This window comes from Myotis daubentonii, chromosome 9, assembly GCF_963259705.1.
Source record: "Myotis daubentonii chromosome 9, mMyoDau2.1, whole genome shotgun sequence".
Lineage (NCBI taxonomy): Eukaryota > Metazoa > Chordata > Mammalia > Chiroptera > Vespertilionidae > Myotis > Myotis daubentonii.
In genome coordinates, this window is record NC_081848.1 from 66201249 (window position 1) to 66258261 (window position 57013).

General features: G+C 44.0%; 2 protein-coding genes across 5 annotated transcripts; both read right to left on the minus strand.

Annotated features, from left to right (window-relative positions):
* Positions 1–3378: 3378 nt before the first annotated feature.
* FAM111A (FAM111 trypsin like peptidase A) lies at positions 3379–13347 on the minus strand. 2 transcript variants are annotated; one of them, XM_059709254.1, is made up of 4 exons: positions 12149–12368; positions 8408–8522; positions 4124–6308; positions 3379–3882 (listed from the first exon to the last, which is right to left on the minus strand). In XM_059709254.1, the coding sequence occupies exons 1-3, from the start codon at positions 12154–12156 to the stop codon at positions 4548–4550; spliced, it is 1884 nt and encodes a 627-aa protein (XP_059565237.1). In that variant the 5' UTR covers positions 12157–12368; the 3' UTR covers positions 3379–3882; positions 4124–4547. The 2 variants fall into 2 exon arrangements, 1 of the variants encoding a protein (XP_059565237.1); XR_009454454.1 differs by lacking the exons at positions 3379–3882; positions 4124–6308; positions 12149–12368 and adding an exon at positions 13219–13347 and having other exon boundaries at positions 8338–8522.
* Positions 13348–23736: 10389 nt separating this feature from the next.
* Positions 23737–32327, minus strand: LOC132241124 (serine protease FAM111B-like). 3 transcript variants are annotated; one of them, XM_059709257.1, is made up of 5 exons: positions 31986–32327; positions 29772–30498; positions 27556–27659; positions 26685–26848; positions 23737–25154 (listed from the first exon to the last, which is right to left on the minus strand). In XM_059709257.1, exons 4-5 carry the CDS (start codon positions 26763–26765, stop codon positions 24021–24023), a joined length of 1215 nt encoding a protein of 404 aa, XP_059565240.1. In that variant the 5' UTR covers positions 26766–26848; positions 27556–27659; positions 29772–30498; positions 31986–32327; the 3' UTR covers positions 23737–24020. The 3 variants fall into 3 exon arrangements, with proteins under 3 accessions (XP_059565240.1, XP_059565239.1, XP_059565241.1); XM_059709256.1 differs by lacking the exon at positions 27556–27659 and adding an exon at positions 27692–27741 and having other exon boundaries at positions 26685–26800; XM_059709258.1 differs by lacking the exon at positions 27556–27659 and adding an exon at positions 27675–27741 and having other exon boundaries at positions 26685–26832.
* Between the last annotated feature and the right edge of the window lie 24686 nt (positions 32328–57013).

The following is a 57013-nucleotide window of genomic DNA, read 5'->3' on the forward strand; positions in this document are numbered from 1 at the left end:
GACCGTCTCTTTTCTCCCCGTCCCCGTGCTTTGGCTGACACCCTCCTCCTGCAGCCTTACAGATCTCTTCCCCTGCTCCTCCCACATTCATCTAACTCCTCATTCCTAATTAAATACCTTATTCTTCTAATATTCATAGTGGCTTTATTTTCCCGACAGAATATGAACTGATACCATAACTATAAACTATATATATGCTAGATCATCCAAGACAGTCCCAATTTCATGATAAATCCCATAATATCCTGAAGAATATCATGCATTTCAACAGGATGGATATATTCAAAATCCAAAAAAAGTGACAATATCAAGAGCTGGTGAAGATGTGAATCAATATGAACTCTCCTCCATTGCTGGTGGGAGGGCAAAATGGTACAGCCACGTTGGAAGACAGTTCAGCAGATGCTTACGAAGTTAAACAGATTTTACCATACAGCCCAGTGATCACCCTCTTTGGTATTTACCCATTTGAATTGAAACATATGTTCACACAAAAAATTGTACACAAATGCTTATAGCAGCTTTATTTATAATCACCTCAAACTGGAAGCATCTGAGAGATTTAACAAAAGGTGAATGGATAAACAAATTATGGTATTCTATATAATAAAAGCCCAACAACCATAAAGGCAGAACAACCAGAACAACCATTCGACCGGTCACTGAGGTGCATTGACCACCTCTTGGTCCCTTTTCCCGGCTGGCAGGCTCCCATCGCCCGATGATGAATGGGGAACGGGGTGGGTGGTGGCGGGGAGATGGGACTGGCAAGCGGGCAGAACAGGCTTGGTCCCTCCCCCTGGCCTGCAGGCTCTGATCGCCGATGATGAACAGGGAACTGGGGTGGGTGGCAGGGGATGCGGGTGGTGCCAGGTCAAGACCCCTGCCCTGCCAGTCACCCCACACACAGAGGGTGACCCGCAGTGGGGGTGTGGCCAGCGAGCAGGCAGGAACAGCCAACCTCAGGCTCCCATCACCTGATGGAGAATGGGAACCAGGGTGGGTGGCCTGGCTGGCTGCCAGCAGCGGGGGAAGATGGCCCTGATCACAGGCCAAGGGACCGTATCTGTACACGATTCCATGCGCCGGGCCTCTAGTACACATGTAATAGAATATTATTCAGTGATTTTTTTTTTAAAAAAAGCTATTAGATTATGAAAAGTCACAGAGGAACTTCAGTTGCACATTGCTAATGACAGAAGTCAATCTGAAAAAGCTATATACCAGTGGTGGCGAACTTTTGAGCTCAGCGTGTCAGCATTTTGAAAAACCCTAACTTAATTCTGGTGCCGTGTCACATATAGAAATTTTTTGATATTTGCAACCATAGTGAAACAAAGACATATTTTTGATATTTATTTTATATATTTAAATGCCATTTAACAAAGAAAAATCAACCAAAAAAATGAGTTCGCGTGTCACCTCTGACACGCATGTCATAGGTTCGCCATCACTGCTATATCCTATATGATTACACTTAGATGATATTCTGGAAAAAGCAAAAGCATGAAGATGATGAAAAGATCAGTGGTCATCAAGGGATCAGAGGAGAGGAAAGGGATAAGTAGGTGAAGCCCAGGGAAATTTTAGAGTGGCCTTCTCTTTAGAACCTACTAGCCCAGTCTATTCATTACAAAAGTATAAAATTCCAGTAGAAGAGCATCCTACAAAACACCTGATCCGCAGTCTTCCTGTTAAAGTCATTAAGATAAAGAAACTTCCAAAAACTGTCACAGCCAAGGGGAGCCTAAAGAGACATAACAGTCATATGTAACGTGGTAGATTGGATGGAGTTCTGCAACAGAAAGAGGACATTTGTTTAAAACTAAGGACACCTGAATAAAACGATAAGATCTTTAAGATAGCTCTCTGATAGCCTATAAATACACAAGGAGTGGATATTACTCTCTGAATTTCAGGACACTTCTATCCTGACAATTTTAGTAGTATGAGGATTTTGGAAATTCTAAGATTTTATTTGAGATAACTTCTAACCAAGTATGTAGCTCCTCAGTTAGATTATTATGCTAAGTGAAATAAGCCAGTCAGAGAAAGACAAATATCACGTGATCTCATTTAAATGTGGAATCTAATGAAAAAATAAAGTGATGAACAAAATAGGTCCAGAGACATGGAAGTATGGACAGACTGACAGATCTCAGAGGGGAGTGAGGAGGGATTAACCAAAGAACTTATATGCAAATATGTATAGCCCATGGGCACAGACAAGTGTGATGAAATCCTGGGATAGGGTGGTAGCTGGGTGGAGGGGGGCAAATGGAGAGAAAATAGGGGACATCTATAATACTTTCTGCTGGAGGCTAATTCCAGCATGTCAGAAATGCAAGAAGTTTCATGAAAAGGTTGATGGAACTTGGGGCTTCAGCAGGGCTGAAGGTACATATTGTTGCCTGCTGGAATAGCTGAAAGCATTTCCCCAAACCTAAAGATTTGCATATATTATTGCCTGCTGCCTGACAACTGAAGGCAGTTCTTTCAATCTGACAGTGCCTGCTGTATACCAAACCTTACCTTTCAATATGTGCCGGGGTCCGGCCCCAGCAGGTCCAGGGGTCCCCAAAGGTGTGGACGGAGTCGGCGAAGAAGGAATGACACGGAGACAGCGTTCAGTTGATCAGCAGCCTAGCCAGGATCTCCAGCCAGGATCTCCAGCGAGGTTCTGTAGCCATGTTCCCTCGCTAGGTTCTCCAGCCAGGTTCTGTCCAGGCTCTCCAGTCAGGTTCAGTGTCCAGGTTCCAGTCAGTTCTCCTGCCAATCTCTGTAGTCAGGTTCAGTCCAGGATCCCTTGCCATGTTCTCCCGCTAGGCTCTGTCTCTAGGCTCCGAGGCCAGTCCCTCTCCAGGATCCTCCGGCATGCTCTCTCCAGCGAAGTTCTTCTGTCTCTAGAGAACGTTCTGTGTAGGTTCTGTGCCTAGGCTCTGTCTCTCTTGGTCCTGTCTTCCAAGCCCTGTGTCCTAAGTTCTGAGTTCTGAGTTCTGTCTCTCTGAATTCTGTTCTAAGTTCTGTGTGTTTCTGTCTTGTTACAACTGTATTTATACCAGTTGATTCAATCCTATCAATCTCTATTACAAAGGTTAGGGCGTTTCTTATCTCCATTCCAGGGAGAAAAGATTATGTAGTTTAAGCATGATTGTTCGTAGTTAAAGGGATTAATTACCCGCCTGGCACTTAGTTGAGGGGTTTTATTCCCTCCCTAACTTCAGGGGAAAATCCCTACCTGGGGATTCAACCTTTCTAGGAGAGGTGACCTTGGTTAAAACACAGCGCCAAGAAGGTGAGCAAACATATTAAGAACCGTATGCCATATATGCCAGGTCCCTTGAAACAGCAAGGATGGACCGGCTCCCGGCAAATATGTGTATCTGCTTTGCTTTAGGGAAATTTGTGTTAATAAAGAGCTAGGGGTCCAGAGATTCAGAGATCTTGGCTACTGAAGCTAGGTCTCCTCTGGTTTCCCAAAATGCCATCCAAATTTATATTTCTAGTCTCTTTATTAATTTACATGCAGCCCCTTCTACAGAGTCCTGAACGCTTTTATTTATTTATTTTTAAATACATTTTTATTGAGTTCAGGAAGGAAGAGAGAGGGAGAGATAGAAACATCAATGATGACAGATAATCATTGATCGGCTGTCTCCTGCAAGGCCCCTAATTGGGATAGAGCCCACAACCTGGGCATTTGCCCTTGACCAAAATTGAACCTGGGACCCTTCAGTCCGCAGGCCAGCACTCTATCCACTGAGCCAAGCAGGCCATGGCTTCTGAACTCTTTTAGATGCAGGGAGAAACACCCTGGCAACTCTCAACAATAAAAATCAATTAGGAAAAAAAAAAGATTAACTGGAGCCCTAAGTTTTGCTACTGATTGACTCACACATTTTCCTTTCTTTTTTTTTTTTTAAATATATTTTATTGATTTTTTACAGAGAGGAAGGGAGAGAGATAGAGAGTTAGAAACATCAATGAGAGAGAAACAACAATCAGCTGCCTCCTGCACATCTCCCACTGGGGATGTGCCCGCAACCCAGGTACATGCCCTTGACCGGAATCGAACCTGGGACCTTTCAGTCCGCAAGCCGACGCTCTATCCACTGAGCCAAACCGGTTTCGGCCACACATTTTCTAATCACTTACTTTCTATGTGCCAGACTTTGGGGATAATGAGATGAACAGGTGTTAGATCCTGCCTTCAAGCAATTGAACTTAGGGAAGAGATATGGGAGGTGGAAAAAACCACAATGGTTATACTAGTTCTAGTGCCCTAAACATAATTATCACTTAATCTTATCATTCTTCACATTGCTTTACTTTAAAATACGGATATAATAGCCAAACTCATAGAATTGTTACAACTTGTTTCTTCGTGTGCTTAGAAAAATGCTTGGTGCATAGAAAGTGGTCAATTATACAAATTATTATTATTATTATTGATGAAATTAACCATTTTGGAGTTTAGAAAACTACCATCGCCTGTGGAATTACATTCCATAGGTAATTCTCTTAAAGCTCAGAAACAGACTGATTTCTCACTGTTCTCCCTCCTCAACACACCCCATTTCTACTTCCTGCTGAGTTATGCATAATTTTTCATACCATGTTCCATAATTTTGTTTAATATTATGGAGGATGGATTTCATAATGGAGCCAAACTCAATGATACTGGAATATTCACGCGTGTAGAGATTACGAAAGCCAGCAGTATGCATGGCCACCAATGAACCATTTGAATCAAACACTGGTGAGCCAGAAGACCCAAAGTAAAAACTGGTGTCATAGGTAACCACATCAGGGTTGGGACCAATTTCCTGGAAACTTCTTTGAGTGTACATATGGATATACTGTATGTTGTCATCATTACCCCCAGCCTGAAAATGTTCCTGAAATTTCTGTACTCGCTGACCCTGAGGAATTACAACACAACCATCAGTAGACTTTACCTCATTTCCTGGATAGCCAATAATATATATCAACCCACTAGATGGAGCAGGACCAATTCCGTTATATAGTCCAACAGGTACTTGTTGTCCATCGTCCTTCAGTTTCAGAACAGCATAATCAAGATGTACATCAGATATCTCAAACCAAGGTTCAACGGAAAAATACTCATTTTTTTCTTGTCTATCTTCGTAACCAAATGTCACCTTTACACATTGACCAATTATGTCTGCCCACTTACTTAGCTCTATTCCATTTCCCACAATGTAATTTATTACATGCCGACAAGTAAAAATGAACAACCCTGTAAAAACAAAGCAGGTGGCACAACCCATATTCCCATTGTTGTCCCATTCTATGTGCCCAACTGAAGCACTATGATGAGAAAGAATTTTGAGTGTTTTAACCGGGATAGAGTTTTTTGCCCGTTTCCCAAAGTTCGTTTTATGAGCCTCAAATATTGCTTTCCCCGTTCTTGTTTTCAATTCCCTTTTGAAGCTTTCTCTAATTTTTTCAGTTTCTCTTTTCAAACTAGGGCACTGGGCCACAATTTCTTCTTTTAACAGACAGGTGTTTCTTTCCTCCAACTCCGAATTCTGAGAGGCTGCCGAATCAAAATTCTGAGTGGCTGCTACCTTAGAGCCCCCCTTTTTCTCAACCTCAACCTGAAAGAGCTTGCCCTCTAAGTCATCAACTCGCTGTGTGCTTTCTACAATGGAGTCCAGGTTTTCAATGAGTCTCCAATCAGCAGTCTCCAGAAAGGGAAGAAATCTGCTGTCCTTGCACACAGCATCCTTGACGGTTTCTCCTTTGAAAGCATAGACGCAGAGTTTGCACCCTTCTTTGTGAAGTTCCCCGCATTTGACAATCTTTTTTCTCTTCTTCCCAATTGCATGGATAAAAAATTTGACACAGTCAACAGATGCCTTGTCATGCCGGCCAAATACCTGGTTCTCTTCTTTCTGCTTACGTTTACTCCGGGCAAATGTAATTTCCAGGTGGCAGTTTTCAGGAAAACAACTGAGGGGCATTCCAAGGTTTATGTAGCCTTCAATTCCTTCTATGCCCTTCACCAGCACTTCTTTGCCTTGCTGTCGTTCTCTCTCTTCTTTGACAGCCTGAAGAGTGTCAAGTGCCACGGATAAGCTAGCCCTCTCATTATGTGTGAGCCTGTGTTTCCTTTTTTTGTTTTTCCTGTGGTGTACTTCCAAGGTAATGTAAAGTACTTTATCTCTGGATATAGCCTGGTCTATGGGTCCTTGAGCCTGAGTATTAGTTATATCACTTGGGCCTTTTCTGGAGCCCGTCTTCATTTGAGGAATACTGGGATTATTCTCTTGTTCTTTATTGACCTAAAAGGAAATGTTAAAGACTGTAAAATGATGGAAGCAACTCTTAATTTTGTCTTTCTTTTTAGTATGCAACTCACAAAATTTCTCTAGGAAACTCAGAACCAAAGGACGGTAAATAGAATTAAACTGAAATTTGACTTGGGAGCCAAAATATAAGCTGAGCTTCCCATCCCATCAGTTAGGTAAGCTTTTAATTGTGCCAGATTGGTGCATTTTCCCCCTGAGAAATAGGAAAGAAACAACTGTTTCTAGGTCCATCAAAAACAGAAGAGATGCTTAAAAGTCTGCCAGCTCTCTTACAGAGTTCTATCAGGTCTCTGAATAATTTTTACTTTTTCTAATCACAGTGATGGGTTGCACCAAAACTTTGTTCTTATCGCACCAAACTCAGCAAGAATAAGGTACTATGGCTTATTACTGGGCATTTAATGTTAAACAAAACCATCATCAGTTAACTATTTGGTCAAAATAACATAGTTATTTCTAATAGTAAAACCCTGATTCACCTAGCATCTTTCATGTAAAGAACTTAAATTATTTCCTCTATTACATCAATTTATTCCAAAATCTTATGAAACGAAGAGCAACAAATATGGCATCTCTGTCCTTTTGATGGAGAAACTGAGGCACTGAAAGTTTTTCCTGTAAGTGCCTTTCTTAGGATGACATAATAACCAATTAATAAAGACAGTATCAGAACTCCAATATTTAGTACAATATTTTTATATTAGACTACATATTCTTTTCCTGTAAATTTTATATCCGTAATTCCTGTTTTTATATGTCCTTGTCTTAAAAACCAGGGATGAGGGAGGAGAGAGGAATTACATAAGGAGGATTAATCAAATAGCAGAAATTCAATAAAAATTTTAGAGCATATGATCCTATGTCTAAAAGATACATATTGGCCAAGAAATATTTATCATGGCTTGAGTGGCAACAGATGCCACTGGCTGGTAATGGGAATAACAATGCCAGGATTGTTGCAAAGATTAAGTGTAACATCCTGTGGGACAATCCCTAGCACAGGGACTGGCACATTAGTGAATTAACTTTTATTTTCCTTCTTTGTAATGGTACTAATATTCTGGATTAAAACGAAAGAAACATAAGGAAATATAAATTTATTCTGGGCATAAATATGAACTCTGAAAGGGCATCCCTCCAGCCGAATGCTGTCAGAAGCATCCTTGTTGCACAGCCCATTGGAGCAGTAGGACGGATTTCTAACTATTCAAAGAATTCTTGGGCAGACATAAACAGTTTCAAAGAGGAACCCTGGGTCTTACATGATTGTTAGCTTGCACTGTCATGGAGTGGGACGGAGAAAAATAGAACTAGGCTTGGCTTGGCTTTTCTACATACTTGGATGTTCTAGTTAGAATGAGAATGAAAGAAAGGATTTTAAGTTGCATTCTCAAATGCTCACCATCTCTCAGTCTTCCGTAATAAATTCAAGGAGCACTTTAGACTCAAGAAGGAATACGATGGCTTGCTATATAACAGAGTTCTATTAGTACAAAGGGCCCCCACTTAATGTCAGTAAATTTGAGTCCAAGTATTCATTCCACTACTGCCTTAAGAAGCAACACACTTCTTTTCCTCTCTTCATAAACAAATCGAGGATAAGAAAGTCCTCCCTGCTTGCTTAGTAAGCTTATAGTAAGACTAAATATTTAAAAAATATTTTATAAATTATAAAGCCCTATGCAGATGTATTATTGTTATCAAAAAGATCAGCCATAGTTGCATGGTATATATCCTCAAGCTATGAAATAACATTAATTTTGTTTTTATTCCATATTTTACTGTAATACATTATATTGGATTTTTGTTGTTGTTCAGGAAATGTTACAATAGCTTTTTGGTAAAGACTGCTTTGATAGGGCACCAAACTCAGCAAGAATAAGATTTTTGTTAAAATTCTTCACTGCCACCCCTCCCAACGGAAAGAATACAATGAATGAGAAAGATCTTAACTTATTTAACATTCCCTACATTCAATGAGGTAATGTCTTGGCAGGAAGACTATAAACCCAGTGTCAAGGATGGCTAAGTATAATATTGATATATTCTATAAATAGTATTTACAGACCTACCTGAAAATAGTGCTCAATTTTCATATTATTCCTTGCATTGAATGAGACTTTCTGTGACCTGCGTTTCTTAGAGCTCATGATGGCTTGAAGATGAATAGGCAGTTCAGCTGAAACACTACAAAGGTTCAGGTTAGAGCAGTATCATCATAGCAACCATTATTTGTACAGAGGACAGATTAACAGGGGCCTTTCCCTGTAGCTCCAGCTTCCCCCTTCTCAGAGATGTTGACTTACCAAGTCGACAGTTTATCCACCAACTATAATCACCCCAATCATAAAGGCTCTCCTTGATAGAGAACAATCCTGAACACTTTACAAAAATTATCTCTAATTGCCAGTGTCCACAGATACCATGCCAAGTAGGTACAGCTGCTTTTGCAAATGAGTAAAGTACAACTCAGACAAGATAGGTGACCTCCTCAAGGCCAGAGCTATATGGCAGAGATAAAATTCAAAAGCAGATACACTAGAGAAGGAATTGCAGTTGGAGAATTCAAAAGTGTGTTCTAGCTATGCTGATGTTAAAATCTGGCCTCCACTTAAATTGCATATGGCATAGGGGGATGGTGTAATTTCAGGAAAATGATGGGAAACGAACCATAAAGACAAAATAGATGTACAGTGAGAGTTTGCCTGGAGAGTTAGGAATGTTAGTTGCTGCTTTACTTTGTTTGTTTAAAGAGGTATTTCCCCCTCTCTGTTTCCTCTGATATTTCCCCAGAGGAGAATGAACAATGTAAATAAAAGAGTGAAATGTTTAATCATGATAAATATCACTAGAATGGAAGCCATGGAAGGGCAGCAGCTGCCTGTCTTCATCTAACACAATGCCTGTCACATGGCAATCCCTCAGTAAAGATACATTTATAAAGATACAATCAATCAATGAATGGAGTATGCGTATGATGCACTATGCCAGAGGTTCTCAACCTGTGGGTCGCGACCCCTTTGGCGATCAAACGACCCTTTCACAGGGGTTGCCCAAGACCATCCTGCATATCAGATATTTACATTACGATTCATAACAGTAGCAACATTACAGTTATGAAGTAGCAATGAAAACAATTTTATGGTTGGGTCACAACTTGAGGAACTGTATTTAAAGGGCCAGGAGGTTGAGAACCACTGCACTATGCCCTGCTATGTGCTTTTCATAAACTACCCAATATAAATCCTTTTTGTTGTTTTGTTTTGTTAATCCTCACCTGAGGATTCCATTGATTTTTAGAAAGAGTGGAAGGGAGAGGGAGAGCTATGTACAAATATCCATGTGAGAGAGACACATGGATTGGTTGCCTCCTGCATGCACCCAACCAGGGTCCGGGATGGAGCCTGCAACCAAGGTACCTGCCCTTGACTGGAATCAATGACTGGCGAATGCTCTACCCAATGAGCCAAACCAGCTAGGGCCCCAATATAATTCTTACAACCCTGTGAGATAGGTATGATTAGTCCATTTTACTGTAAAGAACCTGAACACCCATAGAGATTAAGCTATTTACTCAAGGTCACAAAGCCTCAGAGAATATACTTTTGATGACTTTTTATAACCATTTTCAAATAGAAAAAAAAGAATCATATGAGCCGCCACCTACTTATCATATAGAGCTAACAAGTGCTCTTTTTTTTGGCAAATTGCATCATTTAAAAAAATTATTAGATTGTTTTACAGTTAGAGACATCATGACATTTTAACCCTAATCATCACTTTCTATCTCTGAAAATTTAGGACTTTTTCATAGATAATCACAATACTAATTTATTCAGACCAAGATACAATTGAAGTACATAAGTTGTCTTTAATTATTATATCTCTTAACTTTATTTCATTCTAGAAAAAGCATTGATTTGTTGAAGAGAACAGAGAAGTTGTTTGCAGAAATTTCACCTTCTGGTTTACTTCTTCATGTTGTTGCTTAATTTATGCTCTGGTTCCCCTTAAGTGGGGCAGCGTCAATTTAGGTAAGTTCTACTTGAGCTTGTCAAGTAGAACCTATCTAAAGACCACATTCTAAAGAAGCTCTGGTACATATGCAATGGAATATTACTCGGCCATAAAAAGAATGAAATCTTAGCATTTGCGAGAACATGAATGGATCTAGAGGGCATTCTGCTAAGTGAAATAAGTCAGACAGAGAAAGACAAATACCATAGGATTTCACTTGTATGTGAAATTTAAAGAATGAGATAAATGAACAATAAAACAAAAACAGACTAATACAGAGAACAAACTGCTGGCTGCCAGATTGGGTGGGGAGAGGGCTGGGTGAAAAAGGTGAAGGGATTAAGAAGTGCAATTGGTAGGTACAAAATAGTCATGGGGATGGAAAGTACAGCATAGGAATATAGGTAATAGTATTGTAATAACTGTGGCGCCAGGTGAGTGCTAGACTTATCCAGGGGAACACTTTGTAAGGTATATGATTGTTTAATCACTATGCTATACACCTGAAACTAATACAAAATAATATTAAACGTAAACTATAATTGAAAAAGAATAAATTAAAAAGCATGAATTTAGTCTCTAATTTAGCTCTTTCTTAATTACACTAATAAATACCATTTTTAAATTTTGAGATGAAAATAGAGACTATGCTCATACTCTTAGCCATTCCACTATGCAGTGGGAGCCCTGCCTTCAACATTTTTGGTAATGCATTTCTCAGGAAACGCACTTCAGCCTCTCTCAGCCTTAGTTTTCCATTTGTTCATTTTTTGGATGCTTTGAGCATTTATTACTTTTATTTTCAATATAATTTATTTATTGTAAGTTTACATAATTTTAAAATAATGCTACATTTTACAACTGTTTCTCAGTTTCTGAAAATTTGGCAATTGGTTTTTACAAGCTGCTAGGCTCTTACTCATACACATCACTACCCCTAAGACTTAGAACCATAAGGTAAAAGGTTTGAAACTTTCTTAAATATTTAAACCATAACAAAGTTAAAAAATAAGATGTAAGTAACAAAAAATAGATTAATTGCCTTTCTGCAAGGCAATTTAATAATACATAACAAAATATAAGCCTTACTAATTCTTTGTCCAAGCCATTTCACTTTCATTCATTCTGTTAAGCATATTTATTGAGAACCTATTACTGTATGTGCCAGGAACTTCTTTTTATTTTTATTGAATTTATTGGGGTTACATTGGCTAATAAAATTATATAGGTTTCAGGTGTACAAATTGCTTCAGCTTCTCTCAGCCTTAGTTTTCTGTTTGTAAACTTGGGTGGGCTGGTCCATTTCCAGCCCACTCAATGGCTCCCCCTTGTAATTCATTCCCCCTCTCATCTCTCTTCTCTGTCTCCCCCTCCTCCCTTCCCCCTCCCCTCCTTTCTCTCTACACCTGGTTCTTCTGGTCTTTCTGGGTCCTCCTCTCTCCCCTCCCCTCCTGTCTCTCCCTCTCCTTTTCTCCCTTCTTGTCTCTCTGGCGCTGGGCTGGCCCACTAGAGCTGAGCTAGGCTGTAGAGAGCAGGGACCTGGTCTGACCCTAGGCCTCCATCAAGCCCACTGCCACTCTCCCCCAGAACACAGCCCGTGACAAGAAGCATCCGCGGAAATAAAACCTGTGCCCGCTGGACCCCGCAGGTGGGCAGCGCTGTCTGGCCCACCTGGGGTAGGGGGCGGGCAGCTTCTTCCACACCCCAGGCCTGCAGACTCCCGAGCACCCGCACGCAGGCCCAGCAGAGCACCCCATGCGTCCCAGCACCCCGCCTTCACCCATTCCACGGATCACCTCGGCATCACCAACACCGGAGGTCGGCCCTTGTGGGAGCTGCGGAGATAGCTAGCTGGCCCAGGAGAGCGCACCCTGTTAGCTCGGACCCGGACCCGGACCCGGACACAGTCCCGGACCCGCTGGACAGGCAGAGGGTGGGGAAGAGATCTGAAAAGACGCGGAACTGCCGCTCTGCTGGCCTCAGGGTTACTTTCGCTTTCATATCTGCCTAAACTTCCCCCTCCCCCACTTCGCCCCATGCCATCTTCTTTGCTTTCTTTGGACACGGAAGAAGCAGTAGTCAGGTGAAGAATTTGATGTTGGTTTCAGAAAGTCCCACCAGCCTGAAACAACCTTCGGGACAGATCGACCGGAGTCTATGTTGGCAAGGACCTGGACACCATTGGGTTGGGGGCAGTCACAAGTGAAGTGCACCCTATGGTTACAGGGGTGGCTGCCTGGAGACATTCACCAGGCTGCAAGGAGGGGCAGCAAGGCAGAGCGGGTTTTGAGGAGCTAGAGCTGGTCTCTGTTCCTCAAACAGGACACAGAGAGAGAACTCTGGGTTATGTGCAGAGGGCTCCCCTCAGGTGTTCAGCTGAGAAGGCACAGGGTAACAATGGTGGAGACAACCTAACAGCAGGAAAGAACCTCCCCCCCCCCCCCCCCCCCCCCCCCCGCCCGCCCAACAACAAAAATACAAATAGATGGTATTTTCCCCAAACCCTTTCCCTACACCCCGCTGGGCATCTCAGTTTCCTCATTTGTAAATTAAGGAGCTTGGCTCAGGTTACACTTTGTGCCTGTGAATCCCCTCCCCGCTGTGGACTTGTGACCAAGGAAAGTAGGGGGCCCCACCCTCCAGGATCACCACGCAGTACTTCTGGAGCTGCTCACAGCCTGTCAGTTAGAACAGCTGCCTAGACGGTCTCCAAGTGACTTCCCAGGTGTAAAAGTATTCAGCTTGGAAGGTGGGGAGCAGGAAGGAGGTCCCACAATGGAAAGCTGCCTATCCTCCCCTCCATACCGCCATGCCAATCACCCCCTGAGACCTCCAGGCCCCACCCAAATGCAGAAGAAACACTCACAGAAGCAGAGGATCTGCCCCAACGGTGCCAGTGGCCGCTGCAGTGGGAGAGGAGCTTTGCAGATGGCGCTCAGCTGGCTCTCCCGAGAACTGCCACCCCGCAGGAAGTTAGAAAGCCCGCGCTTCTCACCGGATACAGCTTGTGGCCAATAGAAGGCCAGGTGGCTGCCGCCAAAAGGCTTGCCAGAAAGGGCGGGCGGACTGGGGAGTTTCCGGAAGTCCAGGGAGGACTGGGGAGTTTCTAAAAGTCCAGGACCGGCCCCGCGCAGCAGCCCTCGCTGTCACTAGGGTCCTGCTGCGTCTCACTGCGTCTTTCGCAACTTGGTCCACAGCCAGCTTCGACCTTCAGTGACAGACTCTCGCAATCCTGTCCCTCCATAGTTCCCCCGCCCTTCTGGGTCCATTGTAGTCACCGCAGAAGCTGAGTCAGGACTGAGCGGGTGTGGGAGGAGCCAGAGGACCCGTGATTTCCTGGCGGGAACAGATTGCTCTGAGCCGGGAACAGTGCTCCAGGCGACCAGAATTGCTTTGTGCGCCCTGTCACAGCTCTCCCGCCCCCCGCCCTGTGTGCTTTGTGCCGGGTGGGCGATGCCTTCAGACACAGCGAGGTGGGCGGCTGCGGTGGGACTAGCATCCCGGGCCAGACCTGGGGCCGCTACGGAAAATCGCGTAGACTAGGTCCAGGTCCCGCGGGCGTCCATTCGCGCCCTGCGCTACACCAACTCCCATAGGACAGAGTGGCCCCAAAGCAGAGAGCTGAGGTCTAGTGAGACTTGGGGACCCCCACTCTGCCTCCCACTTTCCCGCAGGCAAATGAGCCAACTTGTCGGAGGGGCTGCTGCACAGCTGACGGTGCCCAGCAGGAGGAAGGGAGAGGCCAGCACCGCACTCCTGGTGTCCAGGACGCGCCTTAATAGAGGGTCCTGATGGAGGACTCCACAGTCAGGCATCTCCCAACAGACGATCAAAGAGTGCTTTGCAAGGGGCTCAAGGAAACATCTTACTGTTTAAGAACCGGAGGAAGTGCAGATGCCTTCAGTATTGGGTGCCATGTTAGAGCAGTTGGTCAAAGAGGGGGAGGATGTAATTGGTAGGTGATGATAGTGACAACTCTTATATAACTTAGAGAAAAAAATAGATGTTTATGTGAAAGTTGGTCGTGTTGGTGGGATAATGGGGAAAACGTTTCCTAACTTGACCTTGATAGATCCTCCCTTTCCCCAACTGGTGGGCGGAGTATGATGTAACCTGCAGCTTGGAAATACCTGAGCGACTAACCAGGTACCTTATATGGAGTATACATTGGACCACCAATCCACATCGGCCAAATACCCTAAGACCTTGTTCCTATATGGACCATACATTAAGCCACCAATCACCGTGTGCCGTGTACACTAAGCCCCCATTTCTTCCCATCCCGCCCCTCAAAGGGAGTGTTCACCTCTGCACGTGCTGCTGTTCTCTCCTTGCGAGACAGCCCGGCAGGTCCTTCTCGGTTTTCGGCCTCTGTCTGATCTTTCAGACCCAATGTAAAGAATACACTGAGAACTGCCATCACTGCTTTGATTCTGGGTGCTGGGTGGGATTTGCAGAGAGCACACTTTCAGAGCCAAATTGTAAAAATAGTATGAAAAAGTTAGGGGGAAACCTGATGGTAGCAACATGTATGTAAAGGTGGAGAGCAAATTATTGTCTGAGGGGACTTGCTGATTGATTGTCTTTGTAGAATCTGAAGATGTGAAAAAGTTAGGAAGGGCAAGAGGCAGTAGACTCGAGAATGGTGCTGTGGCTATTGTCTGGCATCTCTGGGGAGAGAATGCGCCCTGGGAATGAACAGAACTTAAGGAGCATCATTTCACTAAGCTTCTTGTAGATGTGTTTCCCCTTTAACTTGTTAGACACAGAACAAGAAGCACTTCACCAGGGTGATGTTTAGGGTGGCAAATACCAGATTCTTTGTATGTGTATAAGGAAGATGCATATTTTAACTGAGGCCTGAGATTGTTTCAAATTTTTTAAGGCAATGAGAAAGAATGTCAGTATTTATTTCAGCTCTACTATGTATTTTGCACATCCACATGATTCTCTAAATGTTTTCTTAATCAAGAAAGCCCAGTTATTATACTTTAAGAAAGCAGCCCCAGATACTCTAAATTATTGGCATATTTTCTTCTAATGTTCCATGGGTTCCATCTGATGATTTTGGAGTGACAACTCTGCTTTATTATTTTTCTCTTGATCAAGGTTCTCATTGTTTTCTTTGGTTAACAGTTTATAAAAGGCCTCATTTTTCTGTTTAATATCACGAAGAACTGATTCCATAGAATAGCCATATTCAATAAAGGCATACTCCTTACCTTCACGTTCATAAAACTGACCGAAGGAGTGAATAGCAACAACTTGGTGAGAAACATTAAACACTGGGGAGCCAGAGGACCCACTTGAAAAACAAGTATCATAACTAAGTGCATCTCCGCGCCAAGCCACAGGTGGGAAACTTCTTGGGGTAAACATAGAGAAAGCATGGGGTTCTGAATACTGAACAAGGTCTGAGTACCTCCCTACACGATCCACTAGAGTAATCACAGTACACTCATCTATTTCTTTTACCTGGCCTTCTGGGTGACCAATTAAATAAACGGAACCACTAGATGGCAAAGAGGAAATTTGTCCAAATAGACCTGGAGGAAGTCCATTTCCATTTGCTTTTAGTTTTAAAATGGCATAATCCAGACCTTTATCAGACACTTCAAACCATGGCTCAATGAAAAGCCATTCTTCAGAAGGAGGGTGGAATGCTTTATAAGTAAAAGTTACCTTTGCACATTTGCCTATTATATCTGGCCACAAACTTGGATCTGTGCCTTCTCCCACCATCATGTGTACAACATGTAGAGAGGTGAAAATGTAACCATCATTGAAGACAAAACAAGTAGCATTGCCTGTGTTTCCATTATTGTCCCAAAAGATGAAACCGACTGACTTACTACGTTGGGTACGCAGCTCATAGTTTGCAACTGTAGTAGAATTTTTAGTCGCTTTTGCGAAGTGCTTTTCATATATGTTGAATTGTTGAGATAGTGACAGTTTGTTTCTCCTCTGTTCTTTCTGAAAAAACTTTTTCATATGAAGTGCATATTTACTAAAATTTGGATATTGCTGAATTATAACTGTAGTCAACATTTTGCAATTCTTTAGCCAGGGATCAGTTGTCTTCTCCTGGATATCCCACTTAATAACAGATTGCATACCCAGACGTGGCCTTTGCCAAACAAGTGAGATTTGTTTGCTATATTTTCTTTTGTGATTTTTCCGATAATGATCTTTAATTTCGGAAATTGTCCGGCGTCTTTTATTTTCAATGTCATGTCCTAGACTTGGAGGTGGGAAAACTTTTTTTCGGCTGTATTCTACATCTTCAGTCTCTCCATCTGTCTCTGGTTTGAGAACCTGGACATGAGATGGCATCTGATTCTGGGGACTGATTTCACCAGTGGCACTTTCATTCTTCTGCTCAATTTCCTTATGGGTACGTTTCTTGTCAGATGGCTTTTTAGGAATTTCCATTTCTAAGGTTTTCCCAGATACGTCCTCCACTCTGGATTGTTTTTCATAAACCTTCTTATGATTTTCTATGAGTTTCCACTTTAATTGGTCCAGGTCAGGCCGAAATCGACCATCCTTACACAGGGCTTCTTGGATAGTCTCACCCTTCAAGGCATAGACACAAAGTGTACTTGCCTTTTCATGAAATTCCCTGCTCTTAACAATAGTCTTAGTTTCCTTCCCAATAGCCAGAACATGAAAAAGAATGCATTCGATGTCGTTGGGATTTTCATATGGGCGTAATAGCTGATCATTTTCCCCAGTGGAAGAAGTATCATTTTCTTTCTTGTTCGCCTTTCTCTTACTAAAAAAAATTTTTAAATGAGAACCTGTAGGAAGGCACTTGAGAGGCATTCCTAAATTTACACATCCTCTTATTGTTTTCTCTTCATAAGCATTAATGTTCTTATTAAAATGCTTCTCCATCCTTACACAGAAATTTTCATTAGCTGTCAGAGCTGAGTAGATAGTCTGATTGAGTTCGCCGGATGCTGCATTTTCACTATGGTCTAATTTTCCGGATCTTTCAGCCCAACTAAAAGTGAAATTACGTCTTTCACTGACTCTACCATTTGGGTTCTGAGTTTTAAGAGATGTTTCATGCCCACTGACTTCGCATTTAAGTGCAATGGTGCTGCTGCATCCTCTCTTGTCAGATGGAGGGTGATCATCAGATGAGCCAGCACACGTCTGCTCCATGCCAGTACCCTTAAGAAAGAAAAGATGAAACTTTCTATCAGAGTCACCCTAAATAATAGTGTTTCATGTCCTTATAATTGGAAAAGTAATTGATAATATGGTGGATAGTCAAGAGTGGAGAAAAATGTCCATCATTAGTCCATTGCCAGAGATAAACATGTATTTTGTTTTCTCCCCTAAGATTTAATAAAAATCTTATGTTACTTAAATGATATTATTCTGTCTAAGAGTTGATTTTTCACTAAGCCATCCGCCAGTGCTTTCAATTCTGTGGAAAACCTTTGAAAACACAATATAATATTTTCGTGTACAAAAATTTTTAATCCATTCCTCTTTGCTATATATATATTTAGAATGTTTTCAATGTTTCACTACTCTGATATGATAAACAGTTCTACACTTAAAACATTTCTGTCTGCCCATCTGATTATTTCCCTAGGCCAGATTCTTGGCAGTGGAAATACTGGTACTAAGCTTATAAATGTATTTCACAACAACTCCCCTGCCAAACTGCTTTCCAGAAAAATCTCATCAACTCACCCCCATTGTCCAACAAGATTAGTGTGTGGTTTAATAATAATAATTTCAGTATTATAATTTTAAATATTTGGCAATTTGTAGATGAAATGTCATCTAATTTGACTGTTTTTAACCCCTAGAGTGCCGGGGAGCGCAATCGCGCTCCTCCCTGTCTTTCGCCAAAAGTGCCAAGAGCGCTATCGCGCTCCTCCTGCAGTTTTTCCCCCTACCAGTATTGTATAATACAATCAGCAAACAATATATGTCGAAGATGAAAGCAAATGTAGTAAAGGTTTCCTTAAATTTTTGAATATGTAACTTCATTTACTTGCGATTCATAATTTTTTTCCTAAACTGCTGTAAAATCAGCAAAAATGCCCTGGCAATTTTAGCATAGTTCCTAGGATATTGGTTGGCACTCAAATTAAAATCTGCACTTGTTTAGTGCAGTGGTTCTCAACCTTCCTAATGCCACGACCCTTTAATACAGTTCCTCATGTTGTGGTGACCCCTAATTTCATTGTTACAAATTGAAGCATAGTGATTAATCACAAAAACAATATGTAATTATATATGTGTTTTCCGATGGTCTTAGGTGACCCCTGTGAAAGGGTTGTTCGACCCCCAAATGGGTCGCGACCCACAGGTTGAGAACCGCTGGTTTAGTGACTGGTAAAGCTGGACATACTTAACACATCATTTGGACATTTGAACATCATCTTTCAAAACTTCCCATTCAACATCTGTTGAGTTTCTATTGTGTATACGGTATCAACAGCACTAAAGAAATATAATGCTCAATAAATCACAATATTGGCTAGATATACAGACAGGTATACATATTCAAATACAAATGAATATACATATTCATATACAAATAAATAAGTATTCTTCTCTCTGTACACTAAAATCACTTATGTCTGGCTCAGTTTAATATTAGCATTTTGCCCATTTTTAAATAAAAAAGTGTGCTGGTCAAAAACTGGGCTCTGTTTGATTGCTTGGGTTCAATATCCTTGCTCTGAAGTCCATGGCTTTTGTGACTTTTGGAAAGTTGGGTTTCATTGTGGGTTTTTGTTGTTGTTGTTTTTCATTTGTGAAGAAAGGATGGTGATAACATGAACCACAGAGAGTTGCGTTTAATGTTAAATGAGATAGTCCATAGCAAGTGACAAGCATAATTCCAGGTACATAATAATTTGTCAGTAAATATGAGCTCTGTTACTATTTAGACCTGCCTATATTTCTAAAATTAAGTATCTATATTGTTGATTAGCCAACCTGTCTAACAAGGCAGTTTTTTGCATTGTTAATTCATACACTATCCCTATAGAAACACATATGTGGGTGCTGTCCCCAAACATATTTGGAACAACACAAGCAGAGACCGTAACTGCCATTTGTTATTGAACAGTCCCCTCCAAGGACCTAATGTAGCACCATGGCTGTAGAATGCTGTTCCAGCCAAGAGGTGTAAAGTGCAGACATACCTGTGAAACTTCAGGTCTGGTACTCTGGTCATATTCAGTAGCACTGAGTGACGTGTTCTCTTCACGTTTCACGGGGTTCATGATGAGTGCCAAGAGAATCTAACACACTTCCACTACTGGCAAGATGAAGAGAGAGGAATGGGCTTATCTCACACTTGAAAGGACTAAAACAACACAAGATATAGAAAATGACAGCTTTCAAATACTGGGAAGCAGGCAGCTCAGAACCATGACCTCTGTTCCCTGGGAGTGGGAGTGAACTGAGATAGCCCCACTGATGTCTAGCTCATCGTCTGGGACAGTTTCCAGGCCACAACTCAGGGTGGGGAGCCTGGCTGTTTCCCAAATTGAGAAGACAAGCTGAGGGTCATGGGAGGTGTAGGTGGTTCAAGTTTGTGAGTCAGAGGGCTGGAGAGGAGAGCAGCAGCTATACAGACACAGAGATGGAGAGTCGGAGACCTGCAGTGTGTTCCCCTAGAAATTTCAGCTAAGTCTCTGTCAGTGCATGGCAGTGATGAAACTGTTGGGAGCCAGGGGAGGAACTCCACAAAGGGAAAAGATAGAACAATTCTGAGGCACAGACAGGGCTGAGAATAGTTTCTGTGCCCAAAGGTCAAACTAGAAAACTTTATAATTCATGAGCTACTGAGGCAGAGTCCTCAGAAAGCTGCTGCCTCCACAGCTGGACAGAACCAGCCCTTCTGCCAAAGGCTGCTATGGTGCCACCTGACAAACTTGAAAGGCAAGATTTGCAAGGATACAACTGTTTCCAAGGACTGTAACTGTGTGTGAGAACAAAGCTGAAAAGCATTGACAGGACTACAAGCATCTCTAGCACCCCCCAAAATATAAAAGTAACCAAGCTTGCTTACCAATCAAAAATGATCAGGCATAAAAAGAAGCAGAAAAATATTGAGCAGCTGGGGTGGGGTGAGGTGGGGTGTGTGTTAAAGTGCAAATTGCAGAACTGCACTCCAGAAGTACTGCCTGGTGACCTTGGGGTTGGATCCCCTACCTTCCTTTGGAGGAAGCTGGAGAACGATGAATGAACAGAAAGAGACCCAGAAGTGACACCTGTGGCAGACTGGTAGACAAGAACATTAAACAGGTATTACCTCGGATTTCTGGCCAAATGGAGTGACAGGGACCGAATTTACTCTCCTTTCTGAAAACGAAACAGGACAAAATGGACAAAATATATGAAACCCTGATTGGCAAGGAACTGGACACCATGCAGTTCGGGGCAGTCACAAGTGAAGTGCACCCTATGGCTACAGGGGTGACTGCCTGGAGACATTCCAGGCCAGGCTGCAAGGAGGGGCAGCAAGGCAGAGCGGGCTGGAATTTCTGTTTTGAGGAGATAGAGCTGACAGACCAAGGTGGTCTCTGTTCACAGGACATACAGAGAGTTAAGTGCAGGGGGCTCCCCTCATGTATTCAACTGAGAAGGCACAGGGCAGCAATGGTGGAAACTTCCTGAGGATAGGAAAGAACCCCTCTCCCCCAGTAACAACAACAACAAGAAATACAATTAGATGGTATTTTCCACGAAACCTCTCTCTACACACCACCTGGGCATCTCAGTTTCCTCATTTGTACATTGAGGAGCTTGGCTCAGATTAAACTTTGTGCCTGTGAACTCCCAGCTGTGGACCTGTGACAAAGGAAGGTAGGGGATCCAACCCCAAGATCACCAGGCAGTACTTCTGGAGTGCAGTTCTGCAATTTGCACTTTAACACACACCCCACCTCACCCCACCCCAGCCGCTCACAGCTGGTCTGTTGGAACAGCTGCCTGCACTGTCTCAAGTGACTTTCCAGGTGTAAAACTCTTGACCTTGAAGGCAGGGAGCTGGCAGGGGGTTGCTACAATGGGAAGCTGCCTATCCATTCCTAGCCAACGACTCACCAGAAAATGCCTCCATGTCAACCACCCCTTAAAAACTTCAGGTCCCACTCAAATGCAAAATAACCACTCACAGAAGCAGAGAATCTGCTCCAAAGGCGCTGGTGACCGCTGCACTGGGAGTCACAGCAACTGCAGGGGTGGAGCTCAGCGGGCTGTCAAAAGAATCTCTGCCACGCAGCCTGTAAATGCAAAAGCCCGCGCAATAGACGGGGGTACCGCTTCTGGCCAATAGATGGCGAGGTAGCGGCCGCCACGGAGCGAAAGGACACACCCGCGCTGACGCCCTAGCCATCAGGAAGATCCCGCTGCGTCCCGCCCACCCACTCGCGGTCCACCGCCAACTTTCTGGACAAACTTTGAACAATTGTGCCTCTCCATCCCTTTCTCACCCCCCTCCCACCTCCACCCCCAGAGTCCGCTGTTGAAGGCTTGAGGAGCTGAGCCAGCGCGGGGAGGGTGTGGGAGCATCCCTGAGATTTCCCTGGGCTCTGATTGCCTGGCAATGCGAGAAGCCGAACAGCCCGCCCAGGACCTGAGCTGCGGTGCAAACAGCCCACCAGCGCGGCCCCAGGGCGCTGTAGGCACTGCACTGCGAGGTGGGCGGCTGCGGTGGGACTAGCATCCCGGGCCACGACGGGTGGCCGCTGCGGAAAATCGCCCAGACCCCACAGAGGCAGCGGTCTGGATCCCGAGGGCGTCTGTCCATGCCCTGCGCTCCACCAGCTTCCGGAGACCCAAAGGCCCCGAAGCCGGCAGCAAACAGCCCGCTCCTGCGGTGGAGTCTGTGCGACTTGGCCACCGCCACACCGCCCTAAAGGCAGGGAAGAATCACCCACCGCCACCAACAACACCAGCAACACCACCAACAACAACAAAATTGGAGGGTGTCTCTCAGCAAACTCTCTCCCTACACCCCGCTGGGCATCTCAGTTTTCTCATTTGTAAATTAAGGAGCTTGGCTCAGGTTACACTTTGTTCCTGTGAATCGCCTCCCCTCTGTGGACTTGTGACCATGGAAAGCAGGGGGCCCCACCCTCCAGGATCACCACGCAGTACTTCTGGAGGTGCTCACAGCCTGTCAGTTAGAACAGCTGCCTAGACGGTCTCCAAGTGACTTCCCAGGTGTAAAAGTATTCAGCTTGGAAGGTGGGGAGCAGGAAGGGGGTCCCACAATGGAAAGCTGTCTATCCCCCCCCTCCATACCGCCATGCCAATCACCCCCTGAGACCTCCAGGCCCCACCCAAATGCAGAAGAAACACTCACAGAAGCAGAGGATCTGCCCCAACGGTGCCAGTGGCCGCTGCAGTGGGAGAGGAGCTTTGCAGATGGCGCTCAGCTGGCTCTCCCGAGAACTGCCACCCCGCAGGAAGTTAGAAAGCCCGCGCTTCTCACTGGACACAGCTTGTGGCCAATAGAAGGCCGGGTTGCTGCCGCCAAAAAGCATGCCAGAAAGGGCGGGCGGACTGGGGAATTTCCAGGGGAAGTCCCGGGAGGACTGGGGAGTTTCTAGAAGTCCAGGACCGGCCTGCGCAGCAGCCCTAGCTATCACGAGGGTCCTGCTGTGTCCCACTGTGTCTTTTGCAACTTGGTCCACAGCCAGCTTCCACTTTCAGTGACAGACTTTCGCAATCTTGTCCCTGGAAGGAGCCAGGGCATCCTGATTTCCCAGGGCGCTGATTGCACTGAGCGGGAACAGTGCTCCAGGCGACCAGAATTGCTTTGTGCATAGTGTCACTGCCGCTGGCGGCCACCCCCCCCCCCCCCCCTCCGCGCTATGGTGGTGGATGCCTTCAAACACTGCAAGGTGGGCGGCTGTGGTGGACGAGCATCCAGGGCCAGACTAGGTCCAGCTCCCGCGGGTGTCCATTGGCGCCCTGCGCTTCACCTACTTCAATAGGACAGAGTGGCCCCAAAGCAGACAGCTGAGGTCTAGTGAGACTTGGGGACCCCCACTCTGCCTCCCACTTTTCCACAGACAAATGAGCCAACTTGTCGTAGGGGCTGCTGCATAGCAGACGGTGCCCAGCAGGAGGAAGGGAGAGGCCAGCACCGCACTCCTGCTGACCAGCAAGCGCCTTAATAGAGGGTCCTGATGGAGGACTCCACAGTCAGGCATCTCCCAGCAGATGATTAGCTTTGCAAGGGGCTGGAGGAAACTATTTAAGAACCTGAATAAGAGCAGATGCCTTTGTTACAGAATTTAGCAGGCGACCGAAAAATACTGAGGAGTACCAGGAAAAATCCATTTATTTTCAGATGTTTTACATGTACCCATACAGTGACTCAGGGGAGTATTTTTGAGATACGAGCTGTCTCTCGGCCGGGTTACAAGCCAGCTTCAGATACCCCACCGCTAGTCGGCACAGCGAACATCACAGTGATTTGACATACGAGTAATTTGAGTTATGCGCTCCATCACGGAACGAATTAAACTCGTAAGTCAAGGCCCCACTGTACTAAATGGAGTACGAAGCTCATAGGTTGCAACTGAAGTAGAATTTTTAGTCACTTTTGCAAAAACACTTTTCATATATGTTGAATTGTTGACATGGTGACAGTTTGGTTCTCCTCTGTTCTTCCTAAAAATAACTACTCAATTTTATACATATAAAAACAAATACAACAAAAACAGAAATTAAAAAAAGTGAAGTAATCAAATTCATCCAAGATGCATCTTTACTAGAATTTATCTTTAGCCAGAATTTAGGTTTCTCCCTCTGGATAACCTGATCAATAGCAGATTGCATACCTAGATGTGGCTTTTGTTCCCTGTTTTTTCTTTTGTAATTTTTCTGATAATGACTTGTAACTTTGGAACTATTATGTCTTAGACTTTGAGGTGGGGAAACTTTTTCTTGGCTGTGTTCTACATCTTCAGTTTCTCCATCTATCTCTGGTTCCCAGATCTGATTCTGGGGACTGATTTCATGAGTGGCACTTTTATTCTTCTGCTTAATTTTCGTAGGGGTTGATTTGACAGGTGGATTTTTATGAATTTTCATTTTTAAGGTTTTTCCAGATACATACTCCACCTTGGTCTGTTTTCCATAAATGTTTTTACAACCTTCCTTGAGTTCCCACTCACGTTGGTCCAGGTCAACCCGAAATCGGCCATCTTTACACAGGGCTTCCTTGACAGTCTCACCCTTCAAGGCATAGACACAAAGTGTAGTTGCCTTTTCATGAAGTTTCTTGATCTTAACAATCTTCTTTGTTTCCTCCCCAATAGCCTCAATGTGAAAAAGAATGCACTCGGTGTCGGGATTTTCACATTGGCGTAATATCTGATCAGTTTCTTTCATATTCTTTCCTTTACCAACCGATATTGTAAAGTGAGAATCTTTAGGGAGGCACTTGAGAGGCATTCCTAAATTTACATACCCTTTTATTGTTTCCTCTTCATAAACAAAAATGCCCTTATTCTTCCCCATCCTTTTACAGAAATCGTCATTAGCTGTCAGAGCTGAGTAGATATTGTCATTGAGTTCACCAGATGCTGTAAACACACTACGGTCTGATTTTTTGGAGCTTTCATTCAAAGTAAAGGTGAAACAACGTTTTTCACTGATTCTCCAATTTGGGTTCTGAGTTTTAAGAAATGCTTCACACCCATTGACTTCACATTTAAGTTTACTGGTGCTACTACACTCTTTATTGTCAGGTGGAGAATGATCAACAGGTGTGCCAACACATGTCTGCTCCATGTTAGTATCCTTAAGAAAGGAAAGATGAAACTTTCAATAAGATAGCCTTTAATAATAATGTTTCATGTTCTTATAATTGGAAAACTAATCAATATTCTGAATAAAATTTTGATAATATGATGAATAATGACTAATGGAGAAAAATGTCAATCATTAGTCCACAGCAGAGATGTGTCTTGTTTTTATCCTTCTAAGATTTGATATGCAGATATAAATCTTATGTTACTGAAATTATACTATGCTGCCTAATAGCTTATTTTTCACTAAGCAATCCACCAGTGCTTTCACATGTTTTTAGACAACCTTTAAAAACACAATGTGATGGGCCATATGATATTTCTGTGTACAATAATTTTTAATCCATTCTTCTTTGCTGGATATTTAAATTTCTTCCAATGTTTTACTACTCTAATATGGCAAACATTTTTACATTTAAAACATTTCTGCCTGCCCATCTGATTATTTCCCTGGTGATACATCTACTGCAGAGAGTTGTATTAAGTGTTAAATGAGCTCATCCATAGGAAGTGACAAATTTCCTGGCAGTGGAAATACTGAGACTAAGCTTATAAATATATTTCACAACAAATCCACTGCCAAGCTGCTTTCCAGAAGAGTCACATTAATTCACCCCATTGTCCAACAAGATCAACTGTGTGGTTTAGTAATAATAATTTCAGTATTATTATTTAAATGTTTGCCAATTAATAGATAAGGTGCCATCTAATTTTATTGTTTTAAAAATCTGCATTTGTTTAGTGAGTAGTAAAGCTGGACATACTTAAAACATCTTTTGTACATTTGAAACATCACCTTTCAAAAATTCCCATTAAACATATGTTTAGTTTCTATTGTGTACACGGGTTCAACAGTACTAAGGAAATATAATAAAATGCTTGATAAATAACAGAATTGGCTAGATATAGAAACAGATATACGTATTCAAATACAAATAAATAAACAAACATTCTTCTCTCTGTACTCTAAAATCACTTGTGTCTGACTTGGTTTAATAGTAGCATTTTCCTACTTTTGAATAAAAAAGCTAGGTTATGATTGCCTGGATTCAAAATCCTTGCTCTGAAGTCCATTACTTTTGTGACTTTCAGAAAGTTGGGTTTCCATTAATTCATTTGTAAAGAAGGGATGGTGTTAACATCTACCCCAGAGAGTTGTATTCAATGTCAAATGAGATAATCTATAGGAAGTGACAAGCATAATTCCAGATACATAGTAATTTCTTAGTAAATGTGGGCTCTATTGCTGTTTATGCCTGCCTATATTCCCAATATAAGTGGCTATACTGTTGATTACTCAGTCACCTTGTCTAACAAGGCATTTTTTTGCATTGTTAATTCATACACTATCATTTCATGCTATAGAAACACATATGTGGATGATTTCCCCAAACATATTTGGAACAACATAAGCAGGGACCATAACTGCCATTCTTTATGAACAGTCCCCTCCAAGGACCCTACTGTGGCACCATGGCTGTAGAATGCTGTTCTAGCCAAGAGGTGTAAAGTGCAGACATACCTGTGAAACTTCAGGTCTGGTACTCTGGTCATATTCAGTAGCACTGAGTGACGTGTTCTCTTCACGTTTCACGGGGTTCATGATGAGTGCCAAGAGAATCTAACACACTTCCACTACTGGCAAGATGAAGAGAGAGGAACGGGCTTATCTCACACTTGAAAGGACTAAAACAACACAAGATATAGAAAATGACAGCTTTCAAATACTGGGCAGCAGGCCGCTCAGAACCATGATCCCTGAGAGTGGGAGTGAACTGAGGTACCCCATGGATGTTTAGCTCATTGTCTGGGACAGTTTCCAGGCCACAACTCAGGGTGGGGAGCCTGGCTGTTTCCCAAATTGAGAAGACAAGCTGAGGGTCATGGGAGGTGTAGGTGGTTCAAGTTTGTGAGTCAGAGTGCTGGAGAGGAGAGCAGCAGCTATACAGACAGAGAGATGGGGAGTCGGAGACCTGCAGTGTGTTCCCCTAGAAATTTCAGCTAAGCCTCTGTCAGAGTATGGCAGTGATGAAACTGTTGGGAGCCAGGGGAGGAACTCCACAAAGGGAAAAGAGAACAATTCTGAGGCGCAGACAGGGCTGAGAATAGTTTCTGTGCCCAAAGGTCAAACTAGAAAACTTTATAATTCATGAGCTACTGAGGCAGAGTCCTCAGAAAGCTGCTGCCTCCACAGCTGGACAGAACCAGCCCTTCTGCCAAAGGCTGCTATGGTGCCACCTGACAAACTTGAAAAGCACGATTTGCAAGGATACAACTGTTTCCAAGGACAGTAACTGTGTGTGAGAACAAAGCTGAAAAGCATTGACAGGACTACAAGCATCTCTAGCACTCCCCACCCCCCCAAAAAAATGAAAGTAACCAAGCTTGCTTACCAATCAAAAATGATCAGGCGTAAAAAGAAGCAGAAAAATATTGCCAATAACGTGGAGAATGATCAATGAACAGAAAGAGACCCAGAAGTGACACCTGTGGCAGACTGGTAGACAAGAACATTAAAGCAGGTATTACCTCGGATTTCTGGCCAAATGGAGTGATAGGGACCGAATTTACTCTCCTTTCTGAAAACAAAACAGGACAAAATGGACAAAACATATGAAACCCTGATTGGCAAGGAACTGGACACCATGCAGTTCGGGGCAGTCACAAGTGAAGTGCACCCTATGGTTACAGGGGTGACTGCCTGGAGACATTCCAGGCCAGTCTGCAAGGAGGGGCAGCAAGGCGGAGCAGGTTGGAATTCCTGTTTTGAGGAGATAGAGCTGACAGACCAAGGTGGTCTCTGTTCACAGGACACAGAGAGTTAAGTGCAGGGGGCTCCCCTCATGTGTTCAGCTGAGAAGGCACAGGGCAGCAATGGTGGAAACTTCCTGAGGATAGGAAAGAACCCCTCTCCCTCAACAACAACAACAAATACAATTAGATGGTATTTTCCACGAAACCTCTCTCTACACACCACCTGGGCATCTCAGTTTCCTCATTTGTAAATTAAGGAGCTTGGCGCAGATTAAACTTTGTGCCTGTGAACTCCCTGCTGTGGACCTGTGACAAAGGAAGGTAGGGGATCCCAACCCCAAGATCACCAGGCAGTACTTCTGGAGTGCAGTTCTGCAATTTGCACTTTAACATACACCCCACCCCACCCCAGCAGGTCTGTGGAAACAGCTGCCTGGACTGTCTCAAGTGACTTTCCAGGTGTAAAACTCTTGACCTTGAAGGCAGGGAGCTAGAAGGGGGTTTCTACAATGGGCCACTGCCCATCTGGAAAATGCCTTCGTGTCAATCACCCCTTAAGAACTCCGGTCCCCCTCAAATGCAAAATAACCACTCACAGAAGCAGAGAATCTGCCCCCAAAGTGCACTGGGAGTCCCAGAAGCTGCAGGAGTGGCCCTCAGCGGGCTGTCAAAAGAATCTCTGCCAGGCAGCCTGCAAGTGGAAAAGCCCGCGCAATAGATGGCAGGTAGCGGGCACCCAGTGGCTTGGCGGAGAGGACCCTAGGGCTGGCAAGTGGCAAGGCGGGTTCCAGGGACACGCCCGCGCAGCCTCCCTAGGGATCGGGAGGACCCCGCGGCGTCCCGCCCACCCACTCGCTCCCACTCTAGGTCCACCGCCAGCTTCCGTTTTCTGGACAATCTTTGAGCAATTGTGCCCCTCCATCCCTTCCCCACCCCTCCGAGTCCGCTGTTGTGGCTTGAGGAGCTGAGCCAGCGGGGGGAGGGTGTGGGAGGAGCCGGGGCCCTGAGCTTTCCCGGGGCTCTGATTGCCTGGCAATGGCAAGGAGCTGAACGGCGCGCCCAGCGACCAGAACTGCGGGGCAAACAGCCCACCAGCGCGGCCCCAGGGCGCTGCAGGCACTGCACTGCGAGGTGGGCGGCTGCGGTGGAACTAGCATCCCGGGTCATGCCTGGTGGCCGCTGCGGAAAATCGCCCAGACCCCACAGCGGCAGCGGTCTGGATCCCAGGGGCGTCTGTCCATGCCCTGCGCTCCACCAGCTTCCAGGGACCCAAAGGCCCCGAAGCCGGCAGCAAGCAGCCCGCTCCTGCGGTGGAGTCTGTGCGACTTGGCCACCGCCACTCCGCCCTAAAGGCAGGGAAGAATCACCCACCACCACCACCACCAGCAACAACAACAAAATTGGAGGGTGTCTCTCAGCAAACTCTCTCCCTACACTCCGCTGGGCATCTCAGTTTCCTCATTTGTAAATTAAGGAGCTTGGCTCAGGTTACACTTCGTGCCCATGAACTACCCCCTGTGAACTTGTGACAAAGGAAGGTAGGGGATCCCACCCCCAAGATCTCCATGCAGTACTTGTGCAGTCAGTTCTGCAATTTGCACTTTCAACAACCTCCCTCCCTCTCCCCCGCCCCCCCACCCCAGCTGCGCAGGGATCCCGGTTGGAACAGCCGCCTGGACTGTGTCCTAATGACTTTCCAGGTGTAAAACTCTTGGCCTTTGAAGGTGGAGAGCCGGCAGCGGGTGCCCACCATGGGGAGCTACTTATCCCTCTTTCCTTCTACCCCCCAAACCTCCATGCCAATCACTCCTAATAATAACTCCAGGTCCCACTCAGATGCAGAAGAACCACTCACAGCGAAGAATCCACTCCAATTCTGCTGGTGATCGCGGCACTAGGAGTTGGTGATGATGCTCGGCGGGCGGTGCGGGAATGTCTGCTGCTTGGCAGGAAGTGAGAAAGCCCATGCTCCAGACCGGGCGGGGCTTCTGGCCAACAGACTGCCAGGTTGCCTGGAGAAAGGGCGGGCGGCAAGGCGGGGTCCCGGGACATGCCCGGGCAGCCCCTAGGGATCCGAAGATCACACTGCGTCCCACTCATCCACTTGTTGGGCACAAACTACGAGCAATCGTGCCCTCCGTCCCTTCCCTGCCGCTCTGGGTCCACTGTCCTCGCGGGGCGGGTGTGAGAGGAGCCGGGGGACCAACGATTTCAGGGACCCTGATTGCACAGCCGCGCGGCTTCCAGGAGCAGGAACAGTGCTCCAGGGACCAGAGTTGCGGGGCGAACAGCCCGTGGAAGCCGCTCCGGGTGCTTTCTGCGCAGTGGTCGGTGCCCTTCAGATGCTGCGAGGTGGACGGCGGCCTTGAGACGAGCATCCCCAGCCAGATCCGGGGCCGCTGAGGAAAATCGCCCACACTCTACAGAGGCAACGGTCCAGATCACACGGGGCGTCTGCTCATTTGTGCCTTGCGCTTCACCAGCTCCCAGGGACCAATAGCCCCCAAGCAGGCACCAAACAGCCCGCTTCTGTGGTGGGGTCTGGTGGGACTTAGGCCCTCCCACTCCACTTCCCCACTTCCCTGCAGGCAAAAGAGTCAACTTGTTGGAGGAGCTGATGCACAGCAGACAGTGCCCAGCAGGAGGAAGGGAGAGGCCAGCACCGCACTCCTGGTGTCCAGGACGCGCCTTCCTAGAGGGTCCTCATGGAGGACTCCACAGTCAGGCATCTCCCAGCAGATGATCAGAGAGTGCTTTGCAAGGGGCTTGAGGAAACACCTTACTCTTTAAGAACTGGAATAAGAGCAGATGCCTTCAGTATTGGGTGCTATGTTAGAAGAGTTGGTCAAAGAGGGGGAGGATATAATTGGTAGGTGATGATGGTGACAACTCTTTTGTAACTTACAGAGAAATATTAGTAGATGTTTATGTGAAAGCTGATGGTGTTGGTGGAATAATTGGAAAAGTTTCCCCTAATTTGACCTGAAGTAACATAGACACTGAGAACTGCCATCACTTTTTTGATTCTGGGTGCTGGGTGGGTTTTGCAGAGAGCACACTTTAGGAGCATAATGTAAATGTAGTATGAAGAAGGTTAGGAAAAATAAGAAAAATGGAGTTTTACAAATCCCAATTATTCTTTAAATTATCCTAAAGTAGTACAGGTGACTAGTACCAACAGGGATACAGAGGTGGAGAACAAATTATTGTACGAGGGGATCTGCTGATTCTCTCTCTTTGAATCTTTATATGTTAAAATGTTAGGAGGAGCTAGAGGTGGTAGAGAATGGTGCTATGGAAATTGTCTGACATCTCTGGAGACAGAAGTGCCTAGGAATGGTTTGTTTATGGATGTGGTGTTCCAGAAATGAGAGAAAAAGAGGGATCCTCAATGAGTCCTATGCTTTTGACCTGAGCAACTAAAAGATAAAGTCTCTGTTAGCTGATATGGGGAAATCTGAGGGAGTGGCTGCTGTTTATGCTATGAATGTGCCAACACGCACACATGAGTGAGTGTTGTTGGGAAGCACCGGAGACTTAGTTGGAAAGTTTTTAAGGAGGACATTCTAGAAAGGGAAGTGCCGAGGGTGGCACACCCTGTTTATCGTAATTCTGACTTAGGGGAGAGCCAAAGGCAGAGCCTCTAATTATTCCTTGACATTTCCAACAAGTCTGTGCACATGCAGACCCCGGGGTGTTTACTGGAATCCTTATGCTTAATCTTTGGGTGTCCTTGCTTAAAGGACACTGCAGACACATGTGTCCTTCCAAGATTACTTATCCTACTGATTGTATCTAAAACATAAACTTTATCTCAAACTGATGTTACAATAAAACCCTAATGAGGTAGGCAATCCAGGCTGTCTGGTTCCTTTAGCCAGGCAGTCCCTTAGCCCTTCTTTCACAGCAAACAGTTGTGTCAGAGACGGTGAATACCATCTAGAAACCGTTCCTCCAGATGATCCAAGCTATCCTGAGGTAAATAATTACCTAGGTAGGGGCCAGCTACCTCTTCTGTCCCATAGGACAGGCCAGAACTCCGACCTGTTTCCCCAGGGGAAAAACTTACAGTTTCAGATGTCTGATTTTGACTTCCCTCCTGGGAAGTCTCAGAACGGTGTTTCCTGCCTCTTTTGTGTCTGCTGGAGCATGGAATTGCTGCAGTCCCTCTGGGCCCCGTGAATTCAGGAACCGGTGAATGTGCTGGTGGTGTGTCTTCCTTGGGTCCCAGAGCCCGAAACCAGTGACCCAAAGTCCACTCTCGTCAAGCAGTGGCCTAAGAGCCAGCTCAACTGACGTTTCTCTGCCAACGCACCAAATATTGTGGCAGAATGCACAGGAGAATAATCAGCCAGCACGCTGAGGGAGGAAAGTTTAACCTTTATTTTGCAGATTTGTTAGTCCAGGGGAATTCTGATCCAAAGCCTGAACTGAACTCGTGGGGAGGCTCTGACCTATATATCTCCTCCCGTGGTGGGCCCCTGAGGTTCCACCCAAGTCAGCTGTGATGGGGCCTTGGGGTTAGGCAAAACAGCTCCGCCCAAGTCAGTCAGAGTGGGGAAGTAAGACTATAGTTTTAACCAGATACTGAACTAGTTTCCTGGCCCCATTGTCCTTTTCATGCTGGCTTTAGTGTTTGATGCACTCCCACCCCTCCCAACAATGTGAGTGTTCTTTATCAGTTTATAGGGCTGGTAAAGACCACTCAGCAGTAAAATTACTTTTACACACAGTAAAATTGCTCCACTACCTGCCACTTGGCCAAAAGTATTCTTGTCACATTTATAATAAAATGCAAACTACTTGCCACATACAGCCAACAAGGTGCCTAATTTCAAGGGAAAAGGCAATGGTGGCCTTTTCAGGGTGAGCACTGTGTCCCTAGGGGTGTTGAACAATTTCAACAGCACCACATCAACAGCAGCTGAAGGTGAGGTTTCCTTGGTGGCTCGACAGACTCTTCAAATCTTGCCTATTCTGCCACTACTGCCAAGTTGCTGTGGGTTTTTGTCAAAGTTCTCAGAGCACAGCCACAACACCTGCTCTACTCTGTACCTACAGGTCCAGACCCAGCCTGCTCCAGGCAGTTGGTTTCTTTGTGAGGGTCGGCTTTACACTTAACGCAGAAATGGAAGATGGCCGCTTCAAATGGCATCTTGATAATTATTCCAAGCAACAGTGACTGGTAATGAAGAGCTATTAGATGGCTCAAGGAACCAGGTAACTAGGATTAGCAGAAAGGGTGTGCTGGTTGGGATGCCATTACAAATGGACAAAAGTGATCTAGTAGGAGCTAAAAATATACACGTTGCCCAAGAAACAGAGGATCTTGGAGGCAAGGCAGTCTTTTTCTATGTGTTCTGCTGAGATATCGCTCTGTGAACTTTTTTTCCTTTTAAAAATTTTCACTTTACCTCAAATATAGTTCTCAGTTAATGGCCAACATCATTATCATCAGGAGCCCAAGCTTCTCTCTCTCGCTCTCTGGGTTTTTCTCTCCCCCCCCCCCCATGTTCAGTCCCTGTCTCTTCTTGACCCTCCCTGGGCTTTCACTGTTAAGTGTTGACTAGGCGTCCCTCCGCTTCCTTCCTCATCTTCCAGTTGGAGTGGATTAGCATCTCTTGTTCTACATGTCAAAAGTAGAATTATTGGTAACACATACGTTATGCAACAGCCTTGGAAGATGGTCTGTTCTTCTCCCATGAGTTCAGAGAGGTCACCTCACTTGGGCTTAGAAGCTGCCCCCTCTTTGAGAGAGGACTGGAGTGGGGACTCTAAACTTCCAGCAACCAACTTAGGGGCAGCCAAACCAAGAGGCCCAGAGATCAAACCCTCTCCCAGAGTCCCCTCTCCTGTTGACTCCTTTTTCCAAAGTGCCCAATTTTATCAAGGACTTCCTAGAGGGAAACAGGATAGTGTGCCTATGGCCACAGGACTATTTGGGGTAGCAGGCAGGGGTGTCTGGGAGGAGTTTGACCTTAGAGTCTCTCAGCTTATTAGGTCCCTGCAGGGAGACCTTGGGCAAGTTCTCTCCCTTCTTGGGGTCTCCCTTCCCTATTTGTAAATTAAGGAAGTCTGTCTCTTTGTTCTTCCCTATTCAATTTTGTTCAAACTTATTACTTGGGTAGTTTGTTTGTTTTTTAAAAGATAGGTTCTGGGAATTAACCCTTATTCGTTTAAGTTCAATAGGTCTGGGGTGAGGCCCAGTAATATGCATCTTTTATTTTTATTTACTTAATTAATTATTTTTCATTAATCCTCACCCAAGGATATCTTTCCATTGATCTTTTAGAGAGAGTGGAAGAGAGAGGGAAAGACAGAAACATCAATGTGAAAGAAACACATTGATTGATTGCCTCCTGCAGGGCATGGGCCAGGGAGGAACCTGCAACCAAGGTATGTACCCTTGACCAGAATTGAACCTGGGGCCCTTTGGTCCACAGGCTGTCACTCTATCCACTGGGCCATACTGGCTAGGGCTAATCTGCATCTTTTAATAAGCAGAGGCATCCACAGACCTGCCTGAGAAACAGGCCAGTGCTTTGCAGAGCTGGCGAGGCACCAGCATCCTCTAGCCAGATGTTAGAATGCAGTCTTAGGCTCCTTTTGCAGACACTCTGATTCAGAGGGGCTAGAGTCGGCAAACTGCGCTCGAGAGCCACATGCGGCTCTTTGGCCCCTTGAGTGTGGCCCTTCCTAAGCCTTAGGTGTACCCTAATTAAGTTAATAACAATGTACCTACCTATATAGTTTCAGTTTAAAAATTTGATTCTCAAAAGAAATTTCAATCGTTGTACTGTTGATATTTGGCTCTGTTGACTAATGAGTTTGCCGACCACTGGGCTAGACTATGTCCCAGTAATTTGCATTTCTCAAGAGGTGATGGCAATGATGCTGGTGACCATCCTTAATGCCAGTTGTTAATTTCATTGGTCAAAAACTACTCTAAGTACATTACAAATATTAACTCATTTTATCTTCATAACAATCATAGGAGGCAGCTACAGTTATCCCCATTTCAAAGGAAACTATGATCATAGAGAGGTCAAGCAATTGGCCTCAAGACACACAGCTATTAGCAGAGCCAGGATTAAACCCAAGCAGCCAGACATGGTGACATTGCTTTCTCCTCTACTATTCCAATCAGCCTCCACCACCCCAGCCTACTTCTTGGCTCTGCTCCCTTGTAGCCCCGCTCCCCGCTGCCCCCATCCATTCCTCTGTGACACCCTTCCTGCCCCCCTTCTCCCCCGCACGCCCCCCATCGCCTTGGCTCTCTAATGTGCACCTTCAAGGACCACTCTGGCACTTGCAAATAGAGCCCCTAAGAACCACGCCCAGCCCTAGGCCAGCAGCTTTCCCTGGGGCCAGAAGCTTCTTCAGGAAAGATGGAGTTCTGCCTCTAGTCTGCTGATGGCGACAGAGGATAAGCCTGATGGAACCGGACAATACAAGGAGGCGGGGACATGAGGATTGACACTCATAATGGCCAATGGCAGCACGGTGTCGGTTTGCCCACTGATTCTTTGGTGCCCAAAGGCTTCCCACCACTTTAGGGTAATGCGTTTGTGGCGTGGAATGGAAAGGTGGGAATGGGAGATGCTGCGTGGAATGGAAAGGTGGGAATGGGAGATGCTGCGTCATGTGCTCCCTGAAGGTGCACATGTTATTCCAAAGTTGCTCTAGCTTATGTTAACTCAACCTCCCCGCCCCCACCCCCCTTCTCATCTCCCCTCCCTCCTCCCCAATTTACCCTCCTCTCAGTTAAGGCCCAACTCAACTGTCTCTGGCACAACTTGTGTGTTTGTCAATCTGTGTCCTTGGAGTTTTTGTAAAGGCCAGCCTGGTATTTGTAATTTCCAGTGCTGCGTGGGAGCGGGCGTGAAGAGACTAGAGGAAGATTACTTGTGAGACTGTCCACCAAATGCCAATTCATAGGATTGTCTCATTTCACTCATTTCCTGTTTCACAGATTAGGAAACAAGGTAAATAAACTGCCCAAGAGCAGTCCTTGGGTGATTTTGACTCACGTCAGCCGCCACAGTCCTAAGACTTTTATTGTGTCTATCCATTCAGCTATTCATTATGAGGGACCAATCTGTAAGGCATGGGTCTAGTTGCTATAAAAAACACAAAAGAATAGGTTTCTGCTGTAAAGTAGAGGAGATAAAAAAGATATGCACACAGAATATTCATACCTATTTTCCCCTAGATAATATGATGGGGTCTGAAGATACAGACATGGATAAAAATCTACCCTTCCCTTTCTAAAAATCATGCTTTAGGCAACAGTAATCTCTGGACTTTTCATTTACCACCCTTATAATTTTTGATAAATTGAGCATTCACCCTGTTTATCCTTATTTAAAAATATTTTTTTTGTTCAGAATTAATATATTAAATGTCAGACACACTTCATTTCTTATTTTTCAGAATAAAATGTAAATGGAGTTTCAAGTATTTTCTTCATTCACCCCAGTGATCATCTTGGGCACTTCCTGGAGGGCTTCCTCAGCCTGGGACCCTCCACCACAAGAATGAGGCTGACTCTCCCTTCTTTATTCAGATCTCTGTTAAATAACAGGTTTACAGCAAGGCCTTCCCTGACAACTTTTTTTCTTTTTTTAATCCTCACCTGAGGATATTTTTCCATTAATTTTTAGAGTGAGTGGAAGAGAGAGGGAAAGACAGAGCGGAATATTGATGTGAGATTAACACATTGATTGGTTGCCTCCTGCACTCCCCCTGACCAGTGCCTGGGCAGGGAGGAGCCTACAACAGAGGTAAATGCCCTTGACCAGAATCGAACCTGGGACCTTTCAGTCTGTAGGCTGACTCTCTATCCACTGAGCCAAACCAGCCAGGGCCCTGACAACTTTCTCTAACATATTACCTTCTTCCTCTGTTATCTTTTGGCCCCTTATCCTAATTTATTTTTTATACCCTATTTCAATGTATAGCAAATGTGATAATTGGTTTCATTTTTGCCTTCTAGTATCAGAATGTGAGCTTCAAGAGGGGCAGGAGGAGTCCTCAAGACTGGTGTATGTGAGAGGAAAGCAAGAAAGTCAAAAGGTTTGGGGATGGAGGGGAAAGCTTTGCCTAGCACCTCCCAACATCCCCTGAGGCTGGGCTGGGAACAGAAGCAAGACAAGTCATGTTTCTCCTGGTTCCTACATTCTTGCAACCATCAGAGCCTTCCCTCTACCTGCCTTATCTGCATTCTCTTCCTCTTCTCTCTGACTTTTAGTGAGGAATAGCACATTTCCGGTCCCCACCACCACAGGTAGAAAAGAGAAAGTTTTGATATGCAAAGACCTTCGGTGAGACACAGTTATAGTTCAGAGAAGGATGCTGTCTCTCCCAGCATCTTCTCACCTTAGGCGTTTGTAGAGTTGTAGAAAGTGCTCTGGGCCAGAAGCCAGAAGACCTAATCTCCATACCTGTGTTTGCCTTCAAAGAAAGGAATGAATGGAATAGTTAAACACCCTGTCCCCACACCATCCAATTCCCTTCCCATACACAGGAGCCATGGAAATTACGCATTGACCCTGAACTAAACTTCTTGTCCAAACTGTGTCCTGAACTAATGATAAATGATGAATCTTGCCTACTTACAAGTTTGTGTGCACTGTAAGGAGAACACCCTGGTAAACCTAAACAGAGAAGTTATTTTTGATACGATTTGTACTGTAATACAGAGATTGTGCATTATATGATTTATATACCATGGGCCCCAGCTGCACTGAGGATGGGAACCAGTTACACACTCCTAAAGAGCTAGCTTGACCAGCAGGGAGTAAAGTTGAGTGTGCAGACATTCACTCGCTTCTCTGAATGGAGGTGGTGCACACCCATGCCAATCTCACACCCAGCAGCCAAGTGTACTCCTTGCCGTGGCCTGAAGCTCACCTAGGTCATTGCAGCAGCCCTCCTGATGAGAAAACATATGCTCCACCAGCTCTTTTGCAGTCCTACATCTGACAATCCGTGACATGAAGCATTTTTTCATGTCTATTGGCTAAGAAAGGATCTTTAAATGTAAGTGACTCACTGTAAGGGAAATTCTATGATATTGAAAGAAAACAGCCAGGGTTTTGGCTCCGAGGGACCATGGCAGAGGAGCAGAGGCATTTGGCTCATCCACCACACTCACTCTTCTGTCTGTGAAGAGGGCGAAGAATGAATCTTTTGAAAAGATCTCATCTTATTGGGATGCAGGGGGAAGCAGAGGGAGAATAGACGGTACTTTATTTCATGTAATAGTAGAAAGATTTGAATTCAACTCTGAGCGTTGGAAAATTTTTATTGATTTACTAACAAGTTAATAAGAGAATATGATAGGTAAGTAAATTTATAAGATTTTTTAGTGGAGGGAATATCCCTTTTTGAAACATTAAGCTTTGAATGGACAAAGTATGCTTTTCAAAAGAAACTAACAGCATACACAAGGAAAACAAATTAATTTCACTGGATTCTCTAGACACCTGAAGTTTCTAGAGATAATCTATGACTCTACAATCATGATGTGTAGTCATCTTGTATACTCAAGAGTGAGTGGACATCACTCATTCATTTTGTCGGAGTTGGAGCTGACTTGATAACGGCCTATACTAACGACATGCAAGCATGAACTCCTTTTTAGTATATTTTCAAAGCAACTAAGCAGTTCAGTGTTTGTGCATGAGATTGGCTGATCTCGCCCCAAATGAAAAGTTTTACCTCAGATATATTTCTCATAAATAGTTTCCAGGAGGTCACTGAGCATGCTCAAACAAGGATGAACTAAAGGCCTACAACACCTGAGTTTAGGGGCAGAGGGAGGTAAAGATTTAGACTAAGTTTAGATGACATTGGGGCCAAAGGGGATAGCAGTGTGTGTGTGTGTGTGTGTGTGTGTGTGTGTGTGTGTGTGTGTGTGTGTGTGTGTTGGGTGGAGGGGACAGCTAATGAGAGGCCACAATCTCCAAGTCCTGAAGTAGGCCCTTGGAAGACAAACTGTTCTGAAAGGTTGTTGCCCTTACTGGTATTTAAACACTTTTATTTCACTCCTGGGCATCAATGTTAAATTTTTAAAAAGCTTACCTCTGGGTACATTGGGTACTCTTCCCATGGTGACAAGGCAAGGTGTGGCTGCCAAGAACTTCGGTTGAACTGTCCCTAATTTTCCCTATGAAAACAAGAGTTCCTTCAGGGTAAGGAAGGAAGAAATGGTTCTTTTACCTACTGTCTCTTCCCTGTGTCCTATAAAGGCACAGCAAGCTCACCTTCAAAGACAGTCTATTGGGATCCATTTTGGTGCTGCCCATATTCCTGAATTGAGACCTTCAGTGAAGCTAAAAAAAAGAGTCTGGTGTCAAGGGAAGATTCACATGTAAAGCCTGAGACTCAGGTAATACTTTAGGGGAGGTGGAGCCCACGGTAAAGTAGGAACCTGGCCCAGGTTCCTCTGACTGCAGTGGCAAGTGTATGAGGCAAATATGAGGGAACCAAACACATGACCCAAACACATGTCTGCCTTCTTCACACCAATAATGACATGAAGCAATGGGAAAAAAAACAACAAAAACAAAAGAAATGTATAATGGCAATGTGGGAAATAAACAAACAATATGTCTTTGGACCAGAAATTCTGAGCAGACGGATAAACCTAGAAGAAACACCTGAAGGTGAAGACTGTTGTGGAGATGGGAACCCTATAAATCCTTCAAGTTTGGGATGAGAGAGGTAAAAAGTGGGTGGGAGGTGGCCTAGGGTATACTTTTACTGTGGCCCATCTGGTCATCCCTGTCTTTCTTCCATCCTCACATACTCATTTGACCTAAGCTACATGACAGCTATGGCATTTATTCACAGGCTAAAGTCGTGACTGTGGGCACTGGGGCTGGACATGCAGAGTCTGCCCAATAGATAGTGAATGATTACAGGGAGGAACCAGGAGCTTCTGGACTTAAAAACTAGTTACCTGAACTCACCTGTAGCAGTATATCCCTCCTCTCTCCCATAGTCCCTGTAGGTCAGCCATGATGGACAAGTAGATGAATAGTTCTTAAACACAAAATAAGTAGATAAAATGAGTAGATAAACAAAAATCATAAAAAACATCAAGTTATAATGATATTGTATAAATCCAAATGGTCTTTTAAAAAAATCTACTTTATCTGTTACTTTGTGAAGAAAGTGTCCTAAATTCTCCCACTAAGATTGTGGATTTATTAATCTCTCTTGGTACATCTATGCATTTTGTAGCTACATTGTGTTAGGAAGATTTATGATCTACTTTGTGGGATTAAAATTTATTTTGTTACATAGTGATGTTATTACCTTGCTTTCAGTGTAACATTATACACCATTTTTCAACGAGTGTGCCACAGCACCATGGTGTGCTGCAAGAATTTTTATAACATGCAAAACCTGACATTTAGTCAGGAGCACTGACCTCTTTCCCTTAAATTATCAAATGAAAATAGGACAACAACCAACAGGCTATAGATGAATCAAAATTATGCCTGTTTTTGTCAGATCGGCAATAAAATTTATTTTTTGGTGTGCTGCAGAATTTTAGTAATTAGTATATGCACTCCATGAGATGAAAAAGGTTGAAAATCGCTGGTCTAGTATATCTTTAATCCTCTTGTGTTGTTTGTTGCAGATGAGCCTTATCATGGATTCAATGTTTGTGTGCCTCCCAAATTCATGTTGAAGCTCTAATCTCCAATGTGAGGTGGGGCCTTTGGAAGGTGATAAGGTTAGATGAGGTCATGAAGATGGGCTTCCACAATAGGATTGGTGTCCCTCTGTGCAGAGAAGGAGAGACCAGAGCTCTCTGTGTCCACATGTGAGGACCTGGAGAGATGGCAGCCACTACAAGCCAAGAGAAGAAGCCGCAGAATGACACCTACCTTGCTGGCACCTTGATCTTGTACTTCGTAGCCTCCAAAGCAGTGAGATATAAATTCCTATTGTTTAAATCACCTGGTCTATGGCATTTTACTATGGCAGCCTGAGCAGACTAATGCATGCTTCCTGGACTTTGTTTTTAAGTCAATATATGAGAGACCAGTATTTTAATGGGAAAATATGTTCTTTTACTTTTATTGTGATTACTAGAGGCCCGGTGCACAAAAATTTGTGCACTCAGAGGGGAGAAGGGGTCCCTCAGCCTGGCCTATGCCCTCTTGCAGTCTGGGACCCCTCAGTAGATAATGACCTGCTGGCTTAGGCCTGCTCCTGGGTGGCAGAGGGCAGGCCCAATCCCTAGGTGCAGCCCCTGGTTGGGCTCAGAGCAGGGCCGATTGGGGAGTTGGGGTGCCGCCCCCTATCATGCACAGAGCAGGGCGGATCGGGAAGTTGTGATGCCACCCCTAGTCACGCTCAGGGTAGAGCCGATTGGGGGGTTGGGGCGCCAGCCCCTATCACACTCAAGGCAGGGTCGATAGGGAGGTTGCGGCGCCACTCCATCATGCACAGAGCAGGGCCGATCAGGGGGTTGGGGCGCTGCCCCCTGTCACTCACAGAGCAGGGCCGATCAGGGGGTTGGGGAGCTCCCCCCTCTCACACACAGAGCAGGGCCGATCAGGGGGTTGAGGAGCTCCCCCCTGTCACTCACAGAGTAGGGCCAATAAGGGAGTTGGGGCACCACCCCCTGTCACACACAGAGCAGGGCCGATCAGGGGGTTGGGGCGCCGCACCCTGTCACACTCAGGGCAGGGCTGATAGGGAGGTTATGGCTCTACCCCGTCACACACAGAGCAGGGCCCGTGGGGGGTGGGGTTGGGGCGCTGCACCCTGTCACACACAGAGCCGCAGGGCGATCAGGGGGTTTGGGCGCTGCCCCCTGTCACGCTGCTCCAGGGGCTAGGAGGCCTCACAGCTCCGCTGATCCCGGTGCTGGGTGGCATATTACCCTTTTACTATGTAGGATAGAGGCCTGGTGCACGGGTGGGTGCCGGCTGGTTTGCCCTGAAGGGTGTCCTGGATCAGGGTGGGGGTCCCCACTGGGGTGCCTGGCCAGTCTGGGTGAGGGGCTGAGGGCTGTTTTCAGGCTGGCGGGAGACTGAAGCTCCCAACTTGTTCTTTTTTTCTTTTTTTTAAATTCTGGGCCAGCTTTAGCTCTGAGGCTTGGCTCCAGCTCTGAGGCCTCAGCTGCTGAAAGCAGGTATCTGGTTTGTTTGGGTTCTATAATTGTAACACTGTTGCGGTCCTGCTCACTCCAGCTCTGAGATCCCGGCTGGCTGAAAGCAGGGATATGCATTTGTTCTATAATTGAAACAATGTTGTGGTCCTGCTGGCTGAAGCCTGGCTGGCTGAAAGCAGGTTTCTGGGGTTTTGTGTAGCTTCTATATTTGTAACAATGTTTCTTAAACTGCAAGCTCAGAGGCCAGCAAGGCAGGTGGGGAACGTGGGCTTCCTCCGTCCCTGAAGCAAGCAAGCCTCCTGTTCACTTCAAGCTGCCGGCCGCCATCTTGGTTGGCAGTTAATTTGCATATCGCCCTGATTAGCCAATGGGAAGGGTAGCGGAGGCACTGCTAATTACCATGTTTCTCTATTATTAGATAGGATTGAGATTTGGGTACTTATGTTAGTCATATTTAAAAGATCTTCATATTTCCTATGCTTTCCTGTTGTTTCTTTAATCCAGGCGCATGATAAAGTTTGGGAATCACTGTGTTAATGGAGCTATGCAGGGACAGGGATGGGAAGCTGCCAGGTAGACTGTGCTAAGGTGGCCTGAGCCCCACGCCCTGGATGCATGTCCTCTTCTAGATATGGGATCTGAGGCACCATTTTCAAGTAGGCAAATTTTACTTGCTTTCTCTTTTTTTCACCTCTGTATTTGCACCTGCATTTTGAGTGCCAAAATATAGTTGTTTTCTTATAACCATAAGCTCCAGACTTTATTTTTTAGCTAAGATTTCTCTACCCTTAAAAATGAAAATATCTTTCCTTTATTTCTCAGACCACATTTTCATTGAGTCAATATAAAATTAGCTATATCTTAAGAGTTTAATCATCTAATTGGACTGATTTATATTAAGGTGTGAATGACAAAGCTACCACAGTCTTCTAAGATGAATTGGAATTCATCTTAGAAGACTGTGGTAGCTTTGGAATTGGAATTTTTTTTAAAAAGCTCACTAACATATCATTCTTTAATTGCTAGAATTGAATTTTCTACAATCATATAAACATTAAATTCTGTGGAGATTTAATTTTTTAAAAATTTATTGTTGACAGTATTATAGGTGTTCCCCATTTTCCCCATTCTACATAGCTCCTGCCCCACCCAGGCCTTCCCCACACTATTGTCTGTGTCCATGGGCTATGCATATATGTATATATGTTCTTTGGTCAATCTCTTCCCATCCCCTCCACTCCTACCCCTCTGGAGTCTGTCATTCTGTTCCATGGACCTATTTTGTTCCTCAGATTATTTTGTTCATTAGATTCCATATGTAAGTGAGATCATATGATATTTGTCTTTCTCTAACTGCTCATTTTGCTTAGCATAATAATCTCCAGGTCCAGCCATGCTGTTACAAAGGGTAAGTCCTCCTCCTCCTCCTCCTCCTCCTCCTCCTCCTCCTCCTCCTCCTCCTCCTCCTCCTCCTTCTTCTTTTCAGCCACATAGTATTCCATTGTGCAAATGTACCACACAGTTTTTATTCACTCATCTACTGATGGGCACTTGGGTTGCTTCCAGATCTTAGCCATTGTAAATAATGCTGTTATGAGCATAGGGATGCATACATTTTTTCTCATTGGTGTTTCAGGATTCTTAGGATATATTCTGAGAAGTAGGATTGCTGGTGAAACATCAGTTCCATTTTTAACATTTTAAGGAAATGTCATATTGTTTTCCGTAGTGGTTGTACAGTCTGCATTCCCAAGGAGATGCAGGCTCCTCTGTGTCAAAAAGATTGGTAACACCAGATTGAATATTTAAAATCTTAAGGGTAGTTTTCTTTATATAGAGTGAAGTAAGGGTTCAGCTTCATTCTTTTGAGTATGACTATCCAGTTGTCCCAGCAACTTTTTTTGAAAACACGATTCTTTCCCCCATTATGTTTTGGCACCCTTGTAGTAAATTAAGTAAAAATTAACCTATTGTAAATAATAATAGGAAAATGTTTGTATAACCTTGGAGTAGGTAAAACTCTCCTAACTAGTAAAAGCAAACATAGAAGACCCAGTGAAAAAAATAATGGGTTACATGAAAACTAAAAATTTTTGGATGTCAAAATCTCTATCTGGGGATCCTAGACTTATCAGGGTGACCACTTCATGTGTTATATAAATGTTAAATACTATGTTGTATACCTGAAACCAATATAATATTGTATTTCAACTGTAATTAAAAATAAAATAAATTTTTTAAAAGCCAAATCTAGAAAATAAAAATCATTATAAATTGGGAAATAAAATTTTAGAACCCACCTTAAGTGTTCATATTATTCCCAATAGGCAAAATGCTCTTAAAGAATTTTAATAATAACACAAAATCCCAGTATAAAGTGGTCAAAGGATATGAACAGATGATTAGGAGTAAACCCCAAATGACTGATAAACATATGAAAATATGTTCAATTTAATTAGGGAAATGAGAATGGAATCTACAATAAGATGACTTTTTTTTCATCCATGATTTTGGCATCAATTAACAAGAGAGGTAATATCCAGGGTTAGTGAGAATATGAGGAAACAGTTTGTCTATCTATTGCTAACAGAAATAAAATTGGGGTAATTTTTGGGGAAAGTAATCTGGCAGTGACTACTACACTTGCCTTTTGACTTGCTAATACACTTTTACAAATCAGTCCTATTGAGTTATGTTCCAGGATATAAACATATGTGCACAAGGATGTTTACTGAAGCACTGTTTGTAGTGGCAAAGAACCGTGAGTAATTTGAATCTAATAAAAGAATGGCTGACTAAATTACAGTGCATTCAGTCCATGGAGTATTATACTGTTATTAAAAAGAATGAATTAGTGCTATATTGATTGACTTAAAGGAATGTCTATCCTGTGCTAAAGGCAAATTCAAAAGTTATAAAGAAAGGGAATTTTCTTCTGCTTACTAGATAAGATGCTGCCCAATTCATGAATTGCTTAATAAAGCCACTTAGGTCTTTAAAGCAAGTTATGAAAGAACAGATAACAAATAGCTTTATATTTGTTAGTATGAGCAAGGTGTGGGACAGGGGAAGTGAGAGATTATTAACGTCTTAAAATAACATTGGGTTTTTTCACTTGTATAGCAGCATATGTTACCTAGGTGATCAAAAGTTAACAAAGAAAAAATTTAAACTTTGTTGACATCCCTGCCCCCAAATAATCCTATTCATTATATCTGGGTAAGACTTTACACCTGTAGCTTAAATGATCATCCCACTGACTTCATTGCAGAGTGAACCTCCTATTTTTTTGTACAAGAGAGCTGAAGCGCAAGAAAGATTGTGCCTTTCCAAGGTCAACTAGTAAGTGGCCAAATTAGATTCAGGACCTGCCCAATGTTAGTTCTATTCTTGCTGGATACTGCTCCAAAGTTGCAAGGAAGTTATCAAAACTTTTAGTTGTTTTTAAAAATTTTGTTTTGAACCTTTTATACTGCTATGTGTTAGCACCTTATTTAATATGTTCAGTAGCTCAAGTTATTATCATTGTTTAGATGAGGAAACCAAGACTCAAAAGGTGATTTGTGTAAGGCCATTCAGCTAAGACAGTGGCAGACACAAGACATGCACCACCTTGTCAAATTCCAGTTCTAGTGTTAGTTCAATCTGCCTCAAGGTCGCCTAGATTTCTTGCATGCACCATCTCAGGATCGTGGCCAGGAGAGAAGTTTCCTTGTGGGCTCCCCTCCAATTTTTAGGGCTGCTGAGCTTGCCAGTTCTTTTGACCGCTTGGCCAAACCAGTCTCCTTTGCAAATCCTTTATGGTCACCTCTGGAGTCTCTCTGGAACTCAGTCCCTATACCTGCTTCCTCATGATATAACACATGACATTTTTGTGTTATAGGCATAACTTTATAAAATATACACATTTTAAAACCACATAATAAGGCTACTATGATTTTTAACCACGTTTGGTCTGTGTTTATTTTTTAATATATCTAGTACCACAAAGAATGCCTATGAACCAGCTACCTCTGAACCTCTGTGGGCTCTTACAGCTTTGGGATCACAGTATTGGGAGTCCAGGAAGCTAGTGCAGCCTCACCCTCTGCACTCCTTCACAATGTGTCAGTGGTCTCTGGGATGCTCTTTTCATATTAATGTTCTTCATTAATCCTTAGCGGGAAAACTGGGACACAACAGCTGCCTTAGGGAGAGGCATGCCCAACTGATGGCAGTTAGCACTCACCTATTAAATCTTTAGGGATTCTGAGGCAACCTGATGTTGCAAGATTTTTTTGGAGGACTTTGGATGGACCTGAAGGTCAAGGGGTCATTCTATCTTTGACCTAGGTTAAAATTGATTTCTTAAATTTTACCTTGAGACATTGACTGGACACTTTCACATCTCTACTGATTGGTAATGAATTCCTGGTTTTAGTTCAACTGGAGTTCACCAAGTGATCCTTTTACTGTCAAACCTGGGGGGTGTTTTTCACAGGGTCTTTCTGGGTCCAAGATCTTCTTTGCTGGCTGCTGATATAGCTTCTCTGCCTCAGAATTCCTAATGAGGTTCCCCTTGACAGTGCAATGGAGCAACCTGACTCTCAATTCAAGAACCTGGATGTGTGAGTATATTATGCACCTCTGAACACTCAGGGAGGGATTGTTCAGCCAGACAGAGGACCTTGGACTTCTGGTGGCTTTAAATGTGGTTGTAAATCTTAGTGTCCAAAGAACGCTGTTCTAGCTGACCAGTGTGGCTGGTGGCAAGGCATGCAGGTTCCTCTGGCTCAAAAAGATTGGCAACAGCAGTTTGAATATTTAAAATCTCTGAGTTAGTTTTTCTTATATAGTGTGAGGTAAGGGTTCAGCTTCATTCTTTTGAAAATGACTATCCAGTTTCCCAGCAACCTTTGTTGAAAACACAATTCTTTCCCCCATTAAATGATTTTGGCAGCCTTGTTGAAAATCAGTAGACCATAGATATATGGATTCATTTCTTAATTCTCAATTCTATTCCTTTTACCTAAATGTCTATCATTATGACAAAAACAGTGATGGCGAATCTATGACACGCGTGTCAGAGGTGACACGCAAACTCATTTTTTTGGTTGATTTTTCTTTGTTAAATGGCATTTAAATATATAAAATAAATATCAAAAATATAAATCTTTGTTTTACTATGGTTGCAAATATCAAAAAATTTCTATATGTGACACGGCACCAGAGTTAAGTTAGGGTTTTTCAAAATGCTGACACGCCGAGCTCAAAAGGTTCGCCATCACTGCAATAGCATATCATATTGATTATAGTAAACTGCTTTATAATAAACTTTGAAATAAAAGTGTAAGTCCTCCTACTTGATTCTTCTTTTTCAATATTGTTTTGGCTATTTGGAGACTCTTGCAATTCCACATGGATTTTAAGATCAGCTTTTCCATTTCTAATAAAAACTGTCATTGAGCTTTTGATACGGACTACATTGAATCTATAAATCATTTTGAGTAGTATCACCATTTACCAATATTAGTCTTCCAATCCATGAAAAAAAGGTTGTCTTTTCATTTATATATGTTTGTTAAATTTTCTTTCAGTAATGTTTTGTAGTTTTCACTGTACAAGACTTGCATCTACTTGGTTAAATTTATTTCTAAATATTTTATTTCTTTTAATGCTATTGTAAATGAAAGGTTTTCTTAATTTCCTTTCTGGATAATTCATTGCTAGTGTATAGAACTGTAATTGTGTGTGTGTGCATTGCTCTTATATCCTGCAACTTTGCTGGACTTACTTTATAGCCTTAGTATCTTTTTTTGTGGATTCTTTGAGATTTTTTGTATGTAGAATTATGTTACCTGCAAATAGAGATAGTTTTACTTCTTTCTTCCCAATTTAAATGCCTTTTATTTTTATCTTCCCTAATGCTCTGACTGGGATTCTAGTCAGTGTGAAAAGAGGCATTTTTATCTTGTTACTGATCTTAGGGGGAAACTTCCTTTTTTTTCCACCATTGAGTATGATGTAAACTGTAGGTTTTTTAAAAAAAGCCTCTTATTGTTTTGAAGAAGTTCCCTTCTATTTCTAATTTGTTGAATGCTTTTTTTAAAAAAATCATGAAACAGTGTTAGATTTGTTAAATATATTTTCTGCATCAATTTAGATGATCATTTTTTTCTTCATTCTGTTAAGGTGGAGTATTACATTGATTGATTTTTGTACATTAAAACACCCCTGTGTTCCTGGGATAACTTACATTTGGTTATGACATATAACTTGTTTAATATGTTGCTGGATCAACTTGCTAGTGTTTTATTGAGGATTTCTGCATCTATATTCATAGGATATTGGCTTATAGTTTTACCAATATTTTTAAATTTTGTGATGCCCTGATATGTAATAAAACTATGTTGAAATGTCATCAAAGTATTAGGGAATATGGTGTGAAAACAAGGCAATGGCACATGCAGAAAAGGTAGACAGAGTGGCTTTTTTTTTTTTTTAATCTGCTGATCTCTCAACCAGCCAATTCTGCTGACTCCATTTCCTTTGCCCTACCACCTCTGCCTGGTTACAACCCTGTGCTCACACCTTCAGACATTCACTCTTGGCTGTGCCTCTGAACTCAACCACTGGCATGTGACATGGCCATGGGCAATGAGCCCAGTGACTCACACTGGCAGGACCCTTTGTGTAAGGTGCCTTCTCACCATTTCTCCTCAGCTTGCTCAGCTGTAACACGGTAAGATTGGATTAGAACATTGAAGAGTTCCAACATGCAAGGATATGAGTAAATAGAGCAGGGAAGTGATTGCATGTTTACCATTATGTCATTGGTGGCATCACATATAAACCCTTTTACTCAAACATTCACACTCCCCATCCATTGCTTTTCTTGAGGCAAAGCCCAGACTGATTTCCACAGAGCCCCCTGAACTTTGTCGTAGGCAGATTCCTCTAAAGTTATCTTCCTTGTAGGAAGGACTGGTCACTCATTATCTTCTTTTCCCTCACACCCAGTTCTATTCTTCCCACAGAATTCAAAGTGTCTTTATGTTGGCTAACGCCTTTGGAAGATAGCACTTTTACTTTTTAAACTTCATTTAAAAAAATCTTTATTGTTTGAAGTATTAAATAAATCACCCCTTTCCCCCCACTGACCAGTTCTAGCAGGCCCCTGCCTCCCACCCCCGACCCCAGGCCTTCACCACACTATTGTCTGTGTCCATGAGAGGTCTTTGGTTGATCTCTTCCATTCACCCACCCATCCTCACCTTCCGTCTGAGATTCAACAGTCTGTTCCATGCTTCTATGTCTCTGAGTGTCTCTGGATCTATTTTGTTCTTCAGTTTATTTTGTTCATTAGATTCCACGTATGAGTGAGATCATGTGATACTTATCTGTCTCTGATAAACTTTATTTAATTTAATATAGAAGACTGTAGTTTTTTATCTAAAAATTTTAATTTTCTTTATAGTTAGGCTATGTTCTATACCTTACTATATCTGGGAAGTCTTGAATTTAGTTTAATAAATGCTTTATGCTTCATGTTTGATGCAGTCTATGGTGAGAGACAAAGTAATATTTTAAGCTATTAATTTAATCGACATACTTACCCATTAGAGATAATCCATAAAAATGACAGCTAATGTTTATCATGCACTGACAGTACGGCAGACACTGTTGTAAATTGCTTTTCATATTTTAAATCTTAGTCCCTAAATCAACCCTATGCGGTAGGTACTTTTATCACCTACAAATAAGGAAATGGCTACTAATGCTGCCGGCTCTTTACTTAGAGTGAATCAGATCATCATGACACAAAGGGATTATGTTCCTTGCCCAAAATTACAGTCCAATCAGTAAACGAGCCAGAAGTCAAACCTGAAAATCCGGCTCTAATTCCATGCGCTTAGTCACCAAACTATACAGAAGAGCATAGAAACAGAAAGCAGGAGAAAGCATGCACTGTAGAATAGGGTATAACTTTTGGGGGACTTGGGGTATCTATGGGCTTTCCACACTCTCCTCCTACAGTGACCACTTTCAGCCACAACTATGCTCAGCCTGGTAGCAACGGTGCTTTGTACCACGTTTCCCTGCCACTCTGGCTGCTATTACCTGGACAGAGGATGAACACTTAGTCTGAGCTGGGCCAAAAAGATGCTAGATCTGAGGGATTTAAAGTAGGATTCTGGGTGTACCTGTGTGAGGATGGGAGATGGAAGTTTCTGGACTAGTAGAGAAAGAGAGTCTAGAAAGGGGAAATAAAGTCATGGAGGATGAGGTTGAGAGGAGATCCAGGGAAAGCATATCTTGGGTTTATCATGGCAGATTTTACAGGCTGGAATTGCACAATTGATTGGCCTGGCTGTCCTTATGTTCTGAATTTCCTTTCAAACTCAGAGATGCCTTCTAAAATATTTCCCTTTTCTTTACATGGAAAAAAAAAGTTTCGGCTGCCTTAACCCAAGAAATCTTAATGCATGTGCAAAATTTCTAAGCCCTAAGTTACTGCTGAAAAATTCTGTGTTTCCTCCAGACTTTTTTGAGTTATTATATTTTTTTGGTCATGATTGAGAACACAGTTGATATGCAGGTTGAAATATCTCTTTGAATATATCATGGTAATAAAAGGCTTTCTTCAGGTGGTATAGCCTTTTCAAGTATTTTTTTTTTCTGATTCCTACATAATATTTTGTGGCTTCTTTATTTTCTATATGATTTTTCTTTTCTTCTTCTTGACTCCCTGTGAGATGCCATGTCCCGTGTGGCTTAGGGTTTGGAATCTGGAGAAGGGCCGTGGGCAAATGACGAGACAAGACAAGAAATAATAATTTGGAAATTGGTGGCCAGGCGGAGAGTCCAATGTTAGGGGAAGGACTTCACTGGTGCCCAGGCCCTGCCAACCTTTTATTCAATTTTGGATACACATATTGCCCTTAGTCAGGCAGGCAATTCTGATAACAGACAGACTATCTTTTTTTTTTTTAATATATTTTATTGATTTTTTTACAGAGAGGAAGGGAGAGGGATAGAGAGTTAGAAACATCAATGAGAGAGAAACATTGATCAGCTGCCTCTTGCACACCCCCTACTAGGGATGTGCCCGCAACCAAGGTACATGCCCTTGACCAGAATCAAACCTGGGACCCTTCAGTCTGCAGGCTGATGCTCTATCCACTGAGCCAAACCGGTTAGGGCGTGACAGACAGACTATCTTAAAGATCAGTAAATATTAGTAAAGATTTACTTTGAGACTATTTGGTCAAGAAATTGCTTGAGCCACCATTGTCTCGACTAGACAATTGGTGCATAGCTTTGGCCCTTGACAGAGCTCAAGGTTCATCAGCATTCTGGGCTCCTTGTTTACACTTTTCTGATAGTGAAGACAATAGGTAGCTTCCAACAACTACCCACTATGTGAGTTAAAAATTCTCTATTTGTCTTTACTCTATTTAAATAGATCTTGTAGGTGATAGTCACTTTCCCAGATTTTTTTTTTTTTTTTACTTCTTCCTCAAATATTACAGGACATCCTGTGAGTGTATAAGAGGAAGAGAGTAGCTTATTCAACTTTATGGCAGGAGATGAGACACAGGGTTTGTTTTGGCTGGAAGTCCTATGGCTTCTTGAGATCCTATGTACCTGATAGCTTCTTGCCCTCCTGGCATTAATAGATGGAGTACTGGAGCGTTATCATTTGAATCACCCAATACTCCTTGGGAATATTGACTACCTTCCTTTTAAGGACATGATGTACCCTAAGCCAGCCCCCTAGTGGCAGATCCTGTAGTTCTGTCTTTTCCTTCCTTGGCCCCTATTACCTCGGAGACTATACTACTCCTGTCCCAGTCAACTCAGTATCCTCACCACATGAAAACTGAAAACTGCTGGGGAGGGTAAGAACTTAAAGCAGGTCTGTCTCCACATTGACAGGACCCAGTGCAAGGGTACAGATGAAGACTTAAATATTTATAGGCTAAGATTAGTTATGAAACTATAAGTAATTTTTATGCTCTTATCTTGACAAATATATTTGTATAACCACACAACAAAGGAAACCCTAGGGTTTCAATGTGATTAAAAGCTGGCCATCTATCAAAGCTGCCTGGATTTAGTTATATTGAATATATTTGGGTGTTCTGTGTGATGGACTAGTGATATTTAAAAAAAATGATAAAATAAGGATCTATGTAATCTATAAATTGTTAATGTATTTATTTAATAAAATTCATTTTCCTTGCTTTCACTTGATAATAATTACAAAATATGCTTTTATAAACAATTTTCACATAATCTGCATCCTTTTGACATTATTGATAAATAAAATAGACTTTCTTGAATCATTTTAGTTCTTAGATTGAGTTTGATTAATTAATTTATTTTTAAAAAAATATATTTTATTGATTTTTTACAGAGAGGAAGGGAGAGGGATAGAGAGTTAGAAATATCGATGAGAGAGAAACATCGATCAGCTGCCTCCTGCACACCCCTACTGGGGATGTGCTCGCAACCAAGGTACATGCCCCCGACCGGAATCGAACCCGGGACCCTTCAGTCCACAGACCAGCACTCTATCCAGTGAGCCAAACTGGTCAGGGCAAGTTTGATTAATTTAAATTTGGAGAAACTTCACTCTGCTGAGACAGTAACAACTGATTAAGTTTCTTAAAGTAACATATACATTTAGAAATAAACCATCCTATCTAATAAAAGAGAAACATGGTAATTAGCCGTACCTCCACTACCCTTCCCATTGGCTAATCAGGGTGATATGCAAATTAACTGCCAGCCAAGATGACGGCCAGCAGCCAGGCAGCTTGAAGCGAACAGGAGGCTTGCTTGCTTCAGTGACAGAGGAAGCCAACGTTCCCCGCCTGCTGCTGCCAGCCTCTGAGCTTGCAGTTTGAAACATTGTTACAAATATAGAAGCTAAAAAAACCCAGAAACCTGCTTTCAGCCAGCTGGGATCTCAGAGCTGGAGTTGAAACAGTGTTTCGATTATAGAACCCAAACAAACCAGATACCTGTTTTCAGCAGCCGAGGCCTCAGAGCTGGAGCCAAGCCTCAGAGCTAAAGCTGGCCCAGAATAAAAAAAGAAAAAAAGGAGCAGTTGGGAGCTTCAGTCACCCCCAGCCTGAAAACAGCCCTCAGCCCCTCACCCAGACTGGCCAGGCACCCCAGTGGGGACCCCCACCCTGAAGGGTGTGTGACCAGCTGCAAACAGCCATCATCCTCTCACCCAGGCTGGCCAGGCACCCAAGCAGGACCCCACCCTCATCCAGGACACCCTTCAGGGCAAACCAGCCGGCACCCACCCGTGCACCAGGCCTCTACCCTATATAGTAAAAGGGTAATATGCCTCCCAGCACCGGGATCAGCGGAGCCGAGAGGCCTCCCGGCACCGGGATCAGCGTGACAGGGGGCAGCGCCCAAACCCCCTGATCGCCCTGTGGCTCTGTGTGTGACAGGGGGCGGGGCCATAACCTCCCTATCCACCCTGCTCTGTTCGTGACAGGGGAAGGCACCCCAACCCCCTGATCAGCCCTGCTCTGTGCCTGATAGCGGGGAGCTCCCCAACCCCCTGATTGTCCTGCAGCTCTGTGTGTGACAGGGTGCGGCGCCCCAAACCCCCTGATAGGCCCTGCTCTATGAGTGACAGGGGGCAGCGCCCCAACCCCCTGATTGGTCCTGCTCTGTGCATGACAGGGGGTGGCGCTGCAACTTCCCCATCGACCCTGCCTTGAGTGTGACAGGGGGCGGTGCCCCAACTCTCCAATCAGCCCTGCTCTGAGCCTGACCAGGGGCTACACCTAGGGATTGGGCCTGCCCTCTGCCACCGGGAGCAGGCCTAAGCCAGCAGGTCGTTATCTCCCAAGGGGTCCCAGACTGCAAGAGGGCACAGGCCGGGCTGAGGGACCCCTCCCCCCCGAGTGCACATATTTTTGTGCACCGGTCCTCTAGTATCCTATCTAATAAAAGAGAAAAATGGTAATTGGCGTACGATGATACCCTTTTAATTGGCTAATCAGGGCTATATGCAAATTAACTGCCAACTATGATTGTTAACTGACAACAAGATGGCGGTTAATTTGCATATGTAGGCACAATGCAGGGAGGCGAAAGGGAAAGCAGGAAGAAGCCCCCTGCCACTGACAGTGATCGGAAACCCAGGGGGGAGCTAAGAGCTGGGGGGCAGGGCAAAGGCGGCCCTGGGGCCACCTTTGCCCTGCCCCCCAGCCATGATCAGAGAATCAGGCGCCTTTTCCGCCCTGGCCAGTGATAGCAGGAAGTAGGGGTGGAGCCAGCGATGGGAGCTGGGCACGGTTGAAGCTGGCAGTCCCGGGAGCTAGGGGTCCCTTGCCTGGGCCTAAAGCGGAGCCCACGATCGCGGGGCCGCTGCAGCTGCAGGTCCCCGCTGCCCTGGCCGGACGCCTCAGCCAGAGGCGTTAGGCCTGGGCAGGGGCAGAGCCTGCAACCGCGGGGAGCTGGGGGTCCCCTGCCCAGGCCTGACACCTCTGCTGGAGGCCTCAGGCCTGGTCAAGGGGCCGATCCAGTGATTGGTGATCGGAGGGTGATGAGGGTCAACTCCTCTGGCCGAGGCATCAGGCCTGGGTGGGGGGCGGAGCCGGGGATTGGGGGGATATGATGGTCCCCTTGCCCAGGCGTGAAGCCTGGGTCAGAGGCGTCAGGCTTGGGCGGGGGGTGGAGCAAGCGATCAGAGGGAGATGGGGGTCCCCTGCCCAGGCATGATTCCTGGGCCAGAGGCCTCAGGCCTGGGCGGGGGCCAGAGCCAGTGATCAGGGGGAGATGGGGGTCCCCTGTCCAAGCCTGACACCTCTGGTGGAGGCGTCAGGCCTGGGCAAGGGGCCGATCCTGCGATTGGAGGGTGATGGGGGTCAACGCCTGAGGGCTCCCAGTATGTGAGAGGGGGCAGGCTGGGCTGAGGGACACTCCCCTCCCCACACACACCCAGTGCACGAATTTCGTGCACCGGGCCCCTAGTATATATATATCAGACATTGTAATAAGGTGGGTTATGTAAGATAAAATTAGTATTGTAGAGATATTCCAAAGTACTTAAATCACAATCACATATCTTGCTATTTTACCATCTTTTAAAGTAACAACTACTATAGATCCTTAAAAGGATATAAATAATTGATGTCACATTTCAAGCATGTTCTTTCTACACCTACATGGATACAATTAAAGAGCAATATTAATTACTAAACATCACCAAATGTTCCTTATTTCTTGTATGTGACTGTTGCAATATTAATTATGTAATATCGTAACATGTTTCTTATTTACTTTATTATTGGAACCTCCAGTTCTATGACTTGGAACAGGAAGAAAATAGACACATGAAGCTTATGCAATAATGCATTGCATTCAGGCTACATGCGCAGATTTGGCAAGTTAGGTAATTTCTCTTTTTTCTTACATTGTGTCAGTGATAGCACCACCTACATGGTATTTTGATGGTAGGCTTTCATTTTAAAATGTGGAGCAGCATTTCCCTGAAGCCTGAACAGCGTGAGTCGCAAGGACAGTTGTTTAAGGTGATAGGTTATACCATGTTAGCACAGAGAACTGGATCCCCAGTGGTGGAGGAGCTTGTGTGTTATTGAATAAATTTGTTTTTGTGAATGTTTGTCATATACTGGTCCCTCTGAAATATGGTGCCCAGGTCAGAGGTCAGAGGCCTCTTTCGCCCGGATATAATTAACTTCAAGTTGTCCCTCTGATTACGATGCACCAAGTACATTTTGATGGTCTGCACCCCAAGGCTGTACAAGGAGTTCCACAATGAGACCTTCTCCAAGTTACCAAGTGGGATAGAGGAGCCAGGAATCTCTCACCGTAGTATTACCCTTCCCCTTCCCGCACCTCCTGTTCCTTCTCTAAAGCAGAAACATTTAGGGGGACAAACACAGATCTTACAACTAGACTCTTTCCTCTCCCTCTTCTCTCTTACTGTATTAGACCACTGAAAGGGTGTCCTCCTTGTCATATCCCCTTTTGTTCATTAGAACAACAACTCACATGGCCTCAATGACATGAGCAAAAGGGAAGATAGTCTTTCCAGGTTTGATTTTTGATAAGATAGAGAGGAGGGAAATACTTTACTTCATTGTCTTATTTTGGAGAACCAGAAACGAATCATTCATTTTTTAAAAATTGCATTACTTTTCTAATGAAAGCCATATCTCTCCCACACATGTATGCTCCAGGTTAATACTATTTGTCAAAGCAGTATAACTACATACATCTATGTGACCTGAAATCCTGCCAACAACTTTGTATGGTTGGTATAATTGTCCACATTTTACAGCTAAAGAGGCTGAGACCTAGGTTACTTTTCCTAAAGTCATATAGCTAGTTAAAAGGAAGAAAACTGGGTTTCAATAAATGACTAAGTGAATGGAATCCTTGGGTACGTGAATAAATAAATGGAATAACAAATGAATGACTATCAAACCTACTGCCATCATATAAAGACACTGTATCAGTTAGGATTATTGGTTGCAAGCAACTCCCTGGCTGATTAAAGTTAAAAGGAATGCATTGTGGTGGAAGAGACAAAACTAGCTTTGGAAACAGAGAGTGACTATGGAAAGTTCTGGAGGCCCAGGCAGCAAAAAGTGGACCAGCAGTGTCCTAGAAGCAACCCTTTGGTCATCCGCACCCTATTGGCCTTTCATAACCCACTCGGGATTCAACATCCCCAGTGAAAGTGTCTGGTTGGCTGATCTTCCCGTGATACCAGGGGCTCAGAGGAATAAATCATGTTCTTGAATAAGAATGTGACATTATTAGGAAAAGGGGATGGATGCTGGGACTCCATATAAAACAGTAAGTACCAGAACACTGACATCATGGCAGAGAAATAATACTTTCTTTTTTCTTTTTCTGTTTTTTGGTATGAACTATAAGCTTATTTTATTTTTTCCATCACCATTTATCCCCTCTAT

What these genes read in the sequence shown, in the direction of transcription:
- FAM111A (XM_059709254.1), bottom strand. An exon ending in AAATTGAGCACTATTTTCAG is followed by an intron (nt 6,309 to 8,407) that starts GTAGGTCTGTAA and finishes ATTTCCTTTTAG; the next exon opens with GTCAATAAAGAACAAGAGAA.
- LOC132241124 (XM_059709257.1), bottom strand. Translation starts at nt 26,765, where the DNA reads ATGAACCCCGTGAAACGTGAAGAGAACACGTCACTCAGTGCTACTGAA. An exon ending in CCAGACCTGAAGTTTCACAG is followed by an intron (nt 25,155 to 26,684) that starts GTATGTCTGCAC and finishes TCCTTTCTTAAG; the next exon opens with GATACTAACATGGAGCAGAC.